General features: G+C 43.1%; 2 protein-coding genes and 3 non-coding genes across 5 annotated transcripts; 4 read left to right on the plus strand and 1 right to left on the minus strand.

Moving 5' to 3' along the window:
- Positions 1 to 13,339: 13,339 nt before the first annotated feature.
- Positions 13,340 to 23,419, minus strand: SUMO1 (small ubiquitin like modifier 1). The gene is made up of 5 exons (XM_064160886.1): positions 23,306 to 23,419; positions 18,405 to 18,479; positions 17,164 to 17,241; positions 15,270 to 15,341; positions 13,340 to 14,206 (listed from the first exon to the last, which is right to left on the minus strand). Exons 1-5 carry the CDS (start codon positions 23,315 to 23,317, stop codon positions 14,138 to 14,140), a joined length of 306 nt encoding a protein of 101 aa, XP_064016956.1. The 5' UTR covers positions 23,318 to 23,419; the 3' UTR covers positions 13,340 to 14,137.
- A 3,715-nt stretch (positions 23,420 to 27,134) lies between these two features.
- On the plus strand, positions 27,135 to 53,494 carry NOP58 (NOP58 ribonucleoprotein). The gene is made up of 15 exons (XM_064160873.1): positions 27,135 to 27,251; positions 31,413 to 31,489; positions 33,180 to 33,232; positions 35,120 to 35,244; positions 36,754 to 36,890; positions 38,019 to 38,083; positions 39,311 to 39,445; positions 40,377 to 40,522; positions 41,436 to 41,562; positions 42,225 to 42,388; positions 43,072 to 43,206; positions 44,081 to 44,142; positions 46,516 to 46,649; positions 51,197 to 51,318; positions 53,166 to 53,494. The coding sequence occupies exons 1-15, from the start codon at positions 27,207 to 27,209 to the stop codon at positions 53,214 to 53,216; spliced, it is 1,578 nt and encodes a 525-aa protein (XP_064016943.1). The 5' UTR covers positions 27,135 to 27,206; the 3' UTR covers positions 53,217 to 53,494.
- Positions 33,486 to 33,574, plus strand: LOC135188337 (small nucleolar RNA SNORD70). The gene has a single exon (XR_010307662.1). It is a non-coding gene; the product is annotated as a small nucleolar RNA SNORD70 (small nucleolar RNA).
- Positions 40,610 to 40,695, plus strand: LOC135188353 (small nucleolar RNA SNORD11B). The gene has a single exon (XR_010307671.1). It is a non-coding gene; the product is annotated as a small nucleolar RNA SNORD11B (small nucleolar RNA).
- On the plus strand, positions 41,730 to 41,815 carry LOC135188349 (small nucleolar RNA SNORD11). Its single transcript, XR_010307668.1, has one exon. It is a non-coding gene; the product is annotated as a small nucleolar RNA SNORD11 (small nucleolar RNA).
- Positions 53,495 to 71,043: the final 17,549 nt, after the last annotated feature.

The following is a 71,043-nucleotide window of genomic DNA, read 5'->3' on the forward strand; positions in this document are numbered from 1 at the left end:
AGTTTAAAAATGTGAAAAACATGGTAAGAAGTTCAGGCAGGAGTGAAACCAAACCTCATTTTTTTCCCTAAATCTTCCCAAACCTTTTATCTTTTAACTGGAATCCAATCTACATTTTGATGTTTAATTTTATTGTTGCTCTCTCCCATCTTTCAATTTTTTACAGACAGGATAAAGAGCCTTAATCCAGATAAAGAATTTTGAGATCTCCCAGTCATCAGAGCAAGACTTATGTAACCTGCAGAGTAAACCTAAGGAACTCTAAAAAGAAGCATGCAAGAGGAGAGACTTCCTAACAAACAGCAGGAATAAAAACCTCATGTGGCAGCTGCTTTGATACAGATACTGTACTAACTTATAAACATTTAGGAACATGTAATCCTCATAGAATGTATCTATTGTGTAAACTAAGAATCATTACCTCTGTAAACAATAAGAAATTGTAACTGTGGTCTTGAGGAAGAAAAAGTTAAGAACAAACTGGCTTAGACTGACTCTACAGTCTCATCAATCGTATCAGACAGCCTAGAAAGCATGTGCAAAGTAGTTCAACTAAAGATCATAGGGAGGAAGAGGATGGACATCCCAAACGGACACCAGGAGAACTCCACAGCATATAGTTAGCATGCATGGAGAGCTACATGTGTAATGAATTCCATGAACTAACATGAATATGCTGATCACTTCTTAGAAAAAAAAAAAGATTATATATGAAATGTAAGCAGATATTCTCTGAATTTTACTGGCTTGGGCACACTTAGGTGGAGCTAACCCTTATGTACCTGGCACCAAAATAAAGACATGCCTCATTTGTCTTATCTCATTGCTCTTAGTAAGTTTTCTGGCCGTATTCAGTAAAAATATCATACGTGCTTGTGGTGGAAGGTCCAAATTATGCCTAGAACACATATCCATCACATGCCCTAAACACCTCTCCGAATACCCACCGGGCCCCCCCCCCCCCCCCCCGGCTTCTTCTTCCCGGGTGGCAGAAGCAAGCAAGCAGACAAAAGCTTTGGCGCCTGACAGTCTATCACAGACTCCATATTTGGCCTTGTTTTTCAGCTTGCTTCGTTTTGTGATAAACACAGGTCACGATCCCAGGCATGTGCATCTTCCTTTTTTGGAGAAAACCTTTTTTGGTTTTACCTGTTGCTGTTGGTCAAAGATGCTCGCCAGAATGCTTAAAACCCTTGCAAACTTGTTTGCTTGCTGCTACTGCTTTTGTTTTGTTAGCTACCTGTTTGCCTTACGTACCTCTGTGTGCCACGACACTTTGCATCGCGCTAAGTGGGGACTTGACCTAGGACTGGCAGCCTGACCCTGCCTGATCGAGCCCGAATATAGGTAACGATCCAGCAACGACCTAGCAACGAGTTTCGACTTTCGGACTTGCCGGCCCGCTGCTCCAGCCCGCCGTGCCAGGCCGAGGGCCGACTCCTTGCTATACACAGCACTCAGTCGGACTGCTCCAGCCCGCAAACCTGGACCCTGCTTTGCCCAGGTGGCTGCTGACCACCCAATGACTTCCTGAGAGCCACGGACACCCTCTCTTGTGGCTGTGGGCCTTCTCAGACGGCGTGCACAATTCGGGCTAACAAGCAGCAATGCATCATTACCACGTGAAGTCCACCACCTGGCTTTCACTATATATATTTTCCTGCTTATGCTTTTGGAGAGCAAATCTTGAGACTTCTGACCACTGAGTACCCTAACTCTCTTTACTCAAGTTTGTAAAAGTTTATGCTTAACCTTTCAGCAGCAGTTTGTGCTGCAAGGCTCTCTAGTTATAAACGTTTCTAAAGATTTCTCCTAAATCATTTGACTCTATAGATACACATTCTGCAAAACAGTTTTACCAACCGCAGCACAGAATCTGTCTGTGTTAATTGTAAATAAGTTTGGGGAAGTTTTCTTTGTAGAATTAATAAACTATTTAATAATTTTTTACTTTGGCTTCATTACAATTCACTCCTAACCCAGATTCAAACCCCTCCTTAACAGTGCAATGGAAGCAAAAATTACTGCCCCTTCTCCTGAAAGGTCTTTGACTATGTATGTACGGTAGTTTTGATCATGGTTCAGACACCAAATGCAACACAATAAGTCTTGTCTGACTTGTGGTAGAGATTCTTTTTGCTTCATGGCATCAAGATAAAGTTAAGGCGGCAAAACAGTCATTCATTCTGAAATTGCATATAGCCAACTGCTAAGTGACATATACGTGCATGTAAGTACAGACACTACTGAAAATGGTAGAACATCAGTCTTCCTCATAATCTGCCCATGGAAAAAAATTGCAGCTGGAACACTAGAGGGCAAGTTCTGGCTCAAAGTATGTTCTTAGATCCATCTGTTTTCCCCTCACTGGTCCAACAGCTGTTCTTAGGGTAAAGGGAAACAGAAGGGTCCTAGAATACTGTAAACAGATAATGTGGTATTAGAAAGAACTGTAGGAACAGTTCACAGTATCACAGTATCATCAGGGTTGGAAGAGACCTCACAGATCATCAAGTCCAACCCTTTACCACAGTGCCCAAGGTTAGACCATGGCACCAAGTGCCACGTCCAATCTTGCCTTGAACAGCCCCAGGGACGGCGACTCCACCACCTCCCCGGGCAGCCCATTCCAGTGTCCAATGACTCTCTCAGTGAAGAACTTTCTCCTCACCTCCAGCCTAAATCTCCCCTGGCGTAGCTTGAGGCTGTGTCCTCTCCTTCTGGTGCTGGCCACCTGAGAGAAGAGAGCAACCTCCTCCTGGCCACAACCACCCTTCAGGCAGTTGTAGACAGCAATAAGGTCACCCCTGAGCCTCCTCTTCTCCAGGCTAAACAATCCCAGCTCCCTCAGCCTCTCCTCGTAGGGCTGTGCTCAAGGCCTCTCACCAGCCTCGTCACCCTTCTCTGGACATGCTCAAGCATCTCGATGTCCCTCCTAAACTGGGGGGCCCAGAACTGGACACAGTACTCAAGGTGAGGTCTAACCAGTGCAGAGTACAGGGGCAGAATGACCTCCCTGCTCCTGCTGACCACACCATTCCTGATGCAGGCCAGGATGCCACTGGCTCTCTTGGCTACCTGGGCACACTGCTGGCTCATGTTCAGGCAGGTATCAATCAGCACCCCCAGATCCCTCTCTGTCTGGCTGCTCTCCAGCCACTCCAACCCCAGCCTGTATCTCTCCATGGGGTTGTTGTGGCCAAAGTGCAGCACCCGGCACTTCGAGCTATTGAACGTTATCAATTATCAACAGCAAGTAATCCACAAACCCAAAACCCAACCACCTACACAAAGCAAACAGCAATTATTTGCACAATCATCAATAGATGTTTTTAGCATAAATCATAAACAGTAATTTTAAAAGGAAAGTAACTTCCTCTATCTTTTCTTCAGTTATTTATCATGGGTGAGTACACAGAGTAATTTGAAGTTGTCTCCATGTCTCAGGCTTTCATGCACAAAACTTTTAGACCGGGTAGCAAAGGAATATGTCTTATTTGGAGTGCTCATACAACAGCAGACTACAATGGTTGTTGTGAAGTCCTGGTGTACAAATCCTGAAGACATACAAATATTCCCTTATCAGCAACCTTTGTGAGGTAACTAATAAATTGGTACAATAATTTTGGCATTTGCTGTTTGCCAGAATATTAATTGCTATCCCTTTTCACTACCTGTCATGAGCATATACACTTCTACACATTTTTTCCTGGAAGGTATGGAGATAAAAGTAATGAAGAGCATCAGACTGAATTTGACAAAGGTTAACACACCATCCAAAATGCAGAAAAAGAACAGTAATAACGACAGAAAACACCACAACACATAATTTGCTGTTGGTAAGGCTAAGAAACAAAAAGCAGATGTTTTAGCACCTTGCTAAACATCATTGTATGCATCATTCTAATTACTTCAAGTGAGAGATATAGCAAAGGTATATCAATAATTAGCATGTTATGGTCAATTTCTTCAAAACAGAATGAAAGATACAGTCTAGCCAACTTTATTTTGTGTTTTTGCTTGGTAGTTGCTTGAAAGATCAAAGACCAGAGAGAATTCTTGCATTTAGGGATGATTTTGTAGTTTGTGAGAGTAACAATAATCAACTATTATTAAAACTAATTATTAATAAGCCTCAAACAAGATATATCAAGCATCATTAATAGTCAGAAATACTTAAACTACACTTAAAGTAAATGTGTTTTTCTCCCCTTTTTATTTTGCATCAAAAACCAAGGATTACAAACCATATTAACAAGCAGACACTGTAGCAAGATTTTTTTCTCTCTAGGCCACACCTGTAAAGCAGAAAATCCCCAAATATGTCTGCCAGAACATGCACTTACAATAAACATAGTTTTCAGTTATTTAGGCATGTCTGTTTGCATTAGGGTCATATCTTGAACCAGAAAGTTGGATTTCATTGGGCCTCACACTGTAGGCAGCAGAAATTCAGAGAGAGAAAATTTCTGTGAAGGTAGCAGGCCAGAGGTAGTATGAAGCTCACAACTCATCTGTCTTGTATATAGCAGCTTCCCTCTGCTGGACAGCATGACCTTCTACCATTTTCCCACAGAAAACAGTGAAGTGTGAGCATTTTTTATCTAAATAGATTGCTGAAGGCCTCATCCTTTAGGAGAGCAATCAAAGCAGCAGTACCATTGATTAGGACAAGATAATTTATTACAGATAAATATCTGCCTCCATTGGTCTTATAATTTTCCTCTAGTTCTTCTGTCTGAACTTCATTACAGTTATGATGATGCATTTATCACACCTTTCTGACCGTAAAGATCTGACGTAAGAGTTCTGGTGTATTTGATTATCCCAGGTGGAGTAAACAGAATAGAGGAAGAAAGACGAAGACCAACCAAAAAAAAAGTGTTAAGAGTCACCAAGTTATGTTATAGAAGAAATTATCTTAGCTAGCATGAGACTTAGTTGAAAACACAACACTTTCATCTTATTTCTGGTTTGTTCTGATGCTCTCTCCAGCCACAAAAGATATTACACAAATCTAAAAATAAACAGAGCAACAGAAAATAGATTTGCCTCTAGGCTGAAATGTTTGTACTCTGGATGAACAATCACAACAGTATCCACAGAATCCAAAAACATCACCCAGACCAACAACAGATTTGACAGTGATTTGGCCATATTAGGTTTGGAAAGCTTTGTGTTTCTCCAGGAAAACCAACAGAGAAGAGAGCTGCAGGGAAGAGGAGACTTGTGTGCAGGAAACACAAGGCAGAACAAGGCAACCGGAGGCCAGCAGGGAAAGGACAGCTGGCAAGGCAGGTGGCTGTGGCCGGCCCATCTGCTCTCCTCCCAGGGAGGACAAAGCTCTTCCTTAGAACCATCCGTATACAGAAAGCTGTGACCTTCCCAGAGCTTGGGCCCCTTGACTTCAATGGTCATCCCAGCCAGCAACACCGACACACCAGCAAGCAGGCGCAGTAGGGCTATGGAAGTGAAAATTGGTGCTGGTGGGTGCCAAGGCACACACACACTGAAGCAACCCACACTAAACAGAGGTATGAAGAGAGTGCAGAGTCACCTGGTGTGTCCTTACCTGCTAGTGCAGAAGGAAGGCTTTGGCGCCACCCTCTGCCACCACAAGATGGCTGCCTCCTTAGGGAGTCCCTGCTCCAGCACTGGGAGAGATAGGATGCCCCTGCCCTCACAGGCACTTTCCCAGCCCCACAATCCTCTTACTGCACCCTGCCACCACTCCAGCAGAGGCTTCCTTTCAGAGGGGCAGCGAGAGTGGCTTCGCCCCAGGCACGGGCTCCTAGGAGCCGCCAGCTCTCACTCCGCCGCTCCCACAGCCTCAGGAGGCAGGGCCCGGGGCGCGCGGCGCCTCTCCACGCGGGGCGCGGGGCCCGGGGCGCGCGGCGCCTCTCCACGCGGGGCGCGGGGCCCGGGGCGCGCGGCGCCTCTCCACGCGGGGCGCGGGGGCCCGGGGCGCGCGGCGCCTCTCCACGCGGGGCGCGGGGGCCCGGGGCGCGCGGGGCCTCCTCAGCAGCTCCTTTTTCCTTCCCATCACAGATGTTGCTCAGCACAGGTCACCCCCACGCTTATTTATCCTCATTAGCAACAGGTTTTGCTTTGCTTTGTGTATGCCTAAGCATCATTTACACAGGCAGGTATGGGATAAGGCCGTCACTCTTGGTGGCTTTCTGTCAGGTCACTTTGCCAAGGAAGAAGCGCTTCCAGATGCCTTCTTTTAAAGGGACAGCACAAACCACGGTAAAGAAGCTGGTCTGGTACGCATTAAAGCTGCATAGAATCAGGGTTGGAAGGGACCACAAGGATCACCTACTTCCAACCGCCCTGCCATGGGCAGGGACACCCTACCCTAGAGCAGGTGGCCTACAGCCTCATCCAACCTGGCCTTCAACACCTCCAGGGATGGGGCCTCAACTGCCTCCCTGGGCAACCCGCTCCAGGCTCTCATCGCTTTCACGCTGAAGAACTTCCTCCTCACCTCCAGTCTGAATCTCCCAACCTCCAGCTTTGCTCCATTCCCCCTAGTCCTCTCACTACCTGACAGCCTAAAAAGTCCCTCCCCAGCTTTTTTTGTAGGCCACTTTCAGATACTGGAAGGCCACAATAAGGTCACCTCAGAGCCTCCTCTTCCCCAGACTGAACAGCCCCAACTCTTTCAGTCTGTCCTCAGAGGAGAGGTGCTCCAGTGGATCATCCTGGTGGCCCTTCTCTGGACACGCTCCTGCATCTCCACATCCCTCTTGTAAATAAGCGCTTGAGAACTGGATGCAGCACTCCAGGTGGGGTCTCACCGGAGCACAGTAGAGAGGATCTTAAATCCCTGCAGCTCCTGGACAAAATTTCCTCAGTTCTAGTTTAGAACTGCAGAAATACTGAATGTTGTTCACCAGAGCAACCCTCTAGCTGATAAGCCTGCTACCAGGGTTTTAGCCTTTTTCAGGCTTTACCTGTTTCTTCAGTGTCCTGTTTTCTGGGACTAGATGAAATCCCTGTGTCTGCTCACCCAAGTATTGCAACTTCAAAACATTTAGATAAAATACAGGAAAAAATATGAAGTTGGCAGTGGTTCAGAGAATATAGATTAAGTAGCAACATACTAAATACTAGGAAATTAATCTAAGTAATTAAATATCACAAAGATGAGTACCTGCCAGACTGAGAAAATAGAACACAAAGAAAACAGGCACTGTTTGCCATAGTGATAGGAAGAGTCCCACGTAAGTCAAATCTACTTTAATAAGTACATAAAGCATATGTCTTTCAAGAATTTTAAATCTTAACAGCAGATAAATCACTATTCACAGAATGTCAACTTTAAGTATACTATTCATTATATTCCTGGAAAATAATAAGAGGAGAGAGAAATCTGCCCAGGAAAAAGAGCAAGCAAAAAAAGGCAGAAATGTGGCAGCTGCAAGTGGAGGGAAGGAATCGACAAGTACAGAAACAGAAAAATAAAGGGCAACAGGAACAATGGGAAAAGTGAAGGCAAATCTGGAAGAGGAGCATGGATATGTGGTTAGTGAGGATTATGTTCTCCTTTGAGAAGGGAACATTTGAACGGAATTATGAAACAACTACTGAAGTCTTTGCTTTTTGTCAGTCAGGCATATGCATCATATGCATCCAAACCTATCTATGTTCCAGCATGAGGAAACATACACAACAAAGCACCTTCTAATATAATCGAGTAATAATACTGTAAAGGAGTCAGAGAATTGATCCAGCACCTCCAGGTAAATTCCAATTCAGATGATAAAATCTGTAGAACTTTTAATCTGAAATGTGCTTACATAAAGTTCCATCTTTTAACAGCATTATTAGATTTTTTTCCTAAGTATTGTATGCCTTATAATTTAACTTCATTTAAGAAAAAAACATTCATTTATTGTTACTCTGAATTCTGAATCTGTCCTAAAATTATATTTTTCTAAATCATTAAAGAAAAATCAGTAGACAGGGAATCAGCCATTAAATAAATTTAGTTTTCCAAGCAATTTAATACAGCTCACAAGTGACTTCACAATTTCCATACAGCACCAAGCCCACTACTGAGAATTTTCCCTGACAAAAACCTCCTAATGGTTACAGCCACATGGTTATAGATGTTTTGTAGCAATGTAGGTTATTCCTGAGTGACAGAAGAATTTTATACTATTTAAAAAAAAACTGCAGTAAGAGCATTTTTGCTCTTTACCTCTGCTGACTTAGCTTTAGAAAAAACAACCAAACAAACCCCACACAAGTAAATAAACAAGCAAGCAAAACCACTACCAAACACACACAAAAAAAAAAAACCCAAAACCAAACCCAAACATGAAGCCAACAGATACATACAGCAAAGCTTTGGGAAACCTACCAGTATCAGAAACAACTTCTGCTGTAATGTAATTATCACATTGCTACTCACCTTTTGAAATGTGCCACTTACAGAAAACATCACATTCCTACACCATCTTAGTGCTTTGCTTCCATACTTATTAAGAGTAGTATTCACTAAGGAAAAGAACTACCTCCTTGGGTGATTTTGAAGAGCTGCAGCTTACCTAGAAATGACTGAACACTTGAGAGGTTATCACCTGGTCATGAGCATTTTGAAGATCTAGGTTATTAGAAGTCTCACCTTTCAATCAGATGGATGAAAATAAGGGACAAATCTTATGGAGTGTTTTTTCAGTATTACGGCCACGCCTTGCTGAACTTTATTTCAGGAAAAGCAAGTAATGATTCTATTTAAACTGCTGGACTGAGAACCCTGAATTTGTTTGGAAATGTTCTTAAATAGTACTCAATAAAACAGCAGGCTTGGCTGTCCTTAACTTCCTGTTCCCAAAATAAGAGCATTTATTGGCTTCATGAACCTCTTTTATTTTCTTTTGCAGCCCTTACAGCATGAATTCTGCAAAAATAGCTGATCTTGGTCACCATTCAATTTACTTCTATACCTCAACCAAAGCTTTCCAATTGTCTCTTCGCTTGTTGCATAGCCCAGGGTCTTGTTCCTGGTTTGTGTTCTTGTTTCACAAAGAGGCATTCCATTTTTTTCTCTCAGCTGACCCTGTGCTTTCCTTCATCCCATATCTTACATCCTTCCCGCCCTCTAAAGCACACATGTAGAATAATAATGTAGTTTTTAGCCCTTGCAGGTAGAATGAATGAAAGCAGACAGGGTTTGGGTTTAGGTTGTGGGGGTTTATTATTATTTGTTGTGTTAGATTTTTTCTTTTTTTATATTACTAAATTGCAAACAAGCAGATATATACCAAGTATCACTAACCAGTACCTGTTCTCATATTCGAATTTCTCTCCTGCACTCTGCTAGAACCTGCCCTCCTTCTGGCTAGAATATTCAGTACACGCAAGGTTGCTATAGCAATTAATACTTTACATTTTCGTTTACAGAGGCAGAAGCCAGAAGACCGGAGGCAGCAGGAGGAGGAGGCGGTAAGGAAGTTACCATTAAAGAAAGCAGCACAAGAATGTATTTGTCAGCAGCATGAAGACGATCACAGCAATCTTCTGCAATTCCAGAAGAAGAGATAAGTAGAGGAATAAGAGGTCCATAGAAAGGTTGATGTTTACCTATCTGTAGTTCATTCATCTGAACAGATGGTTTCTGGTAAAGACAGACCTAGTGTCACAGGAATTCCACGGCAGATGCACAAGCTAAGTCCCAAATATACACTACCTCAGCTGCTCCTCCTCTATTAAATACTTACGGTAACAACTGGCCTTTCTTCCACAGTCTCTGCAGCCTGAAGAAGAGAAATTCAAGGGTCTAGCTCTAATGCAACCATGGAAGATACTAGCAATAGTGACATGCTACATCTGTTAATTTCTTGATGTTTACATTATCACAGTATCACAGTATCACCAAGGTTGGAAGAGACCTCACAGATCATCAAGTCCAACCCTTTACCACAGTGCCCAAGGTTAGACCATGGCACCAAGTGCCACATCCAACCTTGCCTTGAACAGCCCCAGGGGGGACGACTCCACCACCCCCCCAGGCAGCCCATTCCAGTGCCCAATGACTCTCTCAGTGAAGAACTTTCTCCTCACCTCCAGCCTAAATTTCCCCTGGCGCAGCCTGAGGCTGTGTCCTCTTGTTCTGGAGCTGGCCACCTGAGAGAAGAGAGCAACCTCCCCCTGGCCACAACCACCCCTCAGGTAGTTGTAGACAGCAATAAGGTCACCCCTGAGCCTCCTCTTCTCCAGGCTAAACAACCCCAGCTCCCTCAGCCTCTCCTCGTAGGGCTGTGCTCAAGGCCTCTCACCAGCCTCGTCGCCCTTCTCTGGACACGCTCGAGCATCTCAGTGTCCTTCCTAAACTGGGGGGCCCAGAACTGAACGCATTATATATCCTACCAGGAAAGCCTGAACCTCAGTAACCACTGAGTTTAAAAAACAAAAGAAACAAACCAACCCAAAAAAACCTCCACCCCACTCTACCTCTAACAAATAGTTGCAGAGGAAAGCTTGAAAATGTATATACCAGAAAGATTTGTTTTAAAAATTTCAGTTTAAGACAAACTTGCTTGAGACAATATGAAATATTTGTAATGTCAGTATTACAAATGTATTTTTCTATTTGTAATTGATTAAAAATAAAATTCCTAAATAGGAAGTATGTGAGCAACTAATAGTTGTTAGTGATCTGTTTCTAAAAGGCAGAAAAATGCAAATATAAAGAAGCAATGTGGTTAGAGGAGGAAGGCCAGCAACTGGTAGAGATGGCAGAATTCCTGGAGTATGAAAGGAACTGGAAGATAGGAGGCTGAGGCAGATGAAGAAAGAGGAAGATATTAAAAGTTCTTTGTGTTTCAGAAGCTGTCCGTCACTTAAAAACAAACAAACAAACCAACCCCCTGAACAGTAATAATTCAAAAGTGCATACAAAAGATGTGTCAGCTAACAAAGATACTTCAGTATTGTATTCTCAAAACCAATTTCCTTTTAGAGTAGGAAAAGTTGATAACTAGTACACAACTGAATGCTTCTAAAACAATAGATGATTAGTGAGAATTTGTGGCTGACCAAGTTTTAGCATTATCTTAACTGAGGGCTAAATCTTGGCAACATTTACACATCTAACTAAAACAAGTAATTTTGTCAAATTAATGATCATGTAGGTATGTTCATGCCTCATATGCAAATCTTTTAAACACAGTAGCTCTAAAAATCTGTGGACATTGGTAATTTTGTAACACACCAATACAGACTAGATATGCCACCATAGTGAATATTAATCTCACAACTGAAAATAAAGCAAGGATTAAGCTTCCACCCTCCATTACATTAAACTAACTCAGTGAAGATGGTTTCATTCTTTCATGAACACTTTTTTTTTAACATATAACAAAATCAGCCATCAACAGCTGAACTCAGTTCTCCTGGTATGCAGGTAAGCATGTGATAGAAAACGAACTGCAAAAACAGAAAACAACTTTTTCTTCCTTTTCTCCACTATGTGAAGGCCAATCTGACTTCAGTCATGTGCTTCAAAGTTCTAAGTGGCTCAGAAATTCTACTCCAGACCACCTTTTCAGGAAAAAAAATAAAAAGGAAACTTACTTCTTCCAAAACAAAGAAAATTCAAATTTGTCTATGCCTTGACTTCAAAATTCAGGTTTTATTTCAATGTACAACTCCCAAGAATGAACTTCCTTTGAACTAATATTTGTACATCTACGTAGCATGTGTATTTTCTCATTCTACATGAAGGTTTCAATATTTCAGGCAAGAGTACAGTTTTCCTGTTGTTACTGTTCCATCCTTTTATATCAGTACAGACATTGCTTTAGACCAGCAGCTGCACTGAGGCACTACATCTTCACAATGATTCTGAGAATGAATGTAAAATTAGTACTGGTACTATATCCACTCTATTTAGGCAGTTTTTAGGACAAGGTTACACAACAGGACGTAAACTTTGCTTCATCCTACTGAAACTGCATTCTGCAAGAAACCCCTCTCCATAGTCTAAAGAGAACTGAATGTAGTGCTTCAGCAAGAAACCTGATAAAAAATGAGCACATAAAACAGACTTGGAAGAGGAGTAGGAAAAAAACAATGAAAGTTGGTGCAGCAACTAGAATACTAGCATCAAAGCCAAGGGATCTGGACTCTGTTCTCAGCTCCATTTTCAGCTTCCAGTGTCACAAATAAAATTCTGTCCTCTGTGCCTCGGTTCCTAATTTGCAGGAAAGAGATAATGAGAAATTGTCTACTAACAAGAGTATTACACAAATCTCAGTTAAAAGATGATGTGACAATAATCACAAGGCTGTTTTATTTCTGGTATTCTGAATCAGATAAATTTAGTATTTTATAAAAGCAATTGCAGAGAAGTGGAAAGAAGCAATGTAGTTCTACATCACAGCAGTAATCTCTCTTCCCCCCAGGAATTACATAGAATGCTTCAAGAAAATCCCATATTCTGACATTTTGTAAACATAAGTTTTAATATTTAAAAAACTGCTTAGTGCAACTATGTGTACAAAAGTATTAAGAAACAGGTCACTAACCACAAGCATGAAATAAAATGTATTTTTAACTTTACAGCAAGTGCCATAAAAACTAGTAATGTAAAACTGTCATTTGTCAGTGTGTGCCAGCACTAAAATGTGTCTTTAAATAAGACTGCATTAATAGTGAACTTGATTTATCATACCAAATCAGGAAAAAGCCCCATTTATATCTGCTGCAAGGCTGAAGCAGGTACAGTGCAAAACTTTCTTTCCACACAGCCTTGCTCGTAACATCCCATATGAGCTTTCACACACAGTAACATGTTCTCAAACCAACTATTTAGAACCTGAAACTAGCTGGAACATGGAGTGGACCCTCATAACCATGCACAAAGACCTATCATGACACTTGCATGTCATCCATTATCAACAGATTATTTAATGGTACCATGATCATATGAAATGCAGACATTAAAAACCATCTTTGTATTTCCTTCCAAGTTGTGTTTTTGTAGTTTACCATTAATGCATGAAGATGTATGTAACTGTACATGAATATTCTTGAACAAGAAAAGAAACAGCTAGCAGTTGCAAAGTGTCACCTGCAAACCAAACAGATGAGGAATTTGACTAGGTCAAATGTAGAAAAGACTTCAGGTTTGGTGGGTATTAGGTTTTCCTGTGGTTTTTAGTGGAAATTTTCTTTTTGGTGTGTTTTTTTAAATATTTATTTAAAATGAGGTATATTTACAGAACAGACTTATTTTCTGACTTCAATGTATATTTACTGGAAAAGCATGGCCTAACTGTAGCTCTTAATGGTTTTGCTCATTTCCAAGTATTTGAAAAGAAAATGCAAGTTGTTTATAAAATCGTTTTTCTTGTTTATTTTAAATGAAGCTGGTACAGACAATGTCCATTCAAAACCCACGTCCCAGGCCAAAAGATACAAACAAGAGTGTCAAAGTAAACCAGTCGTCTGCTGTGCACATTCTCGCACGAATACCTGCGTGTTCTAATTGCTATATGAAGTTAAAATGCTCTTCTGGCAAGATTTAAAATTATTGGGGTTTTCAATTTCATGTCTTCAGCAAAGCCATCTCTGGAGCAAGGTACAAATGACAACAGTTCTAGCTTTTCCATTTCCAACTTGGTAGTCTTCTTTGTAGGGCCATCAGCACAATTTAAGCAAAATAGCTCTGAGTTATGGATACACAATTTCTCCACAGTTTAGTTCTCTGAAACTTCATCTCGCACTGAAAGTTATAGTCCAGGAGTGAAACAGTCACACATCAAAACTTCAGGGCAGATATGGAAGTCATTAAGAACACTTGCCCACCTGGCAGATCTTACAGCCTTCGTGCTTGAAATGCACGAACCTAGTGAACATACAAATGCATGTGTGTACATATATTTCTAAAGGGGAGGGCAGAAGGGAAGAGGGAAGCAAGGCTGCAGCTGGATCACAAAAGTTCAGCACAATTAAAACAGAAACAATAATGTATAATGAGCACAAGAATTCAAAATACCAGACGCTTGAAAATAAAACTCCCAGAGATGGGGTGCCAGTTTCAATTCAGTGTTGAACACCACATTACAAAAGAACTATTATTTAAAAATAAAAAAGGATTAAGGGGGAAGAAAACAAACAGGAGGATCTAAACTGTTGAGTGACCCCCCGTCTGTTCCTGATAAACTTCAATCACATCTTCCTCCTCCATCCCCAGCTGTGAGAACAGAAAAACAGCATATAATTGTTATAAATCTGGTGTACTGAAATCAGAGCAGGTTCTAGACAAGTCATACTTTGGTTTATTCCTCTGTTCCATTCTAACTCATCAGAGGGATGAAAAAAATTAGTCACCATCTCACTAGGCAAGACTCAAGACTTTTAGTCCTCTTTGAGTATTACACATCTAGATAGGCTACCTGATCTAGTTGGAGATGTTCCTTCTTACTGCATGGTGGTTAGACTGCATGACCTCTAGAAGTCACTTCCAACAAAATGCATTCTCTGATACTATAACCTTAGTCAAAGCAGAAGTCTCAATGAAGTCTAAATCCACTTGTGGAGCAGCACACATCAGCCTGGAAGTTGCTAGACATTCCTTTCTCTATATCCCTTCTTCAGCAACAGACACAGGGGAACATAACCAACATACCACTGGAAGCACCAGCAGTACAGCCATTTGACTTATATACAGCACATGCCTGGCTCACAATACAGCTAAGACCTACTGCTTGCAATTCAAAGCCTGTTAACAATGGTTCTCTCAGAGTAAGTTACTCAATTTCACAATACACAAGTTTGTTTGATTTTTCAGAAGGTCATTATTATATAACAGTGTTTCTTCCTGCTTTGCTGTAACAATTGGTGGAAGTCACTGGACAGGAAAAGCAACCTGTTTTCTGTTTATTTACACTCTAGTCTAATAAATGTGAAATAAATATATATTTATTCCAAAGTCACACTGAAGTTCTAACTCAACAAGTGGGAAGTTTCCCTGGTTTCTTTTTCTCTGGCAAACAGTGATTGCACTGTCTCTTCTAAGCCCACATTACACATGGAGGTCAAATAATTTTTTTTCTGAAGTGCATGGCAGCCTTACTAAAGATTCTAGTTAGACAAAGACTGTATTTCACTAAAAAGTCAGGTTTGACCAAAATGTTTGCTGTATTTATGAAGCACCTTCATTCTTATTAACAGTCTAGCAGAACAGAGAAAGTAACCTATTTGGTATTTACTTTCTTCAGTGAACTATGTACCACTCTATCTAGAAAGAAACTCACCTCCTTGGGGGTATGATTATCAGTAATTCTCTGACCCTCGAAGAGGAACCTGAGTGAATTCATTGGAACACCCTAAAAACAAAATGAAAGCAAACAAAAAAAAACCACATGTTCAAGAAGAAAAACAACTTACTGAAGACTGTATGGATTTACAAGAAAAAAAATTGATTTGTAATAACAACAACACTTGAAAGTCAAAAAAGAAAGTGTTAGCTCCTGTTCCACAGCTATTCTGTTGCAATCATGTAGACTACAAAGTAACTCAAGGAGCACCATAGTGCAAATAACTATTCACAGAAATTCACAGAGAAGAACAAACAGCTCTTCACACTGTTCCAACAATCCCTCTAGCCAATATGGAAAAAAACGTTCATAGTCCATTTTTGGAGAAAAGACTACTTGACACCAAAAACACTACTGGCTGCTGATGGAGGGAATTGCAAACTGTCCTGAATTCAGCCCAGGAGATAAAGCTGTGTTCATTCAAACAATTATTTATTTCTTAAAAAAAAAAATCAAACACATGCATTTGAGTCAGTCAGTCAGACTGTTGCATGAATTATTTCCAAGATCTTATTATTTCAAGTTTTTGAAATCAATAATAATTTAAATCACTTGGATTTGGCTACAAACATATCTGGTGTTTGATCTTTTCTTTCCTTCTGCTCCAGAAGGGAAACAAACAAAAAATCCCAAACATTGTACAAAAGAATACTCAAATGACAAGTTCAACTCATCTCAAAGTATTAAGAAAAAGCATTATTTCTTAGTATCTCCTGAAGTGAACTGCAATACAGTTACTCAAGAACAGGCCACACAAGGCATCTATCCCCAAAGCTGGGGGTAAACTAGGCCAGGGCTTCTGGAAATAGCAGCACTGAATCCACAATATCTGCCACAGAATATGGAAGTGAAGATACATTTGTGCTCTGTAGCAGCAGTTAATGTTTACCTACATCCACAACTAATGTTGCAGATTTAACAATAGAGCATAACAGGCAATGTAAATTGATTACCACATTAATGACTATAACACTGCCCAAGGCTGCTCTCATTCGCCACAGCTTCAGCAGAACTGCACTTGGAGACAGGACAGAGATTTTACAATAACCATGTATCCCTTAGCATTAAAAATGTGAACTTCTCTGACTTCTGAGCAGCCACTAGATATTTTCAAACAATAATTTTAACTTATTACAAAATTCACAACTATCTTAACTAGAAATACCTTTACTTCTCAAAAGGAATGAAAGGATTAAATTTTTTTGCACTGTCAGATACCTCCTGTCCCACTGGTAACTAGAACCATAAAACCATTTTGGTTGGAAAAGACCCTTAAGATCATCAAGTCCAACCATCAACCCACAAGCATGATGACCACTAGACCATGTCCCTGAGTGCCATTTCTACACGTTTTGAACACTTCCAGAGATGGTGACTCCACCACATCCCTATACAGCCTCTTCCAATACTTGACCACTCTTACAGTAAATATTTTTTTCCTAATATCCAATCTAAAGCTTCCCTGGTGCAACTTGAGACCATTTCCTCTCCTCCTATGGCTAGTCACTTGGGAGAACAGCACCCACCCCATTACAATCTTCTTTCAGGTAGTTGCAGATACCAATAAGGTCTCCCCTCAGGCTCCTATTCTCCAGACTAAACAATCCTACTTCCCTCAGCCACCCCTCATAAGACTTTTTCTCCAGATCCATCAGTAGTTTCATTGACCTTCTTTGGACATGCTCCAGCAACTCAATGTCCTTTATGCACTGAGAGGTCCAAGCGAGACAGTCAAGTTTCTGCCTAAACAAAAACCTTGATTGGAAAGGTGAGAAAAGTAAAGACAAAGTGCTTGGCTTTTACATTTTCAGAGTGCCATTGTTTCACAAACCTGTCTTTGACAGTATGATTCTTTGAGTTTCTTGAGGTGTGTTGTCATTTTCACCTTGAAGTGAATTTCACTGCTGTCCTACGAAAGGAAAAGAAAAAAGTTACTTTCTCTGTAGTAACTGCTTACTTCATGCTAACTCTAAGACTTCAATTAAGAAAAATGTATTTAAAACACGGAAAATAGTTGAACTGTCACCATGCATACCTTGTGGCATGATTACTTGAACTTCCAGAATGATTTATCAGTCATTAAATTCATCATGCACTTCCACAGGAAGCTCTATTTTAAAACAGATGGCATGGTATAGCCTCAGGCTCAGGATGGCTTGGATTTAGAAGTACTAAAAACACATATGATTCAGTCTGTGCTTCCATCTTTACCCAGCTGATGTACTTATGAAATACAAACATACATACACAGGGGACTTCTGCTCTAAGATTCCAAAAGGGACAAGTTAAAGCTTGCACTTCAAAATACGTATGAAACCTCATTCAGTTAATTATCCAGAAGTTAGGATACAGACAGATGTGGCAACATAACACTAATTTTAGAAGAAATTTTAGGTCTCATTATTCTAGTTCTTCCTACCAGACATAAGATGTAACTAACTACAAATGTCAAAATGGTCAGCTAGTTTGTGTTAGTACTACTTTAAGTCTTCCATCTCCAGTCAATAGCATATCAATCACACCATCTATACTTCAACAAACAATAGTGAGTTAAATCATACGAGCAAGAGATTCTTCACACAAAAGGACTTCTGTTCAAGAAGGATTTTGACATTCACATTCCAATAAAAACTTGATTTTAAATTTATAATCCAACACTCACATCTAACAACATGCCAGGCAACAGGATCTCCTTCCTATTTCTGTCCATGAAAGTTATCTGATGCTTCGTGTACTGCATGAACTCTGAAGACCTGGATTTATGAATTTTGTCATAACTTCATCCATATCCTTGGATAAATTAATCTCTCAACGCATCTAGTCCCCTGTTTGCAAGATGGGGATCACACTGACCCAGTCTTGAGTTACAAGGATAAAACACTCAAGCTTTTAAGAAGAACCACACCAGAGAATATACTAATATGCACTACCAGCAACTAGCAAGTAGTTTACAGAAGGGAAGGATTGACATTAAGAAAAAATAAAGTATCAGCTTTCATTTGCTCAGTTCTACAATTAAAAAAAACAAATTGCACCTCTACTATATATCACAATAATTGTTTAAAAACTCACCTGCCCAATGACTTTGAGTTTGATGTATTCTCCTTCTTTCTTGTCTCCTAAGTCCTCAGCTGAAGGTTTTGCTTCCTGCAAGACAAAAAAAAAAAAATTAGATCAACATTTCACTGTTTTCATTGGGCAGTATGACAGCTGCTATCCCCCTATTACATTAAAGCAGACTATTCAAGGCATCTTATTTCTTCCTCTGTGTGAAAACAAGAGCAACAGAGCATTATGAAAGGTTGTAAGAAGTTTAATAACGGAAAAGAAACACTGAAGAACAGATGAGAGAAGGATCATTTGGATGTAGACACTTGATGCAGAGAAGTATCATTTTTATACCACTAATTCCTATCCAACAGACTGCAAATAAGAAATGAAGGAACTGCACTAAGAAGATCTGGTATTTGACAGAAGAAAGAACAAGGAGAGTAAGCAGAAAGGACTTGCCATGTAAACGTTTTTTCAGTTCACTGAATCACCAGTAGTCACTACTTTCAAAAAAAAGAGTCAACTTCTTCTCTCCAAGAAAACATCAAGCAACTGCTTCCTCCTAGCATGCTTATTTTGACAGCTCTTAAAAGTTCTTACAAGTTGCAGTTCTAAGAACTACAGCATTGTGTATCTTTCCAGAATAAGAATTAATTGCAAAAACAAGTTTGATTCAACAACTTCAGCAAGAGAACTTATCAAAATTATTTAAGGGTTATGCTCTGTAAGGCACAAATTAAGGGCATCTAAGTTTTTGTGTTAGCTGCCAATAGATTGGACAAGTGAGAGATCAGGTATTAATAACCCCCCATCCCTTGCCTGTCACTACTTAAGCCTTTAGTTATACTCCACTGCAGCACAAACAGATTTTAGATAGGGAACTGCCTCATCCAGATAGTGATTAATGAAGAAATTTTCTCAAGTAGTAAGAAACAAAGCTGATAACACTTAAGTCTTCCTTTCATACTTTATTGCGTTACACAGTAGGCAAAATAAACAATGTACAAGTACCTGCTATGAACATTTCCCCAGCCCTAAAGGGATTATTGACTAAGTGTGCAGAAATATCTCTTGTATGGTTGGACTTGAACTTTAGGTTCAAGCATCAAAAACATACTAAACTTTTGTATTAAGTCCATCCAGAGAGGTAGGTTTCTAGCTCCAGATTAAAATGGCAGACAAGCCTTTTCAAGCATTACTTTTTGGTCGTCGTCCCCCCCTTAAAGCGGCTAAAAATGCACAATTTGCTGGAATGTTACAGGTTTGGAGAAAGACAAGGGAAAAGTCTGCAAACACCTACCCTATCTGTACCCTATCAGTTTGGATGAAAGAAAGAGAGAATCACAGAATGGTCTGGATTGGAAGTGACCTCCAAAGGTCAGCTAGTCCAACCCTCTCTGCAGCAAGCAGGGGCATCCTCAACTAGATCAGGTTGCCCAGAGGCCTATTGAGCACCTTGACTATCTCCTCAACTACGTCCCTGGACGACCTGTTCCAATGTCTTTGTATCAGTTTGACTCATTACCTCAAGCCATACTCATTCAGTTTCTCTGTTGACAGAAAAACCCTCTATGAACCAGACTCCACCTGGTTTGAATACTTTCATAATCTTTCAAGCTCGAACCTAAAAACTGACCCCAAGCTTTCAAAATACTAGAAATTTACCCTTAGGTCTCCAAGCAAGTCACTTTTTAAGTGTGAAAGAAGTCTTAGCTGGTAATACAGCCATAGCAATTGTGCTGCCCACCACATTCTTCCCTTTCCACATATCTGAACTCTAGCCTCACATGACTATTTTCAATAATAAAAATATGCTAGTTTCCACTCCTGACTAAAAAGAAAAACAAGAATCTGCAACTTGTTCTAATAACTTGCAGAAACAGCATTTTTATTGTTCATGCTAACCTCTAGGAATCAGAAAGAGATTCAGATCTCTACAGACCTGAAGTCTGTACCTTCAAAACTCTCTCCTGTTTTGCTTTCACTGGAAGAACTTACAAGAACATTCTGTCGCTCTACATGATGTTTCAGGTCAGTCACTGTCTCGGTCTTTGCATAAGAACCAAACTGCACAGCAGTATATTAGGCACATGCAGAGCCATTTGTAGTAGCTTACACAGCCCTGTGCGTTGTAACAGATCTACCTACTTAGCTTTGCAAAACAAATCATCCTGTACAAGGTGGCCAATATGAGTGGAAAGTAATGATTCATAAGATGCTTGATTCCTACCCTTACAGAAACAAGGCTCTAGCACTAAAAATGAATAGAGGGAGCAACAAACAGTAGAAAAAGTAGATGGAATTAGCAGTCCTGAAACTTAAATACGCTTGTTTAAAGCCCAAAAAAAGAGAGATGCCATTTCAGTAAAAGAGAAATAATATAAAAATCAATGCTGACAGTGCAAATAACTGAAGCTTTAAAGAGAGAAAATTGTTTTAAATCAGAACATAAGATCCAACCAGTCTGAAACATCTCCCTGCATTTCGTCAGTGAACTATACTGCTATTCAATGACAAACGGTAAAGCCAACACAAAAACAGTTGGGAACAAAGAAGGCAAAGAGGTTGTGAAGTTACTAAACTACACGCATTCATTAGCAAAATCCTGGATCGGCAATCTGCAAGCAAGCCTGCAGACTTACTTGTAATGTGAAAAGCACTGGTGTTTAGGGTGTTCCATGAAGTAGTATAAAGAAACCCAAAAGACCATCATGCAAACAGATCAGGAATACCACAACACTCCAAGTTCTAACTCTTTGTTAGATGCTTACAGTGTTATAGCCTTCTTTCCATAGTTTCTCCATAGTTTTCCTAAGCACAAATTAAGGCTCCTAGTACTGTTTCACTTTTATACATCAACACTAAATTTGTGATACTATAATGCACCTGAAGTTGCTTGGATGAAATGCACTGGTATTGCCATTGCAACTAATGAAATAAGAAGACAAACACTGTAAAGCAGTGCACTGCACAATTCCTTCTCCAGTTTTCTCAAGAGCTCAAACTTCAGTATCCTACACTAAAAAACAAAGCCAAGACCAGCCAAACAAAAAAACTCCAAATCCACAACACAACCAAAAAAAACAAATGCACCCTTACACTCGACATATTTTACATAATCTTAAATAAAACAACCTGCCCTCACCAAATTACTAGAGGAATAGGACTACAACACATCTCAACACAGCAAATAAATTCTCACATTTGTTATGCAAGAGGAAAAACACATAGAAACTACAGCATTCTTCATTAGCAATACATGAATGGACAAAAATGCCAGCATGCAGTCTCAACTACAGCAAAAACAGCCTCAGACTGTTGAAGGGAAGGAAAAAACAATTCATTTTTTGTTTCTGATTAGATGCCTCCAAGCAGCCACATTGTTTGAAGGCTGCCCTTTTTGGAAGTATTTTTATTTATCATAAAAGTTAACTTGCTATTGGAAATTAAGCAACTAAATCAAGTATGGTTCTTTATTTATACTAAAAAGACATCCATGCACATTTTTATGGAAGGAAAGCCGCTATGTATTAAAATATACCTCAGTTCCCAATTATAGCAAGCTACAGCGCACGCCACACAAACATCAGTCTACAAAATCTAATTTAGAATTCACCTGGGTTTTTTTGTTTGTTTGTTTTAATGCAGCTACTTTCACGTATTATACCACACGGGAAACATGTCCTCATGAGTGTCAGCAATAGCTGTGCTCCTAGCTGCACTCTTATAGGCAGAGATAAGCAGCAACACCATCCTCACCCATAATAAAGTTGCATTGTGCTTGAAAGTCGGAGGCGGAGATCACCAATGCATGCACGAACGGTTTCTATTTAGGAGTTAGGATGTATCAAGGCTATTCCTCAAAGCAGACACAGAACGTACTAAGCTTAGTCTTGTATTTTAATTTCCTGACTGGCACTACTACTTGACAGCACCGCAAGAAACATTTGTAGATACTTGACATTGATATTTCTGAAGTGAAATCGTCCTGACAAAGTTAGAATACACTGCCATATAAAGGCAATATGAAAAAATAAAGCAAAACACTAAATCGGAATGCTGTTTTAACTTTCCACCGGCAGATCACACAGCATAAAGCAAGAGCTGTAAGCAAATGACTGTACACATGCCACGGCAAGCAAGTCAGGAACTTGCGGTATAAGTAACTTAAGTCCCTATCTGAGAAGTCAGAATTGACAAGAACATAACGATGCACAAATACTGAAGGCAGGAAAGAGTCTTAGTGAAGGACAGGCGTTTAATACAGGCAAGCAACGCTCGGATAAGAATCTGCAGGCTTTTCCTCTCCTTTCGCATTCCTAGGACAAACATAGGACCTGGCAGGACTAGTGTAACTCGCACAAAGCCTGCTCCAGGGCAAGAGCATCCAACCACACATCTGGGACATGGAAAATTAAAGAAGTCAAAAGCGGTACAACACGGCTCACCCCTCACTTTACTTCCAGGTTTACAGGGCCGGGGCTGCCCGGGCCACCTATCCTGGCCCGGAGTCGATCGAAGCTGACCCTGCTTTGGCCAGGGAGGAGCGCTGACCTCCGAATATCCCCTGCCAGAGGCACTCCCGAGTGCTCCGCAGGAAATCTCTTTAGCGAAGGGAAAAGGGGATTAGAGTACGAAGGGGGAGGGGGGATTGTTTGCCGAGGTCAGAGATTGGCGCACATACACACGCACGCCCTGAGGACAAGATCTCTACAGTGCCTCACGGGCGGTGTTGGCTCCGCGCACAGAGCGCGGAATCGGACCGGGGCTGCCCCGCGGCAGCAGGTCGGGGCCCGCAGACAGCTCCTCCCGCGCCCCCGCGGCTGTGGGGCCTGCCGACGCCGCCCGCCGTACAGTCTCCCCACGCCCGGCAGCAGATGGCCCCGAAACGGGCGGCCAGTCAGGGCCGGCGGCGCTTGTACCTGGTCAGACATGGCTCGGCCCCGTTGCGTGCGGCAGGCTCGGCTGGGCCGCTGCAGGCGCTCCGCTCCTTTCTCTGCCCGCAGCGCAAACACAGGCCGCGGCGCGGGCGTGATTTCCTGTGCGCCTGAGCTCACTTCCTGCCCGCCGACTCCTCCCCGCCCGCGGTGGGGTCCCGCGGCGGGCAGCGCTCCCGCAGCCTGCGGGCCCCGGCATGGCGAGCTCCGTGGGGCCGCTTCCCCGGCCTCGCCCGCAGCGTCCCGGCCACGGCCAGGCGCGGGGAAAGCCAGTGCCACGGCAGCAGAGATCGCAGGTCTCCTCAGGTCCACGGCCAGACCCTGCGTCTGTAAACGCAGGCAGCCTGCAAAGGCCCTGGTGCAGGAAGACGCCCAATGGCCTTCCCCGAAGAGAAGGGGGTTTTATAAACTCTGCTAGTTGTAGGTTGCCTAACGACTGAAAGTATGAGCCTGGACCGACACTCTATCCCACCCTGGAGAAGCTAGGCAAAGTCATGTAACCCTTCCAACAAAAACAGATTTTGCAACAAACATCACTTTACACCTACCTGTCAGGACTAAAAGACTTACAAAAGACTCCAGCATGGCATCACTGCTGGAACAAGTGCACACTGAGCTCTAAGTGGCCAGTAAGGAGAAACAACCACATGTGAGAACTGTAACATTACTGTAAAGTATATGCATCAAGAGAAGTCTGCAGTTTGAAACAGGAGATTATTATCTGGATTCTACTAGACAGATACTTAGCTCTTCTCATCACCTTTGAAGAAGGGTAGGAAATCTCTCCTAACAGTGCACATTCATATACAGTATCCAATGCTCTGCATACCTTGTTACTTTTTCCTTTGCACATTTTTCTACCACTGATCATCAGAAAACATTGATATTTGGAAACTTTCTAGTAACTCTTCCGTCTGCATAATGCCACCATGCACAAGCTTCTGAGAAAGAGCAAGTCTGCCAGTGCAGCTAGAGCTGTGAAATAATCCATAGTGCTCAGGATGCCCTTATCCTGGGCATTACAAACATACCTATACCAAGGAATGCACTTTCACTAAGCAGTATCTAGAAATGATGCAGTATCTAGACTCATGTGTATTAGCTTTAATCACAAATCTTAACTGTTAAAGCAATTCAGAATTATCAAGTGAGGGAAATGTACAGAAAACTGAAACAGATGCTATAGAGACCTGCAGATCTTCCTTAGGCAAGGCCTAGTAAGCAGGAAAGCCAAATATGTCCATACTATGTCAGGGTCATAGTAAGAGCTCGCTATAAGCTTAATAACACTACACATCACCAAAATAAGCTGTTTAAGGGCTTCACAGCAGCATAATACTAATAGAACAGAAAATGACAAATACTTTGTCCTAAGCATCACTGCTAGTCACAAATGAAAAGAGCTTTAAGAGACAAAGCAGGTTTAAGAGCAGGTAGAGTAAGCTTATAGTAAGACAACTGGCATGAAACCTGAGTGCGGTGTTCCATTTTACCAATTTTTCTATGCAGTGTTGTAATAAAAGCTATCGCTCATGTGAGTCAGATATGTATAGCAGTAAAAGTAGTGCTAAAATATTTGCATACACACAAGTAACAGTAGCAGCAGGTGGGCACTTTTTACTACCTTGTAACTCAGTTGGTTATGGACATTGTTACATCTTCAAGATACATGCTGCAATCACATAGCATCTGCAAAGCTAGTCTCTGTTAAGCCCATGAGAACTACAAAACACATCAGCAAAACTTTGATTTCACAGTCTAAACTCAACACACAGCATACTTAAAATATAGCAACAGAAAGCTAATTTTAAAAGACTAAATACACCTACACAAGCCTTTTCTCCGTGCTTTGCCCTGGTGAGGCCACACCTGTATTATTGTATCCAGTTCTGTGCTCCCCCGCTCAAGAGAAACAGGGAACTACTGGAGAGAATCCAGCAGAGGGCAGCCAAGATGGAGACTAAACCATCTCTCTTAAAAGAGACTCGGAGCTCTCGAGCTCTTTAGTTTTGAAAAGAGAGGACTGAAAGGGGAACGCTTAAAAATATCCAACGGGTGGAGGTTGCGAAGATGGGGCTGGGCTCTTTTCAGTGGTGCCCAGTGATAGGACATGAGACAACAGGTACAAGTGAAGCAGGAAGTTTCACTTGAACTTAAGAAAAACTTCTTTGAGGGTGGCAGAGCACAGGATCTAACTGCCCAGAGAGGTTGTGGAATCTTCTCTGGAGACTTTAAAAACCCACCCGGATGCATTCCTGTGTAACCTGATCTAGGCGAACTTGCTTTAGCAAGGAAGTTGGACTAGTTGATCTCCAGAGGTCTCTTCCAGTCCCTACCATTCTGTGATTTTGTGAACTAAGCAAGAAAATAAAGTAACATTTACTGTTAAATTTGCTCTTCACTATAGTAGTAGTACTCCTGAACCTCCAGCACCAGAACCAGAACTTTAAAACTAAGAGGAACATGGAAAAATTATTCCTAAATGAACATTATTTCTCTTGCAGTATGACCATTTGTGGAACCTGGGAAAAAAAAAAGGGTGGTGGTGGGAAGCTACATTGCTTAAAGCACCAAAGCCTCTCCTTAAAAATGGCTGTCTGAAAAATTATGTGAATCCCCAGATTTCTCCACTGGCTTTTCAGTATATCCCTTACAAGAGAAGCAGACAAGGAAACAAAGGTATGTTGACTCATAGAGATGATTGCATAAAATACTGCAATGAATTTCTGATATTAATCAAGCCCAAGTGTTGCCTGGAGCCTTTCCTCCTGAGGGCACAGAAAACCTCTCCTTCTACAAGAGTGGAAATTTATCAGGCCATGGACTGGTACTTTTTGCCTGTACTCCGCTAGCTATCATGCAGCTTTACAGATACTCAGTAGGGCCCGGGCTCAGTTGCAAAAGTAGGTCAGAGCAGCAGCGTGCACAAAGACACGTTTTACAAAACCAGAAACCAGTAGGTGGCACAAATGGACATCTTTAGACGCCTCCGGCCTCTGCCTCGCCCCAGAGATACTGCAGCAGCACGGGGAAATAGTTTTAAACGCTCGTAAATTAGCACTTGTCTGCCAGAAACCCCAAACTTTTCAAATATACACAACCGAACTTAGCCAGGACAAATTATTTACCAAAAGAGTGGTATCTACACAAACGTTTGCCGCAAGACCTTGGGAACAAGCTCAAGAAGTGAGACCAAAGCAAGCAAAAGGGGAACTATCCTGGTGCTAGGAAAAGGACCAGGAGCGCTGGCTGAAAACCGGCACTGTAGGCGGGCTGGACGCTGCACCCCAACACAACTTGGGGTCATCAAAGGGGCCATCAACTTACGCCTGCTTTAAGAGTCACTCGAGAAACAAAGGCTACCACTCTTAGTACCCAAGTCCTCGAGCATACACTCATTTTTAGTTACAGCAGCTGTCCCCACACACGCTGGGCCCAAGAGGCGCCGGGCAACGGCCCACTGATCCCGAGGAGACGGAACCAAAGGAGTGGCTGCCGCGGGCACAGTACTGAGGCCAGCCTGGCACATAGCACAGGCAGGGTACCCCCTGAACGCGTACAGGGCAATTTTGCTACGCCGAGAGACTGGAACCCGCCGCTTGCAACAGCACAGAGCTGGAGAGCGGGCAGCGGAGGAGCAGCAGCCGCCGGCAGCGGACATCGGCGGCCGCAGCACAGAGACCAGCCCGGCCGCCGCGCGCGGCCCCGCCGCCCCGCCACGTGGCTGGCGAGAGCGCGCGGGGAGGCTCCCCCGCCGCGCGTTCCCCCCCCGCGTCCTCCTCTGTGCGCTCATTTCCGCTGCTGCCGCTTCCCTTCCGGCGCCTGCCTGCGTGACCGGGGGTCCCGTCCGCTGGCGCACGTGGCCCTGCCGCCCCGGCTCGCCGCTATGCTGGTGCTGTTCGAGACCGCCGCTGGCTACGCCATCTTCAAGGTGCCTCTTGTCTGCCCGCGGCCTGTCCCTGTCTGAGCGGGTTTCGGCGCGGGGGGTGGCTGCTATTCCGCCATGAAGCGGAAGTGAAGGGCTGGGAGGCTGTGGAGGGGAAGCGCTCCGGCCTTGCGCTGCACTTTCGGGAGAAAACGTGGGCAGCGGACAACTGTTCTCATGCTGGGCGGCTCCTCAGGGTGCTGAACCGGGCGACGGCCCTGTGAGGTGCCTCGGGCGGGACGGGAGTCGGGGGGGCGGGAGGGGAGGTGCTGTACGAATGAGGAGGCCGTATTGTGAATGAGACTGAGTCGGAGGCGCGGTGAAGGGGCTGCAGTGGGAATTAACAGATGTTGGGTGCGACTGCGAAGAGGGGGTTCCTCGGTGGTTCTGCCCAGCATCACTTGTGGCTTTCCTTTCCTTCCACCCGTAGAAGTGAATTTCATATAAGGTCGTGTGCATATGGCCGTACCCCTCTTAGGGTCCCTGGAGGCATGCGGGCGCTGCGGGGACGCTGACTGCTTTCTCTTCCTATCTGCGTCCTCATGGCTGATATCCCAGGAAAATCTTGTAGCTGCAGGAAGTGGCGTGTGGGATACAGGTAACCTGTCCCCAAGCAGTTGTGAGGAGTGCCTTGGCCTGAGTGCGTTCCTGACAGCGGCGCTGCTCTGCCAGGCGAGCACACGGGCAGGGTGAGCAGCCGGGTGAGCAGCCTTTGTGTAGCGTCTGCTCTGGCTTTCCTCGCTGAGGACGTGGACAGAGGAACAGACCGTTTCACAGGGCTCAGCCAGCCTTCTAATGAGGTGGCTCGAAGACTGCGTTTTGATCTTCTTGTGTGAGGTGTCCCTGCCCGTGGCAGGGCGGGTTTGAGCTCGGTGATTCTTGGGGTCCCTCCCGGCCCTGACGATTCTGTGATTGAACAGATCTGAGCTAGAGCTGCTGCAGGCCTCTGGCCTGTTATCTTGACTGAGTGTTGATACCTGTACAGTTCCACCAGCTCATAGAGTTTGTTCATAACACTAGTGTTTTCCCCCTTAAGTGTAGTGTGGGATTTTTTTTTTTTAGTTGGTGGGTTTTTTTCTGTTTGTTTCGTTTTTCACTTGTTTTTTTATTCCTCCTTGGTTTAGCTTGTGTAAGCTTTGCAGGTGTAAAGAGAGCAAAGTGCTGGTTTCTTTTGCTCCAGCCTGCTGCAGAACTACACCCTCGGTGCCCTAAAGAGCACTATAATTATTCCATTTGCTCTGAAACCTTTTCTCCTCATTGGGGTCCAGCTATGCAGTTTAGGCAGAGAGAATTTCAAGATGTAAGCCTGGGGGAGAAACACTTTTTAAAAATAGATAATTTCTGCTCTTCAGCGGAAATAGAAAAAAATAGATAGCTTCAGCACTTAAACCTGTGGAACAGAGCAGTCTGCCTGAAGGTTTTGCTCACTGGATGTTAACAAGGGCTACTATTCTGCACTGACCCAAGTTAGTAAAAAGCTATAAATTATCTTCTAAGTGGGCTTAAACATCTCGTACAATGAGTCAGGACTTTTTGGCTTCTCACAGGAGCCAAGAGTGCCATATTTTAATTCCGGGAAGAGGTAGGCACAAAGCAAAGGTAGGAAGAGTTTAAAGAGAAATGTAGTCTTTGCAAAAGGGCTCCAGCAGGGGCGTGGGGTCTGGCTGTGATGTGTGTGCAGAGCGGCTAGGGGGCACCAGGGAGCACTGTAATGTGTGTGCAGAGCGGCTCTGGGGCACCAGGGAGCACTGTGATGTGTGTGCAGAGCGGCTCTGGGGCACCAGGGAGCACTGTGATGTGTGTGCAGAGCGGCTCTGGGGCACCAGGGAGCACTGTGATGTGTGTGCAGAGCGGCTCTGGGGCACCAGGGAGCACTGTGATGTGTGTGCAGAGCGGCTCTGGGGCACCAGGGAGCACTGTAATGTGTGTGCAGAGCGGCTAGGGGGCACCAGGGAACACTGTAATGTGTGTGTAGAGCGGCTCTGGGGCACCAGGGAGCACTGTAATGTGTGTGCAGAGCGGCTAGGGGGCACCAAGGAGCACTGTAATGTGTGTGCAGAGCGGCTAGGGGGCACCAGGGAGCACTGTGATGTGTGTGCAGAGCGGCTAGGGGGCACCAGGGAGCACTGTGATGTGTGTGCAGAGCGGCTAGGGGGCACCAGGGAGCACTGTGATGTGTGTGCAGAGCGGCTCTGGGGCACCAGGGAGCACTGTGATGTGTGTGCAGAGCGGCTAGGGGGCACCAGGGAGCACTGTGATGTGTGTGCAGAGCGGCTCTGGGGCACCAGGGAGCACTGTGATGTGTGTGCAGAGCGGCTAGGGGGCACCAGGGAGCACTGTAATGTGTGTGCAGAGCGGCTCTGGGGCACCAGGGAGCACTGTAATGTGTGTGCAGAGCGGCTCGGGGGCACCAGGGAGCACTGTAATGTGTGTGCAGAGCGGCTCGGGGGCACCAGGGAGCACTGTGATGTGTGTGCAGAGCGGCTCGGGGGCACCAGGGAGCACTGTGATGTGTGTGCAGAGCGGCTCTGGGGCACCAGGGAGCACTGTGATGTGTGTGCAGAGCGGCTCTGGGGCACCAGGGAGCACTGTGATGTGTGTGCAGAGCGGCTAGGGGGCACCAGGGAGCACTGTAATGTGTGTGCAGAGCGGCTAGGGGGCACCAGGGAGCACTGTAATGTGTGTGCAGAGCGGCTAGGGGGCACCAGGGAGCACTGTGATGTGTGTGCAGAGCGGCTAGGGGGCACCAGGGAGCAGCGTTCGGAGGCTGCTGAGCGCCGCCGGGGGAAGGACTGCCCGCTGCCAGGGGTGGAAGCTGTTCGCTGACACTGAGCAGAAGTGGTGTTTTAATAAAATACGTGTTTTGAAACAAGTTTGGTTTACATGTTGATTGTGTTTGCAGCTGCCAAGCCCACGTGTGGCACGCTCTAGCGCCTATCTTCAGGGCAAGGCTCTCAAGTCTCTTTTTTTGTAACAGTGTTCTCTTCCTATGGCTAGCTCAGTTTGAGGAGAGCAATTTGTGGGGTCAAGCCTTCCAGTTAGGCATCCCAGACATGTTTGTACTGCCATAAAGTGATGGCACATTTGGGTTTGAGTCACTGAGGTTGTGAGTAGAATCATAGAAGCAACCAGGTTGGAAGAGACCTCCAAGATCATCCAGTCCAACCTAGCACCCAGCCCTATCCAATCCACCAGACCATGGCACTAAGTGCCTCATCCAGTCTTTTCTTGAAGACCCCCAGGGACGGTGCCTCCACCACCTCCCTGGGCAGCCCATTCCAATGGGAAATCACTCTCTCTGTGAAGAACTTCTTCCTAATATCCAGCCTATACCTACCCTGGCACAACTTGAGACTGTGTCCCCTTGTTCTGTTGCTGGTTACCTGGGAGAAGAGGCCACCCCCCACCTGGCTACAATGCCCTTTCAGGTAGTTGTAGACAGTAATAAGATCACCCCTGAGCCTCCTCTTCTCCAGGCTAAACAGGCCCAGCTCCCTCAACCTCTCCTCATAGGATTTGTGCTCCAGGCCCCTCACCAGCTTCGTTGCCCTTCTCTGGACATGTTCCAGCACCTCAACATCCTTCTTGAATTGAGTGGCCCAGAACTGGACACAGTACTCAAGGTGTGGCCTGACCAGTGCTGAGTACAGGGGAAGAATAACCTCCCTTGTCCTACTGGCCACACTGTTCCTGATGCAGTAACTCCTGTAGAGGAGATGGAGCAAGCCAGGTTTTGATAAACTGCTTTTAATGTGCAGGTTCAGAAAGACTCGGCTATTACTGGGCAGTTTCTGTCATTTAGATGAAAGTAGACCCACAGATATTGTGTATCTGGTAGTAGAATAAAGCTGCTGAGAGAATGCACTTCCAAGGCAAGGTTGGACGTGGCACTTGGTGCCATGGTCTAGCCTTGAGCTCTGTGGTAAAGGGTTGGACTTGATGATCTGTGAGGTCTCTTCCAGCCCTGATGATACTATGATACTATGATATAAAACTGGAGATCACCAAAATTGAATTTAACCCAATGACTACTTACTTCCAATGGTTGGATACATTGTAAATCTGCTTCAGGTCTTCCTTGTTGAATGCAGGGTTGAGGCTTATTCAAAAGTGCTTTAAATAATAGTTGTGTGTGGTTTTATTCTTTTGTTTTGTTTCCCCCTGCAGGTTCTGAATGAGAAAAAACTCCAAGAAGTTGACAGCTTATGGAAAGAATTTGAAACTCCTGAGAAAGCAAACAAAATGTAAGTAGCTTTATGTGAAGATAGCGGCCTGGCTTTTGGAAGGACTTGACATCCTGTAGTTAGGCACATTTGAGGTTCAGAAAGAAGTCTTTTGATTTTTCAGTATTGTAAAACCTGGAAGCTGTCGACAACAATAATGTGAAGTTAGATACTCAGAGGAAGTAAAACGGAATATCAAAGTGAAAGAAAAAACTTTATTTTTCCTTGCAGTGTGTTTGAGCTGCAGAAGTCATTGTTGTGTGTCACTGAGGCCAAAAAATGAACATTTTAAAGAGATTTTGATGTTTTGACAATAGCATGTAACTTCCAGTGCTTGAGCTGGCTAAAATCACAGGTTTTTGTGTTCACAGGAAATGCTTAAACGGAAGTTGAATCCAACTGAAACTAATAATGTGAACTGGGAGTGTTGTTGCTTATGCTGTGTGTTGGTACCACTGTGTAGCTGCACAAATTTGCAGTCTCCACTAACCAAGCTGGCCTTTCTAGCAGATTGCCATAGAGGTGGAGGCAGCAGTGCATTCCTTCCAAGTCTGCCTAGGGTGTTTTTATTGGAAGATTTCTAACCAGTTTTGGTTATAATGGATACCTCTCAACAAGCTATGCTTTGTGGTTTGAATGTATCCTGCTCTGTAACAGTATTTAGAGGAAGGACTAGAATATCTCACATCTGCCTGTTCAAAGTGCTAATAATCTTGTAGTGGAAACATCATCTTAGCCATTTGCTAGACAGGATGTGGCTCTTAGTGGATCTCTACTTTGATCAAAGTAATTCCTGTCTCTTCTGCCTTTCTGAAAAGGCATCAGTATAATCCTGGAGCTTCTGTTGGGCTCTGTGTGCTTAACTCAAATGTTCGGCTTTATCTATGACCTTGCTTCCTTTGCAGATACTTGACTTGCAAAGAGCAGTGGTTAATCAGAACTAGATTAGTCAAATGCCTGTCCTTGACAAGTAATTTACTGGATTGAGATAGCTTCTTAACTGTAATTCTAGATATCAACACCACAGGCTGTGTGAGAGGGAGAGAGAAGCTGAGTCTAAGGACCTGGCTCAGTGTAGCCGAACACTATCCATATGATTCTGGGCTCTGGACAGCAGTTAGGGCCTGGAGTGACTTTGCTTTGAATTAAATTCACAACCTGCATTCTGACATGTAATTGCAAGGAAGGACTTAAGGATTGATGGACAGTGAATCAGTTCACATTTAATGTCTTTGAAGATGCATTTGATTGAAAAGCACGTTACATCTGAACTGTGCAGCCTGGCAGAGGGTTCCATTTTGAACATGAATGGGAAGATGCTATCACCAGTCAGTCACCAGTGACACCTTGTTAATCAGAGTGCAGTGTTGAAATTTAAGTGGGTGATGCCAGTCTTTAATGTGAACTACGCTTAGGTTTTCCAATCATGTTGGTCCTAGAATTACTAAATAAAAATGTTTTTTCAGTTTTTTTTTTTCCTATTTTTAAAAACAGGTCTCAGGACCCAGCTGAAAAATGTCATCATTCTCAAACTTAATTGGCAGGTTTAATGCACTTCTTTTTCTTTTGAGGATCTGGATATTGACCTCTGTTCTCTTGCAGTTCTAGGGAGAAGAGAGGAATTATAATAGTAGAGACAGAAAAAAAGTAAAATGGTTGTAGCATCTGGTTTATGTACGTCTGTTTACACACTTATGTTGTATTTCTGTAGAGTGAAGCTGAAACACTTTGAAAAATTTCAGGACACAACAGAAGCACTCGCTGGTAAGTGAGTTAACACCATTCTTATAAAAAAAATTGCCCTATTGTGAACTAGTTCACTTGTTACCTCTGTCCCTGCTCTGTTACTTTGCTTAATTTTTTAATTACAAATTCAGAGTCAACTGGAATTGTTTTATGATGTCATCTGTCCAGTCTGTAGTGCAGTAGTGTTGTAACAAAGTCTAGTCTTCTGCCATGCTTCTTTCCCAAGCAGCTGACTAACAAGCACACTCCAGAAGTTTTTGACTGATACGTGTTGCCTGTTGTCAATGATGGATTCTTGTTGAAGCTGAATGTGTATGATTTGAGTCAACATTTCGTCACTACCACTGAGACAACAGACAGATAATGGAGTGTGTGCATCATTACAGTGGTCTCTGTTCCATGGACGTGTGTTATGTCTATGGGTTTGTCAGTCTGAGAAAAAAACATACCAGAACAATTGCATTATATGTAAAATAAGTTCAGAAGTTTAAACAAAAAGGAAAGCCTATGTGCAGTAGTTTTTATTAATTCAGCACCTAAATGCTTGATGCTGTGGACTGGTTTGAGCAGAAATGATAAGATTTCTAGCTAATCATTCAGAAATGGCATGGTTATTACTGCTGAATGTGCAGTAGGTGAATGTTCCAGGTCACATTTATCACTGAAGAGTGGATCTCCATATTCTAGTGTGGTAGGGATAGCTTATAAAGGAAGCTAAGGAAACAAGAATGGAGACACTACTATCACACATGAAATGCAAGTGAAACAGCTGAGTCTGGAGCTGCCATGTATTCCTCTGTGTTAGCAAATGTTTGAATTCAGATTGTGCATCATGAAGCTTTAAAGAAACCCCACAACAAAACAGCAGCCCCTAAAACAACAAACCTCACAGAAAAAAAAAAAAAAAACAAACAACAAAAACCACCACCCTAAAAAAAACCCAAAAGCAAACAACAAAAGTAATGCCACGACTGAAGAACCCAAACCAATTCCAAACCTTCTGCTTCAGATTTAATTGCTTGCAAAATGGGAGACGTTATTCAGCCTACCTTTCTCACATTTATCTTGAATGAAGGCTATTTATGTGACTATTTTAAGTGGATTTAGGAACTGTTAAATAGCTTGAAACATGGAAACGTATATCTGCTGTAGAAAGATTAAAATGAAAGTCAGCACAGCATTTAAATTAACATTTCATTAAGGTTCTGGGAAACAAAAATCACTGGCAGCTTCTGTGTTTACTGTGATTAAAATGTTGCATCAATCACAGAAGTTCAGTGGAGCAGAGAGCTGATCTGTAAAGAGACTTGTATAAATGCCTGCTTAAAATTGTATTGTGTGGGATTGTAAGGCTTTTACAGATCTATTCATAATTGAGAATGAAGAATATCCTTTTAAAATTCCTAAGTCTGTATGCTATCTTAGAAAGATTCATGTCTGACTGCCCAGTCGGTGTGTCTGGCATAATTCTTTGTTGTGCTTTATATAGTATATTATCACTGTCATAGGATACAAATAAGTAATCAATATTAGGATATGCTTGCTGACTACAAGACCTGGAAAATGGTTAATTAAACATTACACAAAATATTCCCATATAACCTTGCCTTCAGAAATGTTAAACATGTCTATAAAGCATATGGCACACTGTTTATAGAGAGCCTTAAACAAAATTGACAGAAATAGAACTGAAAGCATATGGAGAAAGGAGTGGCAACAGGAGAAGGGCTTCGGATTTAGGTTTCCAAAGGAGCAAGTACATAATTTTCTTCTATTTTGATTTTTGCCACTGTGTGACAAACCATGCTAGAGTTACTGTGGGCAATTTTAAAAAAAATAAAGTTAGGAGGGAGAAGAAACAGCACCTTTTGTTTTGTTTGGGGTGTTTTTGTTTGTTTTATACAGCGTCCACAGCTCTTGTGGAAGGAAAACTCAACAAGAACTTGAAGAAAATTCTCAAGAAGATAGTGGCAAAAGATGCCCATGAACAGTTGGCTGTAGCAGATGCCAAACTTGGAGGTGTCATAAAGGTGATAACCAATTTTACCATTCTTCCTTTTGTCTCAGGCTAACGTAATCTTATAGTGAAATTCCCACAACTTTTCGGTTACTAGCAGTAGATTATGCTGCCAATTCTGCGTTTGCGGTGTGGAAGACGTTTAATCCTTGTGAGGAAATGTGTGCTGCGTGTGTATTGGGAAGATAGCAACTTGAGTATGGTAAAAATGCACTGAGATGGTCAGGTTTGCTTGATTTCCCTCCTAAATATTGATTAGAAACCAAACAGGTCAAAAACTTAATTTCCTTAATGATCCTATGCAGAGCCCAACAAAAACAACCACCCAAGAAATAGCCATCCAGCCTGTAAGAGGTGCAGCAAAAGGGGGTGATGAAATGTCCTGTTGGGAGTACACATGATTCTGCCTTCTGCAGTCTAGAAGCAGTTGTGCACATCCCTTGGCCCTTGTCTACAGAGAAAGGAAGAAGTATGATAGAGGGGACTGCTTTCTCCAGTATCTCCTAGGTATCAAATACCAGGTTACAATCTCATATCTGATTGCTCCTTGTTCCAGTGACCTTTATTCTGACAACCTCCTCATGCCCTCTGGTAGTTTAAGGCTTCTTGGAATATGCTAATAAGAGAAATTGGTACTTTCCTGAAAATTCAGTGCAGAATTTAACTAAATTAGATCATTGGTTGTAAAAGAATAATAATGATGAAGTCTATATTGTTCATTGGTTTGCTAAGAGATATAGAAAGCCAGTATATAAACAATTCTTTCCTCTTGGCTCTTGGGCACTGAATCTGTTTGCTGTTCCTTTGCTTCTCTCTAATCTCCTACACTAACCTTGACTGACCAGGTAACACATGAGCTTTGCTGGTTGTTTTCTATTTGGGGGGAGAGAGGGTGGTGTTGGCCCCTTCTGGGGATGGAGATTGGATTTCTGTATTCTAAATTGTATATAATTATATGTACACAATATATTCACATGTATTTATGCTTGTAAATTTAACTTTGCTGTAAATATAGCTTTATCTCACTTCCAAGCTCTCTGACCAGATCTAGTAAATTTTAGTTGGGGGGGGGGGGTGGTGGTGCAGAATTTCCTAACCTACTACACTGTCTTAGGAGGCTAGTGTATGTTGCAAAATGAGGAGAATTTAGTGTTAAACTGAATAATAGCAAGGACTCTGAACTAATTCTTCACTTTTGCTCTGTGAAAAAGCATCAAAGCCCATAACCCTCTACCTCTAATTTTTCTCTCTCTGGCCAAACTGTTTCTAGTAAATTGCAGAATCTTAAATCTTCAGTTCCAGTGTCTAATAGCAGATAGAGCAGTAATTATAAATCTTGTCTTCAAACAGACTATTACTGTGTGGAGAACTGGGTGTGTCACTAGCTTGAGCATCAAAGATGATTGAAGTTCCTGTGTAAGCAGAGAACTGCAGCGAGAAATCTGAACTGCTCGAGGAAGAAGGGCATTAGAGGAATGTCAATGTTTTGCCTGACTTTACACTATTTATTTCCATCCTGCAGGACAAGCTGAATTTGAGTTGTATACACAGCCCAATGGTTACAGAGCTGATGAGAGGAATTCGCTCACAGATTGAAGGGCTTATTACAGGTCTCCCTTCTCGAGAGATGACAGCAATGTGTCTGGGTCTAGCACACAGGTGTGTTCCTAGAACAGCTCTATTTCATCCCATGTTTGCCCCTCTTTCGTTCTTGGCTATGCTGTGTTGCTTGAAGTGTCTCTAGGTATGTGACACGGCCTCATACTCTAAGTGAAGATGCATTCATATCTGAGATCTTGTTTTTTTTTAAAGGAAGGGCTTTCTGGTCTACACTCTTCCTTTAGAGAAAGGCTTCATCTTCAGTTGAGGTCAATAGCTTTCTTCAGCATGTTTTATATAGTTAGGCTTTGGTTTTCAGTGTCTCTGTAAGCAGTCAGATGGGTCATTCAAAAGTCTATTGATACTGAGACAAGATAAAGACCATGGTTTGATGATTTATGACAGAATAAACACTCATATAATACATCAAACTTAAAGGCAGAGTCTCTGCACCTTGCTATCACTGCCTCTTAGACTGAGTGGAGCAGTAGCCAAATGCAAAGTTAGTGGATCAGCACTGGGTCAAGCATTCATTCACGAGTAACTTTTAATCCGTGTTCTGATTTGAGCTTGTCCTGCCTGTGAGCCATTTTCAAGTTAGAGAATTGCTTTGCTGGAGGTAGTTCCCTAAAAATAGACACGTGCCTGCCCAGAAAATGGGCATTAATATTGAAAAAGGGCTTTGAAGATGCAAGTCCTTGTGGATATCCACTGTCATTTACCATTGTATAGTCAGAAACTTTAAACATAAAGTTAGTAATGGGCTTTTTCAGTGAGAATGTGCTCCAGGAAGTTTCTGCTGGTTTACGTTAGCGTTGCTGATACTTGCTGCTGGGGAGGTACAGTTTTGTATATTATGTCCAGCCAATGCAGAATTGAAAGTGCTGTTGACAAATACTTTTTTTTGGGAATCATACAGAAAGAAACCCAACAGCTAATTGAACTTGTGCTCAGTCTGCTACACGTGGTACAGATAGCCTTAACTTTCCCTTTCACCCTGGTCACGGATTATGTGGATGGACATGTGTTGCAGCTCTTGTGAAACTTGGCAGTGAGACTCCTGGCCACAGCTGAGTGGTCAGTGGCATAATACTGAGCTGGTATGAATGAATTATAGGCAGCTATACTGGGACATTTTCTTCAGCAGAATGTAAGGATGTTGATGTAACTGCATTTTTGTCTCCTCAGCCTTTCTCGTTACAAGTTGAAATTCAGCCCAGACAAAGTAGATACCATGATTATCCAGGCAATTTGTAAGTATATTTAGAGCTTTAATTATTAATGAGTTTGGCATAGAATAGCTGACTGACTTACATTGGTTACGGAAATGTATTGCTGTCAACTTCCTCCTAGCATGTTTCAGTAAATATTGGGCATTGGTGTTCAGCTGGGCATAAGGTGTGGTTTTCAATAGTGTTTTCCACAAGCAGAAATGTTTTTAGGAAATAAAATAAACCAGTGTCCACTTCTATGTAGAGATCAGAGATACAGGCAGTCCATTCTGTCCCCTGAGGGCTTGATTTCCTAGCATGCCTTTTTCTCAGTACTTGGAAGAATGGGCACCACAGGACATGATTTTCTGACTCTTCATTTTGGTGGTATCTTGCATAGAGAGCAATGTGGAATAGACTCTTAACATTAGGCATGTAAAACCCACTGTGGTATGTAATGCTGCGTTCCATTTCCTTACTTTCTTAATGGAAAACAGACAAATTGTAAATGCAGATAGCAAAGTCCATTCCTCCTTTTTCCTTGAAGAAGTCTGCATCATAATTGGCCTGCTTGCTGTGAAGCAGCCGTGAGGAATTCTGTTGTGAATATTAACTCCCAGACAGTTGTCAATGATGAAACATAGTTAAGATGAAATTGATGATATAATTCAGTTCCTTCGTCACAGACAACAGATGGGAATGTTGGTATTGTGTTACTGGGAAATATTTTAGCCTCAGGGCTCTGTAGCAGTATATGCTCTGGGTGTTATGTTCTTGTGTAAATCTGGTTATTGGTTGCATCTGGTAAGTGGTGACCTTGTTGGATTTGTATTTGGTATATTATAATAAGTAACTAAAGGACTTAATACAGTCTTTTACATCAAGTAATTGAATGCAAGGTCAGTTTCTCAACATGAAAATATTTTTCCTTAAAGTTTATAGGTGGGTAAGTTTTACATCAATCTGATGTGTAGCACTTTGACTGATTTGAAAGGGAGAATAACTAGCTGCTGATCACTTTCCAGGGGATTGTGATTTGCAGCTTTTAAAGGAGTCTGTCCAAGACAGCCTTGACAATGAAACTTTAAGGCCACACTCGAGAATTTTGATATTTCTGTTAAAATTGTGCTTGAGATGATGCAGTTCTCTGAAAACCAAAGGCTTCTCATATTTCATTCCTGTCATCATGGAATAAGATACTTTAGTTTATATCCCTGAATGTCGTTTAAATTTATTGATTAGAGAGTTGTCCATTCTTCTTTCTCATAGCACTTCTTGATGACTTGGACAAAGAACTGAATAACTACATCATGCGCTGTAGGGAATGGTATGGTTGGCACTTCCCTGAGCTGGGCAAAATCATCACAGATAACCTAGCATATTGTAAATGTGTGCGGAAAGTTGGTGAGTAACGAGGTGTGGGCCTGGAGAATGTAGTGTGTTAGTAAGCGATGTACTGATGGCGCTGAGTCGTAGACGTGCAACTCGCTAGCTAAGATCCCATGAAGAGTCCTGTATTCAGCAGTGGTTTAAATAAGGCCAGTAGAAAAGTATTCTGTGCTTGTGTCTGTATGTGGATGAAATTTCATAGAATCATGGAATGGTTTGGGTTAGAAGAAACCTCTAAAGGTCAGCTAGTCCAGCCCCCTCTGCTGTAAGCATTTACCATTTTACAGGCTTATAGGAAGCTCAGTCTGTGTCACCAGTCAAGTTCTTCATGGACCATCAGCATATCTTCTTACATCACAGGTGGTCAGCAAATTACTTTGGGAATTAGCTACCAAAAGGTGATTTAAAGAGAGTTGCTGCCTGTTAGCTTAGTGAGTATTCACAAGAGTCAAGAACTGCTACACTTTTTCATAAGAGCAGAAAGAGTGACTGCTGTAATGTTTTGGATGCTTGCCTCGCCCCTTAGGCATGTGCTTTGTATTTATGGTTTTATTTACTTAAAAAAAAGGGGGGGGGAATTTGCAGTCCTTAAAAGCTTCTTAATTTTTACCCAATTATAAAAGGAATTGCATAGATTTGATTAGTAATAAATGACTACTTTCTGGAATTCCTCCTTATGATCTTGTGACTGAAATTTTTGCAGCAAGGAGCTAGTGGAAAGGTGAAGTATTATGCAGATTATAGTTTCACATTTAATATTTTCAACCAGTCTCAGCTGGTGTAAACAAAGGCAGAATATTGTTTTATGTTTCAGGAGTTTGGAATGGGATAATGGCTGTCTTGACTCATTTCTGTTATTTTGGCCTTTTGTTTTTGTCTAATTATGTGCTTTTTCACTAGTTCATCTTGCCCCCAGCACAAATATGCTTTCGTTTCCCCCCACCAGGAGACAGAAGCAATTTTGCCTCCGCTGATGTTTCTGACATCCTACCAGAGGAGATTGAAGCAGATGTGAAAGCTGCTGCTGAGATTTCCATGGGGACAGAAGTATCAGAAGAAGATATAAGCAACATAATCCACCTCTGTGATCAGGTATATACACATGGCAGCTCCATTTTAGCTACTTCCTTGGCAGAAGAGGCTCTGAAATATTTTCCCAGGATGTTGCTAGCATACTTGTAATGGCAGTGATGATTCTGACACTGATTGCTTTCCTGATGTACAAACATGAGGGTTGCACAGTCACTACCTCATCTGAGCCATCTCAGACTGTTGATGTCTGCACAAAGTCTTTGAAGTTGTAGTCTTACTTTTGGGGGGAATTTTGTCATCATTGTGCTCTGAAGTCCTTGAGATAATGGTACTGTGTAGCCTCTTTTTAATTGGTTACTGTTGAAGGTAGGTGATAAACCCGAGGTTAAAAGTGGAGCACTGAGGTTCCAAAAGAATTAGGAGCCCTACTCTGCTTTAATTGGGATTGTATATGAACTCCCTGACTTTAGTGGTGCCAGACAGGTCCCTTTGTGACTTTATCAGGGAGTGGCAGGGTTAGGAGTTTCTGTTCTTGATCTAGACCAGGTCGATTTTTAATGTGCATTCGTATGGAACAAATGAAGAACATTTACCCCATTTCAAGAGAATGGTGGCAAAAGATTTATGTGAATACTGAATGTTCAGGAGTTTGTCCTAAAGAAAATGTCCTTACTAAGTATTTTTGTTCTGCTTCACTGTCTTTGGCATGTGGTCAGTTCCTTCACTGGGATCTTTGCTGAGAAAATAAGTTGCATAATGGAATAAGTAATACAGGTCTAATATATTTGGTAGGTGGAGCTCTGCTCTGGAAATATGTCCTATATAAAGCTTTCTCGAACACTGGCTTTTGACAGTCTGCATTTCATTAGTCTCCTTTGTTGGGATTCTTTACACTTGCTTATCTCAATATATTTAACTCTTTAGTATTTGCTCGCAAGCTAATACTGATTCCTGTAACTGAACTGTGTGCCAGGTGATTGAAATCTCCGAGTATCGAACACAGCTTTATGACTACCTGAAGAACAGAATGATGGCCATTGCTCCTAATCTTACCGTCATGGTGGGCGAACTGGTTGGAGCAAGGCTTATTGCTCATGCAGGTGGGTTGCACTTCGAAGTGTAAACTAAGTTTTGATGACCTCATCAGAGATTTTCTCTCTGGAGCTGGTCAGCTAAAAGCATTATGCAAGGGCCTGGTGAACATCTCATGGTAAAGGAAGGGAAGGTAGCTCTTGAGGAATCCGAGAATACCAGCATGAGCTTGGTAGTTGTCCATGATGATAGAGTTCTTAGTTGGCCTGAATTCTTTCTGGAATATGAGGGCAACTTTAGTCACTACCTCTTCTGAGACACTTGCTGAGCCTCCTGCTGATAGTCTAGTAACTTCTGAAGTAAAACGCTGACAACCTGGCATTGGATTTTTACAGTGTGACTAGCTCAAGGTATCCTTATTCCACTTACCTGTGCTGCAGTTCTGTGATGACATGTTCTTGCTGCCCCTTGCTTTTGTCAGGAGTAGGTGTTACTCTAGAATATGTTTTATTCAGTCAACCTCCTTTCTTGTTACTGAAGTCAAACAAAGGCAGTTAGTTGTAATGTGAAAGACTGAAATGGCTTGCCTTTCCTTCAGTAAATGATTCTGAAGCAGCTGTCGCAGAAGTAGATGGCCCTGAGCTTCCCTCTCTAGAATACTGTAGGAATTCAGCCTCCTTCTCTGGCTGCTCCTCTGACAGATGAATATTGCTGTGTCACTTCCTTCCAGGTTCCCTCTTGAATCTGGCCAAACATCCAGCTTCAACAGTTCAGTTACTAGGTGCTGAGAAAGCACTCTTCAGAGCACTGAAGACTAAAAGGGACACACCTAAATTTGGCCTTATCTATCATGCTTCTCTAGTGGGACAAACCAATACCAAAAACAAAGGAAAGGTGAGTTGCAGAATTGTTTACTATCTTGGCTTCTTTCCAGATCATGAGATGGTTTGAGCTTCGCAGTGAGGCTCTTTCCGTGGCCTTCTATACTATATTGCTTCATGGTTATGTGGAATGTGCCACTGTTCCACAGATCTTTCAATGTCCTTGATTCCTGTTTGAAAAAGCAAATGAAATTGTCCATTCAAGACATCTGAGTAGCAACAGATGTGTTCCTGATGAGTTACAATGTAGTGCTGGCTCTCTCAAGGTGTATGTTACTACTTACTGCTTTGTGATTCTTAACTAAGCTGTTAAAGGCTTCACTCTTGCATGGAAACTGAACTCTTGTCTTAGAGCTAGTAACTTTTGCAGCATGCTTTTAAAGAGCTTAGGCTTTTAGGTTTTTATAATGCAGGTGGGTGAATATGTGTTTGAATTCCAGGGGAAGCTGAAAATTACAGCTTTAAGTAGCCTAATCTGAAGCTTGAGTAGAGTGTGATATATGTATAACTAATTTACTGTCTCTGTCAAGAGAATATGATGTTACATTGACAGTATTTCAGTGTTAATAGAACTATATGCTATTTGTTTATTGGACTAAATACTGCTGGTTACTTTGACCTGAAAACCACAAAATAAGAGTGAATTGTTGCATTGTGTTAAGTCCTGGCATTTAATATTCTTTCTGACATTTCCAGATTTCTCGAATGCTGGCAGCTAAGACTGCCTTGACTGTTCGTTATGATGCCCTTGGAGAGGATACCAGTGCTGAAATGGGAGCTGAGAATAGACTAAAAGTAGAGACAAGGATGAGGGTTTTGGAAGAGAGAGGGGTAAGTTCAGCAGAGGGCTGAATGAGGCTGACTTCTTCTTTGTGGTACAATTTCTGATGCACTGCTTTCTGAGTCATTTCTCTTCACTCTGTTGAGTGATGATAGTGTCACTTCTATTGTGTGGTATCTCCCAACCTTGCCTGGAGCAGTGGAGTTTGGAAGCTGGCTGCATCCATTTGTTTGTATGTCAGTCTTCCTTGTTTACATGCCTATCTCCATTTATGTTATACCAAAGAATCTTGATTCTGGACAACATGAAAGGCATCATATCTTTACAGCCTGCCAGCCCTCTGGATTATTGGCAAAAATAGGCTGATTACTTCATTGCTTTTTCACCTTGCAGAAAACCCAAATGTATTTTCTTCTCTCTCCACATTCCCCCCATTTTCCATCATAGTTTCCCAAAATCCAAATACAGGTCTGGAGCCTTCTCTGTAGCTAAAGAAAGATGGTCTGTAAATAGTTGCTTTGTTCTCCCATCACCTAATGTGTATTCTGCCTCTCTATACCTGCCAATCCCATCGGCATGACATGCTAAGAGAATCTTTTAGGTGGCATGCATGCTGCATTAATCTTGTAAATGATGACTAGGTTCAGTCTTCTGAGATGGAAGTGGTGCATTTGATCCAGTACTAGATACCCTTGAATTGAATTTGGCTCTTTAAAAGCAGTATTACAAAAGCACATGCATTTCTCACCCTAGCAACCTGCTTTTCACTATTATGCTTGCAGATGTAAGACTCACAGGTACACAAGAGCCTGATCAATAATGTGTCTGCCTTTCTGTTTTTAATTCCTTTCAAGAGCTATAGAACTTGTGTTGTGAATTGGTTTTGTTACCCTTTTGTTTTTGCTTCAAAACTTTCCTCTACAGATGCGAAGAATAAGTGGCACTGGAAAAGCCTTGGCCAGGACAGACAAGTACCAAAACAAAAGGTGAGTAGTTTTTCCTTTCAATTTGGCTGATTATAAATAATTCTATATGTTTTTTATTTCTGAGAGGCTTTTTGGTTGCAACCTGAATTGATTTCAGATCCAGAACAGATTTTTTTTGGATGAAATTTCCCATCACAAGTGAGAATTTGCCCACGATTTACAGTTGTGGTAAAGCCTGCAAACTGGAGAAACGGTCCTGATTTTCCTAACAGTAAATTGTCAACACCATCAGATAACAAGTATGTTTAGATTCTAACAGTAACAGCCCAAAAAGCTGAACAGTTTGGGGAGTTAATATGTAACAGCTTTTACTTTTAGTGCATTATTGAATAAAATAAATTGGAGAAAGTCAGTATTACAGTTTGATATGGAAGCTGTTCTAGAGATATATACTTAATAATCTTATTCTTAAAAACTAAAAAAAAACCCACTTGTTTTGAGTGAAGCTTCATCTTCTTGTTTAAGTGTTATCATATGTGTCTTAAGCAATAGATAGATAGGGCCTGTCTTTTGCACACCATTAAGAGCAGTTTCTGCTGCCCAAAGTGACACGCTGTAAATTGCAACTGGGACAGCTGAACATCTAAGGATTTGAACAAGTTATTATTAGTCTAAGCTGTGACACCTGGGGTTTTTGCTTAATTTGGTTGCAGGCTTCTAGCTTAGACTGGCTCGTTTGTTTTGCTGAACCTTTGATGTAGAGAGGTCAAGTGCTTAGGAAAACCAAGGTTGGTTGCTGGTTCTGTGAGGATAAAGTAGCACTGCCATACCCATCTGCAGTCCCCAGACATCTTTTTCAACCCTAGCTGTAACTTCCATATGCTGGGCATTTCCAGGTGTAGTGATAGCTGTGATTTCTGGGGCAGCTTTTGAAAAGACACTGTCTGTAGATGAAATATCAGGGTATGTAAGGAGGAGCAGCTTAGGGAGAAGGGTATTGAGGAGACAACATACATGCTGGGTTTTGACCTCTTGAAATGATGAGTCATGAATTCCTGCCAGGACATGTTTCTATTGCTAGACATGCTTTGCAAACATGTCTAAGTGTCGGGGAGAGACTGATGATAGTTCCTGGCTGTTTGAGGGAAACTGACTTGGTCCCTGTCAAATCATTCTTGTGGTACAAAACAGGTAGCACTGCTGCTTTGTGGAGATGATTTGAAAGGCTAAACTAATAATTGAAGGAGATAGGCAACAGTTTTAGTCTTGTATAAAACTATGGATACCCTGTGAATTAGGTACATCGGAGTAATGTTTCAGAAGTTAATTGCAGTGTAGTTTTTAGAGATGACCTTCAACGGAAACATTTCAGTATACTTTCTAAAAGAAATGAGAGTCCATTACATGTCTTTAGCATATTTATTTGCTGTTGTATTTAATTACTTTTTGATTAGTAGCACTATTGACAGTGTTAGACAATGACAAGGAAGCCAGTGAGCTCTTTTCTGAGTTTATCAGAGTCCACTGTTTGTAAAAGGCTGCATAATCAATTGCTTTACAGAAATATGCAACATTAATACCTAGAAGAAAAATTTCTGTTGCTTAGAGAATGCTCTGATTGCACTGTCCTTAACCTCTGCAGGGTAGCTACTTCTAATTCCTGCTTCAGAAGCGCAGTACATGGGTGAAGGGGAATAGAGTTAGTTTTAAAACTCTTCTGTCCTTCAGTAGGGATTCTGTTCTGGATGGTTAAGAAAAAAATTGTTCAATTACTATTAGCTAGTTCAGTTGCCCCTGTCCAGCTGAAGAGAGTGACTGTTTCTCTGCAGCATGTAGAGGAGTTTGGGACTGACCAAAGCATGCAAATATTTAAGAGGCAGTTTCAAATGCAGATTAGGCGTTTGAATGTTAAATAATGACAGACATCAGTGATACAGAGATGAGCCTTACCCTGCCTTGTCAGTTGTGTTCTAAAGATAATGGTGAAGAAGCAGTGCAGAAAAAGCAAATGAAAAAGCTACTACTAGTCTTGTCTTCCTCCTTAGAGTGTTTCTGTGAAGTTACCAAATTATGGGGAGCTGTGTGCTTGTGACTGTACGACTATGCTAGAAAAGCTTTCTGGGGCAGACAGACCAATCTAATGGGTAATTCAGGTAGAGCTGTGAACAGATAGAAATCAGAACCAAACTCACCTAACTTATCTTCCATCAGATCAGACAGTTATACACATCATGGAGTATCTCCAATAGTCATAGTTACTGATATTACCTTTATTACCTCATCAAGTATAGGTGCTTTGTTAGCTGAGCAAGATTCATTTGTGGATATTTTAAGGAAGTTGCATTGGAGAGTTTTATGTTCAACTACAGGATCTTACTTGAGGGACTAGTTCTTCTTTTTGTTACTTAGACTGTCTTGTTTTCTTCATTACAGTGAAATAAAAATATTTGATCCATCTGGTGACTCTACTCTTCCTGCTGTTTCAAAGAAACGCAAAATTCAAGAGGTGGATGAACAAAACACAGAGGTTGCTGTGAAAGCCAAGAAGTTCAAAGCAGAAATGAAAGGTTAGTTGCTGCATCTGTGCTGCTAGTGTGTTGCTGTGTGAACTGTGCAGTGATGTTTAACACAGCCAGCTGCAATGTCTGTTTGTCCTTGGATATGTATTGTTAAAAAAGTAATAACTCTTTCTGGACTGACACCAGACTGCAGTCAATTTACTTGAAATATCAGTTGTAAGCTTATGTGAACATTGAAAACAAACTTTACTCATATTCCTACAGAATTTTCTTGCTCAGCAGGTTCACATTTAGTGGGCCTCAGTATTTTGAAGAAAAAAAAAAAAGCACTGTGTAAACCCAGAAGTTGCCCAAATTTTAATTTAAAGAGTACTGCTTTGTTATGGATAAAATGTTTTCTGGTATATTTCAACATATACATTTTGAATGTCAGAATTTGAGGTGAAATGACACTCCTTGAATTTATGTAGTACATGAACAAATAATTCTAGCTCTCAAGGGAATAGTGAGCTGTGACCACAGTTGTTCTTTGCTTCTCTGCTAAATGACTGTGTGAAGGAAGAATTTGGGCTGCAACTTCCAAATAATCTGGTTTCATATTATAGTTCAGTTTGAGAAACATTCTCTCTCTACTTCTTTCCATTATGCAAGTCAGCACCTCTGACATTGCTGGTGGTGATGCTTGTTGTTAAGTGGAGAACATAGTGTGTAACTTGAGGGGGAAATGGGAAGGAAAAGGAAGATGACTTTAAGTCACTCCTCTGAGACCCTCAGCCAGATGTGGGACTGAGCTACTTTCAGGTTTTGTCAACTACCCCTCACTCCAACAGATGAGGGCTTCCTTTTCTGCCCTTTATTGTGTGCTAGAGTATGAGAGTTCAGTTATGCTTGTTCTGTAACTCCATGCTTGGCTGATGCTGAGGTGTAATCTTAGCAGATGTCAGTTGGTTCTTGGGCGGAGCAACTTGTAGGAATGTAAACTTAGCTGAGAATTACACTGGAGGGAGAATCCTCTGTGCCCCAGCTTGTTCTCTTGTACTTATCATAAGAAGACAAGGACATAGGAGTACTTGGGAGGCTTGAACTTTGCCTATTTGGGTTTTGGAGAATGTGGGTGTTATCACAGCTACTGCTTTTGATAATCTTTTTGAACAAACTTTTACTTACTGTAGTCTCAGAATTGTTCCCTTGGGCTTCTCTTGCATTATAAACGTGATTGCTGACATCTCACAGGCATGAGCTTCTCACAGATGGAAAATTGCTTTAATTTCCAGCCTGATCTCTTAAGAATATGAAGAGGATATTTCTATTCATAGATGTTTTATTCAATGGTTTATGCTTTTCTGCACAAACCTGACTGTGTATTCTTGCTTGTTTTATTGAGCACTGACACTTCCTGATTTAGGGATTATGTGGAGCTAAACAAGTATCCTTGAGCTACCAAGAACTATTCAAGCTGTGTTCAGAATACTTGTGAACTGATTAAATATGTGCTGTTTGCTTGTGTGGGTTTTTTTCCCTCCACATACCTCCCAAAATAAGTGTTGTATTTCTTCCTGAAAAGATAGGGCATCCTTCAGATATGACTTCTGCTTCTTCCCAGTTTTTCATATTGGCCAGGTCACTTTATTTGGATACTTGGGCATTAGAATTAAGTGTGCCAGTTTCTTCAGACCATAAAAGAAGTGTTTTCAGAGACCTTATTTAAACGCATCACTTAGATGCAGAACTAATCCCTTCATCCTGTCCTCTTCCACCCTTTAAAATAGTCCTGCCCCTTTGCTTGCAAATTCTTCAATGTGACCACCCAGCAAAGTGCCTCAATTTCTGTGACAGAAGCTAGAAGACCTTGACTGTGCTCTTTCCAGTATAATCGTTGTAGCTGCACAGAGCGCTAGAGATGTGGTGGTGGTGGTCCAAGAAATTTGAGCACTTCAGTAAGTTCCATAATACACAGAGTAGTGCAGAGGAGGTCTCTATGTTGCATGTTCACTTGAATTTACATGAGCCTTACATTTTTGTTTTTCTTGATTGTTTTTGGTGCTGTGGTCTGTTAAGGTTTTCCTTGTTCAGAGATTTCACAGTACCAACTCTGGATGTGTAGGAAATTTCTGCTCCATCCTCCTTCATGCTGTTTGTGCAGCTGCATGATAAATGAGGATGGCAAAAAAGCAGTCCAGGGGAAAAAAAATGGAATTCCTTAGCCAGATCACTTTTAATCCAGTTTGTATTACAAGAGGAAAGTAATTGGTGTCAAACTATTGCTTAATGTTTGCTGTAAAGGATGAAAAAAATTTGAATCGCATTTGCTTGAAATGTAAATGTTACCACAAGATGAAGCTGTGTGCTGTTTTCTCGGTTCTCTTTGGGGATTACAGCTATGGCAGTACTTTGGATGGGAAATGCTGGGAGGTTTAGAGGTGAGGCATGTACACTTCAGAGTTACTGATTTTGTACATGCAGAGCACCTTGTGGAGGAGGGAAGGTATGTCAGGCTAGTGTAGAAGAGCTTTGGAATAAAATGTCGGGAAATGGGTGAGTGGAACTGCTGGTGATATCTCCAGCACTGCACAGAACTGTCAGTCAAACTGTTCTTCCAGTGCTGCTGTCTGTGCCTCGGTGCCTGACAGGAAGAGCTGTTGGCTTTCTTGTCATCTGCTGTGCATCACGAAGAAACCCCACTGGGCTTGAGTGGCTTAGAAGTGTTCCACCCAGAGGGTAAAAGACCAGCTCCCTTGGAGCCTTCATCATCATTCTGCCTAGGTACAAATAAACGAAATCTTGTAATGAGCTTTGCTAAAAAGCAGCAACTGAAATCTTCAGGAAGGGTGTCTGCTGCTAGCTATGAAAAGCAGCAGTGCCTATGAGCATGCAGCATATCACCTGCAGTTGTAAAATGTGACAGGTTCCACTGCCTTGTGTGTCAGACTTGATGACATGCAGGACAGTAATAAGAAGTTATTTTTCCAAGGTTACCACCCAAAATTTTGCTTGAAAATGAATAGCTTACCAATCCAGCTGAGTGAGCATAGCAAAACATGATGTGTATGCTGCTTCTGTGTTCTTTGGCTTTAATGAGGTACTTGGTTATTTTTCAGCTATTTTGTATTCTGCTGTGTCATACCTAGGGGGGGTGTGGATGTTTATATGTAATGGTTTGAATGCCGTATGCTTGCACACTTTTCACTGAGAGTGATGTATGTGGCAGAATCCACTTACATTGTATTTCCCAGTTCCTTTGTCTGGGAATCCTTTGCTGGTTTGCTTCTGGCATGTATTTTCTGTGTCAGAAAGCTGCGTGTGTTAGCTGGCTGTATTTTCCTGTTGACATGTCCAGAAATTTTACCCTGAAGTCATTTTTTTTGGTTGGAAGCTTACGTTAGAGGCAGAGTGAAGTGTATTTTTGACTCATGTAATCCTTCTGCTGCCTTGAGGAGCCAAACTTGTGACAAAGTGTGGTCGAGATGTTAGGCAGTTGTGTGCTTAGAGGTTTTTGTGATTGCATTGGCTTTCTTTTTGTTCTTTCTGTAAGTGGTGAGTGTGCTTCAAAACAAAATGGATGAATTGAGAGAATTACTTCCTGAGTCATACCTGCAGTAGCAACTGTACACACTACAAACACCACCAGTTTTAGCATCTTGATTTTGTATCCACTGAAGGACAGGGGTTGCTGTATCATGAACTCACTTGCAAATAATATGTACCGAGAAACCTGGTATCTAGCAGCAGATGTGCAAATAAATGTAACTTTGGTCTGCTGCAGTAACAGACTGGCTGTCAGCTTGATAATGATTTTTGCTTGGTATCTTTATTACATAGTTTCCCAAGACCTGTGGTATGTATTCTAGAAAATAAGTGTTATTAGAAAGGCCAGCTGTTGACAAGCAGATCTGAAATATAAATGTAAGAGGTAGCATTAGTAAATCTTCCCTTGGGCTAACATTGCTCTCAGCGTACATAAATAATTCAGGTTTTGGCTTCCAGGACAGGAAACAGTTTCTGCTTTTACATTAAATGCTTTATGTTAGCTCAGCATTAAGAGATCTTTGTGTTTGGCAGTTTAAACCGTAAAGAAAACTGGCCTGCTTCTTAGCAAATTTCCAACATCAAGATGAGGAAATTAGTTGTGAACAAGCAGTTGTTGGCTTTACACTTGTATACTGTGGATTTTGAAGTCATTCCACTCTTTGGCTGGTGCAAATATTTACCAAACTGTGGACGGTCTGCTTGCAGAAAGAGTACTGGAAAATGGTTTGGCAGACAATTGAAAACATACAAGTTTGCTCTCAACTTGAGCAGTGTATAGGTGTGGTGTTTGTACTAGGAGATGTGAATAGTACTGTCTGAACACTGTCACTTGCATCTTGGGTAGTTGTATGTTTTAATTATAGCAGGGTGTAGTCATGCAGATAAGGGCAAAAGGAAGGGAAATTAGGTGCAGAGATGTGTCAAGAAGCAGCAGTGTGGTATCCAGTATTTTGCATTTGTACTATCATTGCATCCTCTCATCGGTCGTAGAAGGCTTTTCCATTTACCTTTTAAGCTCTTAACAGCTCACAGCCTGCTTTTAATTTTTTCTTTCCTGTGTGGTACAGAAGAGACAACTGTAGAAGATGATGAACCTGTCAAAAAGAAGAAGAAGAAAAAGGACAAGGAAAAGCAAGCTGAAGAGGAGGAAGTACTGAGTGAGGAACCTCCCACCAGCCCTACGGTTGAGGTGAGGCAGAATTGCACACGACTTCAAAACATGGAGTATGTGGAGGGCAAATTATTCATACCCTATAAAACTTACGGTAGGCAAAGACAGTTCTCATTTTGGTTATATCCTTCACGGTGACTTGTAACACAAAATAAGATCTGGCAAATATCTGACTGTACTGCCCCCATGTACCAGGAGGTGCTGTCTCCTCCTTTCCTCTGCCTACCCTCAGCATTAGTCTTCTCTCTTCATCTTTTCTGGTGGAGACTGTGCCTCAATGCCAATCCACAGGTATCTGTCTAGTGTTTAGGACTTGTTGGGGAGCAGAGGCCTTGAACAGCTCCAGGGACAGCGACTCCACCACCTCCCCGGGCAGCCCATTCCAGTGTCCAATGACTCTCTCAGGGAAGAACTTTCTCCTCACCTCAAGCCTAAATTTCCCCTGGCATAGCTTGAGGCTGTGTCCTCTCGTTCTGGTGCTGGCCACCTGAGAGAAGAGAGCAACCTCCTCCTGGCCACAACCACCCCTCAGGTAGTTGTAGACAGCAATAAGATCACCCCTGAGCCTCCTCTTCTCCAGGCTAAACAATCCCAGCTCCCTCAGCCTCTCCTCGTAGGGCTGTGCTCAAGGCCTCTCCCCAGCCTCGTCACCCTTCTCTGGACACGCTCAAGCATCTCAATGTCCCTCCTAAACTGGGGGGCCCAGAACTGAACACAGTACTCAAGGTGTGGTCTAACCAGTGCAGAGTACAGGGGCAGAATGACCTCCCTGCTCCTGCTGGCCACACCATTCCTGATGCAGGCCAGGATGCCACTGGCTCTCTTGGCCACCTGGGCACACTGCTGGCTCATGTTCAGGCGGGTATCAATCAGCACCCCCAGATCCCTCTCTGTCTGGCTGCTCTCCAGCCACTCCGACCCCAGCCTGTATCTCTGCATGGGGTTATTGTAGCCAAAGTGCAGCACCCTGCACTTGGAGCTATTGAACGCCATCCCATTGGACTCTGCCCATCTGTCCAGGTTGTCAAGGTCCTGCTGCTGAGCCCTTCTGCCCTCCAACCCAGCCACATCTGCCCCCAGCTTGGTGTTCTCTGCAAACTTGCTGATGACTGACTCCATGCCCTCATCCAGATCATCTATGAAGATGTTAAAGAGGATGGGGCCCAGCACTGATCCCTGAGGGACACCACTGGTGACAGGCTGCCAGCTGGATGTGGCACCATTCACCACCACTCTCTGGGTCCAGCCCTCCAGCCAGTTCCTAACCCAGCACAGAGTGTTGCCATCCAAGCCGCGGGCTGACAGCTTAGCCAGCAGTCTGCTGTGGGGGACAGTGTCAAAGGCCTTGCTGAAGTCCAGATAGACCACATCCACAGGCCTCCCCACATCCACCAAGCGGGTCACCTGATCATAGAAGGAGATCAGGTTAGAAAGGCAGGATCTGCCCTTCCTAAACCCATGCTGGCTGGACCTGAGCCCTTTGCCATCCCTCAGGTGCGCTCTTATCACCCCCAAGATAACCTGTTCCATCAGTTTCCCTGGCACTGAGGTCAGGCTGACGGGTCTGTAGTTCCCAGGTTCCTCCATCCGACCCTTCTTGTGGGGTTTAATTTTCAGCCTGTTGTTTGGACTGCTACGTAGCTTGGCCACAGTAGTGAGGCGGCAGACAGCAACTTCCCTTACTTGCTGGCCTTGCCACACTGTAAACATGAAGTGCATTTAGCAGTAGAAGAGGAGGAGGATATCTCTTGGGTTGTACTTTCCTGAGTATGGCTGCCGCTTTAAGTGCGAGGTCTGTTGCTTAACTATATGTGGTGTTTTGCTTCTCCATGATGCTTTGTTCATAGCAGAATTTTTGTTTGCAGAATACAGAGAAAAAGAAGAAGAAAAAGAAGAAAATAAAAGATGAAGACTGATGGGTATCGGGGAAACATTTGCCTTTGGACAGCTGCTTCAGAGTAGCATTTCTTGACAGAACTTCTTTATCCTCTTGCTGAAAACTGACTTCCCTGTATTGCAAAAGGGCAAGGAGGTGGATTTGGTAGTTATCTTCTCTGGAACAGGATACTCCAGTGTTTCTGCTGCTTAGGAATTACTGGATTATTTTTGGTTTCTTTTGTTGAAAAGCTCAGAATAGATCCTCTTTTCATATGAGGTCTCCACTGATAAGGAATAAAAACATTTTAATGGAGAATTTATGCCTCTGTCTTCTAACTTGTTTGCTCATTCTTTAACCATCATCAGGACTATTTCTAAGATGCATTGTTTTAAATGAACAGGAAAAAGTTATTTCCAATTGGTGTGTAAATATTTTGTTACAGTTTATTCTCCAAATAATTCAAAGGTCTTAATATTCTTAAGTTCTCCATAAAATTGGTGTATTTCTGCATAATACCAAAGGTGCACTCAACATCTGAGAGGTGCCTTAGAGTCTGCACTGTAGTTCTCCTGATAAAGCTTTAAAAAAAAAAAATCATCTTTCAAACATTTTGGTTTTGCTGCACTGACCAACAAGTTTCAGACACATGTTTTGAACTAGTATTGGTTAACTTCCTTATTACTTCTGTGGCAATGTACCAGTGTTCTTAAGGGAAGAAAATAAATCCCAGAGAAAGATTGCTTCTTCAGCTCCTTGATTAACGAAGCTGAAAAGATAAGTGGTTTTTATTAGTACCAGAAATCAGCCATTCTCTATGAGGGTACTGAAGTAGCATCACACGATCAAGACACTGAAGTCCTTGAAGCTTTATGGTAGAAAAGGAAACAACTTTTATTTGACTGTGCTTATCACTCATTAACCAATATGAAAGAGTATTTTTTTTTCTAGATGTAGTGATAGACTGTTGCCTAAACAAAATAGCAGTGTCTGTAGGTAGATAATGTTTGCTAACTTGCACCCAGTGGTGCTGCCACTTTGCTGTGGAATCCAGCTTATTGGCCAGCTCTTGCTGTTTAACTGCCTGTGGCTTACTCTTTTCAGTGGATACAACAGGAGCCTAAAAACCATTGATAACATGTTTATTAGTCCACTTCTACCAGTGTCGAGAACATGAACTGATTATTTTTTTCCCCCACAAATGTTTCAGTGAGTTTAACTGCTACAAGTGAGAGGCTGGTCAAGGAGTATCCTGAAACAGCTGTGGGACTGTGCTACCATACTGCAACCATCTCTTGTCCTAGGTGTTCTGTGTACATTTTCATGCTCTGCCTCTGCAGTCACTGATGTTTTACTATGCAGAGTTCTGGAATACTGAGACCTTTCTGGTTCACCTACTTTTTTGCTAGACAAGATGAATTTAAGCTGAAACATTTGAGTAGGCAGCAAAGGCATTAAAAATTATTCACAATGAGATGGAAGACTAGGCTGTAAGTGCCTTGAGTTTTCTATTGTAAGGGCACTTTCAAACAAATACATACAGACATGAGAGTTCAGTTTCCTCTGAACTGTTAATGTAGTTGCTTCCTCAGAAGTATCAGATGAATTATGTATGTGCTGCTTAGAAACTGTCCTATATAATTTACTGTAATCAGAAAATTTATCTGAACAGCAGTTGCTTCATCTCATCGATGGGATCAAAATGAAGGGAAGTTATTTTTGTTCAAGCACTTTTTCCTCCCTTGTGCTTATTCCTTTGATAACAAGAGAATGAGATTCACATCTTACATAGCAAATTTCTATGATTTTTGATTGCAAGCCAATGTCTGGTGCAGTCCATCTTCCATCCAAGAGTGGTGTCTTGAAGCTTAGTCATGAAGCAGCATGTCTTTGCTAGGACTGTTGATTTCAGCATCAAAAGTAAGTTCTATTTTATTCTTTCAGCACTTCTGAAACCCTGAGGGGTTTTTTGGCTTTGCTGAATGAAACATATTTGAAAAAGAAAGGGGGAGAAAACAAACGAAAAAACAACACTTGAGAGCTCAATGTCTAACCCAGAAATACTGGGTGGAGAAAAGCAGATTTTAAGGTTTTCAGTCCTGGATAGACCAGGAACTTCCCTACCACCACCTTTTTTGAGCAGGTAAGGACAGAAGTACTCTGGATTCCATTTTGAACTGTTAAACTCCTCATCTTGAAAACAGTAAGCACCATATCCTACAGGGCTGCTGCTGCTACAGATAAGTGTATTCAACTTGAGTCCTGAACATGATTCACTGTGAGCTAGAGTCGTCATGTTTCAAGTTGCCTCTCAGTTTAGAGATTGGTTTCTTTATGCATGGTTTTCCATAATGGTGTGGGGATTTGTGTACTATCTGGCACCTTAAAATGGTAATAAAACCTACAGGTATAGTTGGGAAATAGTATAACCTCTGCAGAGAGAGGTGGCTTTTACACAAGAACTAGGACAAACCTTTAGTTGGGCCTTGAGCCTTTTGATCTTCTTACAGTAGAAGTTTAAATCCTGAGGCTTTTACAGCCTCTTGTAAGAAATAATTCATGAATGCAACAGTGTGTTCATGTGGATCCTGTACAGTTAGTCACTAAACTTTGTGAGATAATTGCTTCATCCAAAACTGAATCTTCTATTGAAAAAGACACAAATGAAAAAAAGCAAACCTCTCCAACTGATTGCTAACAAGTCTCTCTTATGCTTGGATGCAGAAAGAAGAGCTAGCCAGACTGACCATAGCACTTCAAGCAAGACAGTGAGATCTGTGCAACAGAAAAATCTACAATATTTCAATCTTAGAGCATTTTACCAGTATGGGATACTCTTAAAGCTAACAATGAAAACTGTCTGATGAACTAGTGCTAAGCCTAGAACATGGTAAATGAAGGTGCTTCAAAGTGGCTGACTGAAAGCATCTTGCATAAGTTCCTTAGGTGCTTGGGATCCTGTTTCCAGGTCCTGCCCGTCTGAGATACAACATGAGCTGTCCTCACTCTCTACTTTTGAATATCTAGTCTCAAGTTGAGAGCTGGAGATGCTGTCTTCCTTCACAGCCCAAGTTAAATTCTTAATCAGTAGCTAAGTCTTGACTGCAGTTACAAACCCTAACAGCTGAAAGCCATCCCTCCTGGGGAAGGGATTAGGCAGAGCCTCCAAGCTGCAGGGGATGCAACCAGCAGCCTTGCCAGATGTTCATCCAGTGAAGGCGTGGTCTTCTGTCCAGTCTGACAACCATTTCTGTTCTCTCTAGTGGGACCAGATGTGTGGGCCTGATTGAATGCTGGGCCCAGGGACGAGGGTCTCCTACCTGCTTATCTTCTGTTTGTGCTAACCCCAAAGGAAGGCTATGCTGAGTTGGATTTTCAGCTGCATAATCCCAAGTGGCAGAATGCCTGACAAGATTAAAGTGGCTTGTATTTGCTTCGTTTTTCTTTGCTGGGGGAGAGTTTTCTGCTATTTTTATTCCCCTATGGAACAAGGGAGTTGTACATCTTACCACCTTCCCTGTTCTCCAGGGAGAGCTTCTGCAGGTACAGGAGCTGCTCACTGCTACTTCTGTTGGGGCATCTTCCCACCAGAGAGATGACTTCTGTCTCTTTTAGTAGCTACTTGGCATTGTAAAAGATGTTTTCTGGAAAATTAGTGTTTTCTTCAGGGTAAGGCTAATCTTTTGGAAGACAGGTTTGGGATTTTTTTTCTTTCCTATTTGGGAATTGCCTAGTAGGGTCCCCTCTGCATGAGGATTTGTTTGCATGGAAATTTTGCAGCCCTGCTCTGGCCTACAGCAGTTCCTCACCCCAGTGACTTCTGGCAATGTCAGTGTGCTTCCTTCCAAGTGCCTCTCGCTGCCCATGGGCATCCTGCTTACTGCAGCCATCCACGAATTGTTCCTCCCACTCAGTCACACACCCTGTGCTTATCTCTTCTGTATCCGTGCCTATGTGCAGCAGCTCTTGTTGGGCATCAGAAGCCAAGTGGAGGGACCCTTTTTTTCCCCACCGTGGGGAATGGGATGGGCAGTCACTTCCCACCATTCTGGCCACTAGCCCTTCAGCTCCAGAGACAAGGAGCTCTGCTGAGACTGAGGTTGGACACACGGGAGGTAATTTAAGGGCTACAGAGCCTGTCTGCTATGGAGGGACAGAATTGCTGCTGCTTTTTGGGTGAAACCTCCAGCTCATCCATTCCTTCTGAGCTGTTTCTGCACGTGGAAAACCCTTTAAGTCAGCTTCCTGCCGTCTGCACCACATCCTGATGCTTGTGTGCCCCTGCAGCAGGGCTTCACTTTCTCTGGAAAGTTATAAATGTTATATGCTATAAACGATAGGCAGCTCAGCAGCAGCTTCCTGCTTTCCCCAGGAAGCACAGTGGCCTGTTGTCTTTTGGAGTAGCTTAACATTTGAGTAGAGATTTTGCTTTCTTAATAGCCAGACTCAGACCCTGTTCCCCTCTAGCTGAAGGGTGTGATGTGCAGCCCTTGGTGCTAGTTAGTCTCGCCCCCACGGAGCTGATAATGTCCTGATTTGGAGGCTGCCTTCTCAGGCTAGCAGTGTTGCCAAATGCTCTGACCACACTTAGGCTTGCTTATGCTTGGCAAGATGAAAATCCAGGAGCTTCTCAATGAGCACTCATACTCTGCAAGTATAGCCTACCCCTGAATTTTAGGTTTCACATCTTTTGCACTCTACCTTATTTCATAAGCAAAAGAGTATTCCTCTTACAGCAGTGAACATCTATAACAAAGATTTTTTTTCAGATGTTGAATTTCTCATCCCAGTTTCTAGATAGTTAAAACAGCAGTTCTGTCTCTGCAGACCTGAAGCAACATAGAATAGTGATGCCTTGGTGCAGAATTTGGAAGATAACCTGGGATGAAAGGACAGCATAGCACTGAAATGCTGGGATGGAGAAGTGTGAGAGCTGGGCCAACAGTGGGGAAGCTGAGAAGGGCTTCAAGAAAAATGAGATAGAAAAAACTCCTGTTACTTGGATCACAGCCCCTTGGGTTTGCCACTTTTAATCTCTGATCTTTGTATTCCACCTCTTAAAACTGAGATAATGCCTCCCAAATCACATTATTTATGAAGTGCTGTAAGAGATCTAAATAGGATGTGATGTAGAAGTGTTGTGAAGAAGAGGAAGGAAACCTGTTTGACAGTACAATGACTGCAAGTGAGATTGACTAAGTCCACAATGAAATCTCTCTCGATAAAGTTGCTGTCTGTCTCAGGGCAGCCATGCTAAGTTCTTCTCAAAGAAGGGATTAAAACCAGCTGCACAAAACCATAAAATGCTTCCTTTTGCATGGTGGGGGAAAAAAAAAAGGTTTGGTTTTTGTAGTGATGTAAAAGCCTATTTAGAAATGACCTTTTTCAAACTGGCACAGCACTGGGTGGTTCGGGGACAGCACCAACAATCTGAGCTCACTTTGCTGCTGTTCTCTGCAGCAGGAACATCAAGGCCATGCAAAATGGAAGTGACTATGGATGGGAGAGGGGCTGTTAATTACACAGCTGTAACCAGAGCACCTTAACACTGGACATAAAGATAAATGCAGTGTAATAGCCAGTTACCCAATCAGTTTATTGTGACACACTGAAGCAATAATGGGCAGAGCTGTGGCTGGAGAGCATGCTTCCTCCCTGAAGCCAGCCCACCCACACCTGGGAACAGCAGGACAGCATAGAAAACATACTTGCCCTTAAGGGCTGCTCTTCATGGATTTGCTCAGTTAACAGCAGGCAGATACAGAAAAAGAGGTGCCAGGCAGGATGAGGAACACCAACAGGGCTCCCATGCCCTGACTCAGCTGTGCCAGGTTCAGCACAAGGGGACTGCTTTGAAGCTTTGCACTAGAGTGTCAAGCACTTTATTGTGCAACCCCTGTACAGGAGCCCCTTGTGCTACTCAAATCTAACTGAGGAATCTGAAGTTTGAATCGTATAGTGCCTAGACCAGACCTGGTCTCCCCAGGAGGCAGTTTCAGCCATGGAGATTGGTGCAGGAAGTTCTGCTCCTGTTGCTGCATGACAGCACATCCATGCAAATAAGATATCCATCCACTTCAACCCCAGGGTGTATAGTACCTTTAGTCGGTGTTAAAACAACTGAAGATGTATAAACCATCCCAAACATGTCCTGGACATGTGAATCTAACATAGAAAGAGTAAAAATAGAAGTCCCAAGTTCCAGGATCTGTACTTCAGCATCTTTTAAAAATGTCACCACCACCAAATACTACTGAGAAAAAGCAGCTTTGTCTAGACGCTTGTTTCCTAATGCCAATGCCAGGAGTTATTGCTCCTCTACCTTTCTGGAGACTTTCTGGCTGGGGAATGTTCTCTTTCCAGAGGAAATCCTTTTAACTTTCAGCAGTTCAAGACTCTAATTGGGTGAAATAATAGCCTGGCACTCCCCCAAGAAATATGATTTTTATCTTTTTTGTTGTCTGCAAAAGTCTGTCTAGTTCCAATCTTATGAGTCATGGAGAGAGTACGGATGTCAGACTGCCCTGGTACCCAAGGATGGGCTTCTGGTGGGGTCCTAAGCTGGGAGTGACCATGGGGTTCTGAGACATCCTCAGGAGAGCTGAGGTAATGCTGCCTGCCCCTTTTCTGCTTTCACCAGGGCTGACACTGTCTTGTTGCTGATATGTGCACTTCTAGTTGTATTCACTCTCATCAAGTTACTCAGAGGGAGTTTTTTGTTGGCTGCTGCTCTGGTTTCTCCAGATGACTCATCTTAGAGTAACTATGGATGCATACCTCGTCTTTGCCAAATGCTAACTATTCATCAGCTTCAACTAGCATGCTTAGATTTTGGTGGTTTATTAAGCCCAGAAATAAGTCTGATAAAGTAAACACTGGAAGCTTTGAACCTCTCTGGATTTTGTTGCTGCATGGTAGATTAAACAAACTGAGGTATTTAGCACAAGTTTTCCTTGTCTTGAAAAAAAAAAAGACTTCAAGCTTTAGGGAGCAAAGAGGCAGCTATGCTTTTTCTGTAAGTACCCAGCCTTCCTTGTGTCCCTGGGGGTGTGCAGTAATGCATAGCTCTGGCACAGGAGGAGACCCTCTGGCTCCTGCACAAGGTTGATTGTATGCCAGAGACAATGGCCCTCCCATCTGAGGACATGGCACTGGTTTTACTTGGGAGATGTGTTTAGCAAAGGAAGTGCAGGAGGAAAGTGTGTCTTAGGTATTGTCTGGATCACTTGAGATTATCACCAGCTGATTAAATACAAATGGGACTGTGCCAATCCCAACTTCAGAGCTCTTCCCTGTGCTCTCAGTGGAGCTGCCACAGGACTGCAGATGCTAGTTTTAGCCTCCAGATTGCAGAGAACTAGAATGACACTTTGTGCATTGCCCTTTCCCACCTCCACATGGAAAATCTAACTACTCCTGGGGTCCCTACCTCCCACTGTCCTCTCTGTCCAGCTGGGAACTCAATCCTCCCTTTGTGGTGGCTTGGGGCAGTGAGGAGAGATCAGAAGCAGGTGGAGGTATGCAAACCAGGGAACTACCCTGCATAGAATACCCTCAGCAGAGGGGGATGCAGAATGCTGGGCTGTGCAGGAGTAGTCTAAGCTGAACTTAACCCAGGCTTTCCCCCTGAATTCTTGCCTCTTTGAAGCAAAGTGTCCCAGCAGCAAAACCTCAGTCAAGAAGGAAGCTGTGGACCTCCATGGCCCCTCTGTGGAGGTCCTTATTCTTGCTCTGCATTCGTGGCAGAGACAGAATGCAGGCCCTGCCTGACCAGAGGCAGTAGGAGGCTAAATTTGGGAAAAAAAAAAAAAAAAAATCAACAACCAAGAAACCAAATCAAGCTGTTGGGATGTCAGTGCACATGTGTCCATGCTGCACTCACTCTGTGAGCAGCAGGGCCCACGTGGCTGCCAGGGTGGCTGTGCCATTCTTTGGCTGCTGTTTCTCTTGCAGGAGCAGTATTCAACCACCCTCCTCCAAACTGTGCCAGTGGGTGCTTTTGCTGCTGTTGCCACTGTGAAATACCCACCAGGTCAGCAGCTTGTGCCTGCTTGGGAAACACCAGCCACACCAATGTCTTTCCTAGGTAGGTTTTGTCACCACAAGTTAAAGCCATCCCTGGTGCAGGCAGCCTCACACCCAGTGTCCCAGCTGTCTGTTCAGAACAGTTTGCAGACAAGGTGAGCTAGAGCAGCTTGAGCATGGGTAGGCTGTCCCACCTTGTGCTAAGGTCTCTGGTACCCTATCCCAGTGCTGGCTGTCTGGGCTGGTGGAGAATGGTGCAGGTGGGTGGAAAGAGGGGCTTCCTAAAGCAGGCTGTGATGCTGTTCGACTTGTGCTGTTCAGGTTTGTTTCTGTGTTATTGTGCCCTTCACTGATGAGGAGCTTTTGGTCTCCCGTACCAGCGCTGCTTCCCTTGGGGCATTATTTTCCTTCTCATTTTACTATCTTTACAGCTTGTTTTCCTTCCTACATCTGCAAGGCTGCCTCCAACAAAGCCCTGGCAGACAATCTTATCTTGCAGCACAACCAGTCCTGTTCCTTTCACTACAATATCTCGTCCGCTCAAACACTTGGCTGGAGCAAGGCTCCTGTTAGGGAGTGCAGCCACTTCACATGCATCCTTGCCTGCCAGCACCAGTGGCTTTGCCCTCTGGCAGGGGTACGGGCAGATTCATGTCCTGGCAGGGAAGGAAGGAGAATGTAACTGGCCTGACCAGGGCAGTCTGGAAGTCTCATCATTTTTGCTTTGTTTGTGTTGCTGGAGTAGGACAGTGAATTTAGTGGAGCTGCAAGTGAAAGTCTTAGATCTCCATAAGTTTGTAAAAGCAACCTGGTTCTTGGGAAGTCTGTAGGAAGCTGAATTACTGGGTGCAGCGTTTCACACAGATACAACTCTCATTACAATCTGGTCATTTTTCTGCTTTGAAAAGCATTCATATGTGGCCTGACCATGACTGTTGATAAGCAAATGCTTAAGATAACTTGTTCTTTAGTGAGAGTTAGAGGTAATTTACCTTTTGTTTCTGAAGTCCAACTGGTGCACTTTGTTTTACCAATGAAAGGGGCTAGGAAGATCAGTTCCATCAAACACTGCCTAAAGCACAGAGTAGGACCATAAATACTCTTTTACAATAAATACCTTCTCATGTGCTAGGTTTGGATTTATTTCACTTTGTTGCTGCCTCCAGTCCCTTCTACTTTGCATCTCCTGGAGTCTCCACCCAGTTTCCAATAACAGGCGATGCGTGAGCCATGCAGCTTCTCCAGCAAGAGGTTTGCACAAGGCTTCAGTGGATGCTGGTAGCAAGGGATACTCCCAACACCTGGTGGTATTGCGGTGAGTCACATGTGCAGGCACCACGGTACCAAAACCTGTGACAATGTAACAGCACAGTCCAGTGCAATCTGGAATTGCAATCGAAAACTAACTCCAGCTGTTAAGCAAGTAAAAATGTTATGTCCCACACTGTACAATCAACTACAGGTAGCAGCTTTGAGGGATTAGGTTGGCTCCTGATATACACATTTTCAGGGTTTATTATTCCTTTGTTTTAGTATAAAGCTTAGAAACTTCTGCTGAGAAAAGCTGAAGCACTGATTTAATTACATTAAACTACAGGCTGTTAGAGATATTACCTAGCATGAAGTTTGCAGCAGATTATTTGAGCTTGCAATTCTGATACTGACAGGGGAACAACTACCATTTGCTGTGGCAAAACCTACAAAAAAAGAGCACTGAATGTATTTTTAATGTTAAAGAAATCTGTATGTAGAACAACAGAATTTCTCAGATTTCCCAATCAACTTTGTTTAAAATGCAGCTTAAACATCTGCATTTCCTTTGCCTGTCAGCTGCTGACACCTTGTGAAATCCTGACCTTTAAAAATTGCTGTAACAAGCTCTTTTGCCTACTCATAGTGTCCCTTGAAACAGAATTGAATGAAGCTGGGTGCTGAGTGGTGCCTCTGATTCTTTGCAGAGGGTGGATCAGATCCTGCCAGTCTGCTTTTAAACGCAGAGCACCCTGAGCCCCCCAGACCAGTGTGGTTTACCCACTGCGAATGGTGGGCTGAGATTCTGACAAGCTGAAAGGGTGGCTTAGGAGAAGAGCAAGGAGAAGAGGCAGCAAGCATGGACCTGTACATGTCCTTTCCCTTCTCCAGCCACCCACTGATGGTTCTAGAGGTTTCTGCAGAGCAGGCAGGCACCCATACTAAGTCCTATGGGAACCTGCATTAGCCATCTGTACTCTGTGCTGGGGAAGTGTTTGGGCCAATTTTATACATGCTTTTGGCTAGAATAGTTCAGCAAAGCACAAATGAGCATCCTTACTCTGACAGCTAGCACTCGGGTGTTGGATTTCACACAGCTCTGTCGTTGCACCACATAGATATGCTTTAGAAATGCCCTTCAGCTGAGCTGCGTGAATCACTGCCAGATGATGCCTACAGGAAGAAGTGCACTTGGTGATATCTTCTTCTGAGGACTGTTTCTCAAAGATAGACAAAAAAGCCTGGCTGTGTGGTTTACACAGAGAAGACAGTTTTGCTTGTCTTGTGAAGCCACGAGTAAAAAGTGATACTATGCCTTAGGCAAAGGACATTTTTTCCTATGAACATGTGTATGAAAACAAATAAAACCCCCTGGTATTCCCACTGGGAGTAACTCCCTTAAGTCACACTGCCCTGATGTAAGAAGGGTACCACCATAAGATGAGCCTCAGTGTGCCTGCAGGGTCACTCGTGCCACTTTTCTTATAAAGGGACCGGACAAAGAGGGTGCCAGAGACCCTTGCCTATCCCAGGCTCTTTCTATCCCACCTATGGTAGGGCTGGAAGGGATCTCTGGAGATCCTCTAGTCCAACCTCCCTCTAAAGCAGGTATGTCTAGATCAAGTTGCACAGGAATGCATCCAGGTGGATTTTGAAAGTCTCTAGAAAAGGATGGAGGGGATGTGCTTCCCATGCTTCCAGAGGCTGGAGGAGACCATCTGGCTCTGCACCTACCCACTGCACAGACTGAACATCTTGGTCTTTCCTATTTACGTGGGAATTAGTCACATCAGGGCTTGGATGTTGCAATTTCGGTGGTGTAATCCTGTCACGTCTTTGGTAATGCTAAGTCTTCTCAGACAAGATGGGAAAGAGTTTAATGTCTAATATGAAAAGCAGGAACATCTATAAAGGTGAGTATGGAAGTCCTTTAGGATGAATTCGCATATCATAAATGAGAAAATAAGTGGTGCAGAGGTGATTTTCATTGCAGACAGCTTTCAACTGACATGTTTGATAAATATTTAATAATCATGCAATTCTACTCTGACACACAATCTCTGGGGACACATAGTCCTAATACAGCAAACCCCCACATTTCTAGAAGAAAGATAAGCTACTGATCTTGTTCAATGTACTGTGTACATATTTTAATCTGTCTAGATTTCCCTAATCTCTTTGCACTAGTTTGAATGCTGCAGAAATCCTGGGTTTGCTTTGGCTGGTGATCCAGCAGAGCTGGGCTGTCATGCTGCCAGCAACCCACTGAAGTCCCAGGAGACAAGCTGCCAGAGGCAGCCTGTGGGGACCACGGCTCTTGCAGGTCAGGGCGCACAGAATGTGAAATGAGCTGTCAGCACTGGGGCCATCCCAGCCCCCACCATAGCCATATGAAAAACAAGCAGTGAGGGGCTGGTGTCTGGCTGTGAGCAGACTGTGAGGGTACATGTGAGCAAGAGCCATTCCCCTCCACCAGGGTATAGTTCTTGTCCTTTGGTAGCTTGGTTTAGCCTCTTGATTTGACCACCAAACTTGCAGCTGAAACAAGACATCACCTTTATCGTGCTGTGCAGGCTATCAAAACCACAGAGCACTTACCCTGGTCTGTTTCGTTTGTGTTACATCCTCCTGTCCCTAAGTTTCTGTTAAAGCATGGCATAGATGCTCTTAGGGGGATTTCCCTTCAGCCTTCAACGGCAGCCTTTATTTCTTACTGTCTACAGTCACCCTGTTGCTGTTGCACTATGGGGGGGAAAAAAGTGCTTTGCCTAAGTATTTGTGAAACTCCCTGTGCCATAGCAAACATTCCTGAGTTTTCCCAGAGGCTGGACTGCTGACCTGAGGAGAGGGGTGGGTGTGCAAGCACCTAGGCAGCCTAGGAATTATTGAAGGTGCTGCTGGGCAGGGGGGAAGGAGGGCAGAAGTCCTGCCAGGTTGAGAGATAATTTGAACACTGTGGTTCCGTCTGTTATGATTTCACGAAGCCAACATTTAAGGGTCAGATGATGTGATATGCTGCCTTCAGACATTGCATACACAAGCCCAGCCCACTGTTGAGACGAAAGTGGCTTTAAGCCCCGTCTATCCACCTATCTGATCCATCTGTCTGCCTTTTACCAGTTGGCATGAAAGGTTTTTTTTTATCTGAAACTGTTTCCAGCTATTTCTTCCTTCAGAAACTCCAAAGTGTTTGCATGACCTGAAAGAGTTATTTCTAGTGGTTTTGGCTGGGCAGCATTCTGGCTCCAGCTTTTATGACAGGTATTTGAATACATTCTTTGCTTTTGGAAGGGCTGTTGCAGCAGGTACCTTTCATTGGAAGGGTATGGCTACTGTTCAAAGTGTTTGTCATTTTCTCACATTATGTTTGATACCTCTTTAGAAGTTGCAGGTTGCCAGTGTGTTACTAATAGCAAGCTGAGCCCAAAGCACAAACAAGGTCTCATGCATGATAGACCTCAAATCAGAATGTGTAGACATGCCAGGAAGTTAGTGGTATCTTGGTGAGGGTGCATCTCTTTGGGGCTTGCTGGTGGGCCTGGGATTTGTGGATAGTCTATTTGAACCTGCAGAGAGGCCTACAGGTGTGAAGCCTAGAGTAACACCTAGGGAATGAGATGCAGCTTCTAGTGCTGGAGAGAGGATCCTTCATTGTTTGTTCTGTGTTTGCCTATGAGACACTGGTGATTTTTAATCCAGAGCACTTAATTTGAAATTAGATTTTAAAATGTTGTTTAGCCCAAGAATGTCAAAATAATAATCTAACTCTGTTCCCCAAAAAGTAGGAAAGAGGGCAAAGTAAGGGATTTTTGGGTAGCAAAAACAGTTTCTTCATATTTGCTCTATTTTTTCATTGTCTTGTCACTCCTAGAAAAAAGAGGCACTTAGTGCCATGGTCTAACTGATTGGACAGGGCTCACTGATTGGACTGGATGATCTTGGAGGTCTCTTCCAATCTGGTTGACTCTATGATTCAATGCTATTCCTGGAGCACTGGAGTGAGCAGGGATGATTATTATGCTTCCTTATGGTGATACCCAAGCTACTGTATGTTCGGTTTTTCAGGAGCAGCTTTGGTATGTCTCAGTGGAAGGAACTGCAATGTGGCTCGTATCTCACTTGTTTCAGGGAGTTTTGAATAACATGTGCTTCCCTTCATGCCGAGGAGCCAGATGTTCCCACTTCCCTAAATAGCAGCCACATAAGGGAGCCAATCCTGACAACTGTCCTGCGCCTCACAGTTACGCTGCATGCGTGGACAATGGAGAACTTCATCTACCTTCTCAAGTGTTGCATGCAAAGTCAAGGCTATTGCCTACTGTGTGCCAGCCAGTTTAAAAAGAAAATATTTAGCTTGGTTTGGGCTGTTTTAGGGGAGGGGGTTTGACAATGTAGCAATTAGTAGCCATATCACAAAGTCTCAGAGGAGTGTTCTGGCTGAAAAAAGTTGCTTCAGAATTTGGCCTAGCATAACTTTAAGATAAAAGCTTTTATGTAATCACCAATTCACAGTCACAGTTGCTTTGGCTTCTCTCATTATCATTCTGAAGTTATCTTTTTCATGCTGGGAGTTGGATTTTCCTGGCACTGCATCTCTCTTCAGCAATGTATACACCACAACTGCTGACAAGTAGGAGTCAGATCCCATGTTTCTTGACCCTGGCTGTAGCTTGTGTTTTCTGGCACTGCTTTAAAGTCTCCCATCTGCACTTGTCTCATGATGACCAGTGGCGGATCTTCAGCTGCATGAGAAATGTCTGATGTTATCCTGTTATTCTCGCACTCCTCCAGACCTGTTTCTCTGGCCAGGCTGTGAGCTCGGTCCTGTGCCAGCTGTGCAGCTCTTGTCTGTTCCTAGATAGAGCCTTATCAGGGCTTGTCATGTCTGCGCTCCTGTCCCCTTCTAGCCCTCCCCTGTGCATACTAGAAGGGGCAGAAATGGTGCTCTGCTGCTTCTCTGTTTTTTCAATCCTCTTTGCTTTTCCATAAAATACTCCCATTTCCCCCATCCTCCGTTCCAGATGGGATCTGTAGCAGATTGCATCTGCATCCTTCAGCTGCTGAGAGATGGAGGGAGAGCTTTGTGTCTCTCTCTACCTGCCTCTCATGTCCACTGGGCTATTTTTACCAACCCTGGTGATAGTCGTCCCATATCCATCTTGCTCATAAGACGCTGCTGTTGTTCTTAGCACCATTCCGAATGATTACAGGTATTTTATGCTCAGATTCACCTTGCCTTGGCTTACTGAGACTATGACTTTTTAAGGGATGTAGGCTGCTTGGTAGCAAGCAGGTGTGCTTGCTCAGCTAGGAGAATGGATATTTCTCTGATTTTACTCTGTAGTTTGGTGTGTGACCATTGTACTTGACAGATTAACAGTATGTTAACAGCTTCTCTGTGTTTGTTTATTTTGTTCTTTTTGTTATATTCAGTTTTGATTGTTATTTTGGGGTTTGTTTTCCAGGCCTCTTTTCTTTTGCTCAGCTTCAAGGAACCCTTTTTTGAGCTTTATGGTAATAAGAGGGGAAAGTACTATTACTGTTAAGTACTTCATGCCTTTTTATCATGCCTCATCAGCCAGCAACACAGGAGTTTGCACATGCAAGTTTCTTTGCTGTCCTCATTCAGCTGTCAGCTTACTTTCATCTTCCTACACCTCTCATCACACTGAAGATTTACCTGGCACTCAGGGCTTCCATTACCAGCCATACCACAGCTGACATGAGGTATCAGTCTTCAGCCATCCAACTTTCTGCTGTCATCCACTGACTGCCACCAGGAAAGCAACGTTAGTCCAGGCTGGGAAATTATTCCCTCCTGGAGCACTGCTAGCACTGGCAGCAGCACTGCTGGTTGGGCATGTAGTCCTCTCTCACTCAGGAGTGAAGCAGCATCCCAGCCTGGCGACATTTCACAGAAAGGCATTTTTCAACTGCTTTCCCTTCCTGCCTGCTGGTGCCCCGCTGGTTTCCATGGTATTCGTCATTGTGTAGGGGGTGGCAATTTCAGCGTCCTGGCAGCTTTCCAGGCTGCCTCTCCGTTAAAACCCTGTACAGTTTCAAGCTTATATGTGTTTTTCCTTACTTTTCCTTCATCCTACAGAGCTGCTGTGTCCTTTTAAACAGTTAAGCTATTTCATCCTTTGCTTATCTCACGGGCACAGTATGTGGTTGTGCCCTTCCTTGATGGCAAGTTGCTTTGAGATCCTCTGATGAAAGGTTTGCTATAAAGGCAAAGAATGATCATAGCCATGCAAATACTTAGATTTCCAGGGGATGGTACATCCTACTGAAACAATATTAGAAAGTCCCAAGAATAAGAAGCTGGTTCTTGGAGCTGAACTTGAATGAGACAATATCCCTATTTGCTTCCATCCAATTGTGTAAGGGCTCCTTCCATGTTTTCAGTCAGCCTCTGAGAGCTGCTGTGCCCTTGCAGGAGGTTGGTGGCTGCTGGAGCGCTCTCTGTGCTCCCAGCCCAGCTACACATTTGTAATGGCAATGCAGAAAAACATCAGAAAATCTTTCTTGTGAAAGATAAGGTCTAATTCTTGACAATCCTGTTTTGTTTTGTTTCAAAACCAAAACAAACCAGGGCTTTGCTCTAAGCAACAGTTGGAGTGAGCTGAGCATACAGCTGGTCTCTGCTTCATGCAGACTTTCATAATAGTCTTTAGTCATAACAGCCTTGTTTTTTGGAAGCGAGTCATCGCTGCTCTTTGAGCTGAATGAACTCTGATCAGGCTTGGACCTCTACACATCAGGGTGAAAAAACACCTCTCATCCGAGCTGCAGGAGGCCAGAAGAGTGGAAGAGGGAGGGTGCTATGTTTCAATATGCCCAAAGCAGCCTCTGTTCCATTTGATTTGGGAAGGGTGATTAAATAGTGACCTTTTCAGCTAAAGATGGTAGGTCTGTTATCTGTGTCTTCTGCTGTTTTGGACGTTGTTTCAGGCTCTGTTTCATCTGAGGGTTAAGATACATTTGGCAACACAAGCAGATCAAAAGACTGTTGCTGAGATGGGGTTAACAGCCCTGTGTTGAAGGAAGATGCTTTTTGGTGTGCTGAAGGGAAAGGGGCTGTGAACTCCAACACGTATTAACTATCTGTATCTGCAGAAACCACAGGAGAAGATAAAAACAGTAGTAACAGCTGCCCCTAGAATTATTTGTGCACGTTTGGCTCAAAAGCTTTTTGCCCAGCTGGCTGGAGGTCACTGTGAGTGCTGATAAGTAATTGCCAAACACCAAGAAGATGGGACAAGGTCAGAAGTTCTTCTGGTAGCAAAGAAGAATGTGTTTAGCAAACATCACTATCTCTGAATTGGGGTGAGAGATTTCATCAACAACACATGAAAGGGAGGTCTAAATCCTAGCAGAGGACAGGAGGAATCTGCTTTACAGCTTTTGGCTAAGCTGAGAGAAACGTGGGACTTACTGTTTCCTTCTGAGCCAAGAATTATCTGCTAGCCTGCCCCAGGGATCTGCTCCTATGGCCAGGCACTGAGAAACTGTTGGGCCTTATCTAGTAGTGTCTGAGCACAGTGATGTTGGGGTGGCTGGCCACAGGAGTCTTCTGTTCCCCCATTGATGTTGCTGCCATCTCCTGTCCCATCTCTCTGGTTCTGTTGGGGCCAGGCCAAAGAAGCAGGGCAGCTGTGAGCTGGAGAGAAGTGAAGCCCAGCTCTGCCTCTGCAACAGTTTTAAGAGGTAAATTTGGAGGCATTTGAAGCAGGGCTTTGTGATTGGCAGCCCTTTGCTCAGCTCTGTCCCCATCTTGCTGGGCAGACAGGAAGCTGTAGCCAAGGGGGCAGCCAAAAGGCTGGGAGGGTTTGCAGGCACTCATGTCTTCTGCTAGTGTGGCTGAGAGCAGTGTGCACCCTGTAAGCATGTGCTTTGCCCAGGGTCACATACATGGATGTGACGCTGGCTGGGAAGATGAGAAAGAGCTGAGGACTAGTTTCCCTCAGTTCAAGCATCAGCCTAGGCTGCTTCCTCAGGAGGTAGAGGTGGGCCTGAAACCATGGCATGGGAGTTGTGGAAGTGCCTGGGAAGGATGAAGGCTTTGACAGAGGGCAGGCTGGGGATCAAGCAAAGAAGGATAGGATAGAGTCTGACTTGAGGGAGAAGGGAGTTCATGGAACACTGGAGTGAGGATTGTGTGGTGGCCAGAGGGAATTTGGGAGTGACTGACAGGGCTGCCATCATGACTGCTGGCTTCTGCAAGGACCAACTTCTTTCTCTGTTCAACCCCCTCTGTTGCATGTGCTAATCTTCAACTTATCCAGAAGACAGCTGCAGTGACAACCCCATATCCCAGGACATCCACCACTGCTATCCTGACAACATACTTTACAGGCATAGATGGAAGATCTCCTGTGGGAAGACTTCTGGGCAGACAAACCAGCACCTTCTTGTTAAGGCAAAATTGAGGGGTTTTGACCTATGCCCATGGGATTCTTCCTATTGCTCTATTTCCATCTGCCTACACCTCTGATGGGAGGACTGGGAGGGGTAGTGTCACACAGCAACTCTACCACTGTATGAAATAGCTGCTTCCCAATAAAATGATAATGCACAGGGAGGTCTGG

This window comes from Pogoniulus pusillus, chromosome 2, assembly GCF_015220805.1.
Source record: "Pogoniulus pusillus isolate bPogPus1 chromosome 2, bPogPus1.pri, whole genome shotgun sequence".
Taxonomy (NCBI): domain Eukaryota; kingdom Metazoa; phylum Chordata; class Aves; order Piciformes; family Lybiidae; genus Pogoniulus; species Pogoniulus pusillus.

What these genes read in the sequence shown, in the direction of transcription:
- SUMO1 (XM_064160886.1), bottom strand. An exon ending in AATCATACTGTCAAAGACAG is followed by an intron (nt 15,342 to 17,163) that starts GTTTGTGAAACA and finishes TTTTGTTTTTAG; the next exon opens with GGTGTTCCAATGAATTCACT. An exon ending in ATAATCATACCCCCAAGGAG is followed by an intron (nt 14,207 to 15,269) that starts GTGAGTTTCTTT and finishes CTGTTCTCACAG; the next exon opens with CTGGGGATGGAGGAGGAAGA.
- NOP58 (XM_064160873.1), top strand. Translation starts at nt 27,207, where the DNA reads ATGCTGGTGCTGTTCGAGACCGCCGCTGGCTACGCCATCTTCAAG. An exon ending in CTGGCTACGCCATCTTCAAG is followed by an intron (nt 27,252 to 31,412) that starts GTGCCTCTTGTC and finishes TTCCCCCTGCAG; the next exon opens with GTTCTGAATGAGAAAAAACT. An exon ending in GACAAGTACCAAAACAAAAG is followed by an intron (nt 44,143 to 46,515) that starts GTGAGTAGTTTT and finishes TCTTCATTACAG; the next exon opens with TGAAATAAAAATATTTGATC.